General features: G+C 37.6%; 2 protein-coding genes across 3 annotated transcripts; both read left to right on the plus strand.

Annotated features, from left to right (window-relative positions):
- The first annotated feature begins 6,034 nt into the window (after window positions 1-6,034).
- Window positions 6,035-57,714, plus strand: LOC131052831 (uncharacterized). 2 transcript variants are annotated; one of them, XM_057987455.2, is made up of 9 exons: window positions 6,035-6,622; window positions 42,541-42,627; window positions 42,720-42,815; window positions 42,929-43,087; window positions 43,631-43,801; window positions 44,001-44,117; window positions 44,297-44,404; window positions 44,591-45,123; window positions 57,216-57,714. In XM_057987455.2, the coding sequence occupies exons 1-8, from the start codon at window positions 6,176-6,178 to the stop codon at window positions 45,014-45,016; spliced, it is 1,611 nt and encodes a 536-aa protein (XP_057843438.2). In that variant the 5' UTR covers window positions 6,035-6,175; the 3' UTR covers window positions 45,017-45,123; window positions 57,216-57,714. The 2 variants fall into 2 exon arrangements, with proteins under 2 accessions (XP_057843438.2, XP_057843439.2); XM_057987456.2 differs by having other exon boundaries at window positions 42,541-42,609.
- LOC131052832 (uncharacterized) lies at window positions 45,130-49,605 on the plus strand. The gene is made up of 4 exons (XM_057987457.2): window positions 45,130-46,736; window positions 46,966-48,302; window positions 48,411-48,746; window positions 48,962-49,605. The coding sequence occupies exons 2-4, from the start codon at window positions 48,267-48,269 to the stop codon at window positions 49,088-49,090; spliced, it is 501 nt and encodes a 166-aa protein (XP_057843440.2). The 5' UTR covers window positions 45,130-46,736; window positions 46,966-48,266; the 3' UTR covers window positions 49,091-49,605.
- Window positions 57,715-72,089: the final 14,375 nt, after the last annotated feature.

Genomic DNA, 72,089 nt, shown 5'->3' on the forward strand with positions numbered 1-72,089 from the left:
TTTGAATCAATTTCCCTTGAAGCTAGGAGGAAAAGACACACTGGTAGAAGAAATTCGCTTTTGTACCTTTGAGAGGGTCAGGAGCGAATTTGACATTTGTGTTCAAATTCATCAAGTTTACTCATTTCTACTAGCTCAAATCATGATTATAGGTCCTTAAGGCTTGGATGAGGTCATTATTCCATATGCAAAGCTCTTGAACCAAAGATTCTACCCAAACTGTAGGTGAGATGTAGATTTTGAAAGAATTTGCTCTTGTACCTTTGGAAGGGTCAGGAGCGAATTTGATCCTCTAGGCTCAATTCATACTCCTTTCCACTTAGTCTTGTCTTAGACTTGACCTTTCAATCCATCTATCATGAAGACATCATTGATTTGACCCCCAAAAAGGCCTAAAAGAAGGATTTCGCTTTGGACCTTGGCCAAGGACAAGACCTATAAAGAATTTCTCTCTAGACCCTATGGAAGGGTCAGGAGCGAATTTTGCATTTTTGGACAAATTCTTCATATTTTGTAACCACAACTCACTCAAATGCATGCCTAAGGATTCTTATAAGTTCAATCCACCTCAATCAACACTAAGCTTGATACAAAATTGGGAGGAAAAGGAGGTTTCAAGAAAATTTTCTCTGGACCCTTTGGAAGGGTCAGGAGCGAAATTTATGATTTAGCCTCAATTATATCATTCCCTTTGATCCAAATCACTTCTCAAGGCAAGACTCAACAATTCTCTTACCAACAATGCCTTAGAAATCAAGATCTTGATCTCAACAAGGAGCAAAGTATCTAGTTTTTAGGAAATTTCGCTTTGGACCCTTTGGAAGGGTTAGGAGCAAAATTTGCATTTTAGGCCCAAATCCTCCACCTTTTCACCCCTCAATTGCTTCCAAGGCATGATTAAATCATATCTAAGGCTCCAAGGCACGGAATTGGTCCAAATTTGAAGCAAAGGGAGGATTCTATGAAAATTCGCTCTGGACCCTTTGGAAGGGACAAGAGCGAATTTTGTCTTTTGACCTCAAATCCATCATTGTTTTCGCTTCAATTCACTTCTTAGGGCAAGAATATATAAATCCCCCCTCAACCATGTCCTAGGAACAAAGATCTTGGTTACAAGGAGGAAAATAGAGTTTTAAGAAATTTCGCTCTAGACCCTTTGGAAGGGTCAGGAGTGAAATTCTTCCTTAGGTTCAATTCACACTTCTTTTCTCCTTTCTTTGCCTTGTATTTAACTTGTCAAACCTCCTTCTATCGCCATCAAGTCAAATTGCAATAAATTTATCTTAAAATAAGATTCATTTACTGCATTAGGCGAAATTGGGGAGTCCTTCTAGGAATTTCACTCTGGACCCTTTGGAAGGGTCAGGAATGAAATTGACATTTTTAGGCTCAAACCTTATCCAACTTGCCTTGAACTTGCCCATTCCCCTTTATATTATCATATTTAAGCTAACTTGCTCTCAAAGTGGTGTCTATTTCAAGATTTTGGTGAGGAAATAAGCTATCATAAGGATTTCGCTTTGGACCCTTTGGAAGGGTCAGAAGCGAAATTCATGTTTTACTTGATTTTCCTTCACAAAAATCCATTTCTCACCCTTTAATCAATTAAAAAAAAGTCTTTTGCCTTCAAAAAATGCTTGGGAATGAGTTATTTTGTAGGTTTGAGCAATGTATAATGCTTTATGGAGAAATTTGCTCTGGACCCTTTGGAAGGGTCAGGAGCAAAATTCTCTTTTTGGCTCAATTCTCATCCTTTTTCACTTAGCTTTCTTTAGACTTGTCTTTTTTGAATCCTTTCCTTGCCATGCATGTCCACTATTTGATATCCTTAGTGAAGAAATAAGTCTTTTGGGGAATTTCGCTATGGGCACTTTGGAAGGGTCAGGAGCGAAATTTGCAATTATGCTCAAATTCCTTACTTTTCATCACTTCACTATATTTCACAAATCAATTCTCTCTTCATAACGTCACAAGGACAAGGTTTATGAGGAAAATTAAGACTCGGAAGGGAGATATTAGGAAATTCGCTCTAGACCCTTTGGAAGGGTCAGGAGCGAATTTGAGAAATTTGCCTTAGATGCCATCCAAACACTCAAACCTCACCCTCAATCACATTGTTCTCACCTTAGGACACACCAACAAATCACCTTAAGGAAGTGCCTAGTCAAAATATTGAATGAAAAGTGCATTTTAACAATTTCGCTTAGGTACCTCTGGAAGGACATGACCTATCTAGGAATTTTGCTCTGGACCCTTTGGAAGGGTTAGGAGCGAAATTTGTTTTTTGCACAAATTCTTCATTTTTCCTCATTTCAATTGGTTTAGCTCATTTCCAAAGGCATGTAAAGTCCATTTTTCATTCACTCAAGGCGTGGAATCAAGGATTTCAACCCATGTTAGAAGTAGGAGTGGTTTTTAGAGAAATTCGCTCTGGACCCTTTGGAAGGGTCAAGAGCGAAATTCATGTTTTAGGTTCAATTTCCTCAGCCCATCTCGTTCCAAACTGTTCACAAGGAAAAAATAGGTCATTCCTCACTTAGTCAAGATGTAGGAGCAAGCTTTGAAGTCTACACTAGGAGCAAAATAGGTTTCTAAGGAAGTTCGCTCCTGTCCCTTTGGAAGGGTCAAGAGTGAATTTGGCAATTGTGCTAAAATTATTCATCACTTCCTTGACTAAATGCCTTACGTCTTAAAGGAAAGGCCACCCTAGTAGGATATAAGGACTTCCTTAAACCCAATCAAGACATAACCCCAGACGAGAGCAAGGCCTGACCTAGAGAAGGCCTTGAAGAGACCCTGACCTGGACCACCTACTGACCCACCTCAACTCAATTAGAGCTTGCTATCCTAATGAGCCCCCTAGCAACCCTTCAATGCAAAGACTAATAGCCAAGACTAGGCAACTAAGCAAACTAAACTAACCCTAGAAAACAAAAAGTAGGGGTCCCCATTTACAATGGGGCGATGTGTGAATATGTCACAATAGGTAGTGAGGATGAGGAGGAAAGAAAAAGTGAGAAAGCAGACAAAAGGAGGGAGAAGGAGGGGAGGGAAAGCTCTGAGACTGATGACAGTTCCATCCATATTTCTGAGAGTATAAAAATGGGTCCAATTGATCTCACAGATGATATAATGTCAGAAGAAGAGGAGATGAACAAACCCAGGACAAAAGGGACCTGCAAAGCCCAGTAGGATGAGACCTTTTCTAAATGCAATATTAATGCTAATGAGCTAGAAAATGTCAAATCTAGGGTCAATGAACTTGAAAGAAAACTTGGGAGTGTCTCTTGGTTCAGCTTGAGGGTAATGCATGGTTCTACCACCTCCTTGTGCTCGTTGCAGAAAAAGATCCCGGGAACTGATGAGAAAGATGAAGGAAATTGCAAGGAATTATTTAAGTTCCTCACTGAAGATTGGTCCAATGTCCTCCAGTAACTTGGCTACAAATTCAAGGATGTTTGCTAGGGATAAGTTCCCTTTAGTCTTTGTTGTTAATGTTTTTTACGGCCCTAGGTGGCCCTATGTTAAGACTTTTACTAGTTTAGATACTGCTTATGGTTTAGATACTCTTAATAGTTTAGATACTGTTAATGTTGTTTATAGCTCTAGGTGGCCTTTTGCTAAGACTTTAAGTAGTTTAGATAGCTCGCTGGAGAAGGTTTCCAGAGGTAAAACTTTCTTTTTGGTGATGCTTCTGATGGTTATTTTTTGATGTTAGTTGGTTGTTAATGTGTTGCTAATGTGTTGCTTTTGTTATTGCCGTTAGCTTTACACCCTTTGGGTTGTTGTTTATAGGGACAATACCCTTGTTTTGCTGCTTATTAATATAAAAAACATATAAGTATAATAATAAAATATAAAAATATAAAAAATATAAATAATAATTTATATTTATATGAATTATGTTTATAGTTATGTAGTGTCGAAAATTGCATACCCCTTTGTAATACGACCTACATCTTTTGTAACCACTTTGGTGTCCATTCCCCTAGCCCCTAAGTAGGCTCACTTCAGCCCTTGCATGAGCCTTTTCCCTCTCAGGATGCTCAAGACCCCCTTTCAACAACTATCCTTCAACCTATGTTTCTTGTTAGCCGTGTGTCTCCCTTGTCTCCTACTGTTTTTGCGTGTGATTCATTTGGACACTAGCGCACCGTGTAGACATCCGCATGCCACGCATTAGTTCTGCAACATCTCAGTTCATTTGAATGTCGGTTCTCAGTGCGCCTTTCCACTTGTCACTTGCGCATGTCGGTGGAAATGACTCACCAACCTTATTTTCCCTCCTCTTCTCTCATTTTAAATCTATCCTCTCTCTTCATTCAAGCTCTCTAGATTCCCAACACGATCTCTCTTATTTTTTGGGCTCTTACACCTTCCTCCGTCTCTCTCTCACTTGCTCCAACAATCCTTATTTTGCTACAACACTCTCAAGCTCTCACGATAATCTCTTGCAACTCTCTTGGCTTTCTCAAGCCTCTTCGATAATATCATTCTATTTATCCTATCTTTGAGCATCTTGGGATTTATCACATCCCTCTTCTATCATTTATCATTTATCTTTTATTCTATCAATCTATCTGGATGTTGGAGGTGGAAACACCAAAACAGGGATTTGACTGAGGCAAGTCCCCAAGTAGCCCCAAATATTTTTCCTTTTTGGCTTGTGTGTAGGTCACATTAGAGAAGATTCATATGGATGGAGGCTTCATAGCGTGGACCTATTGTTTGCCTATTCTCTTCCCTTTTCTCCTTCCATTTTATCTTGGTTATTTCGTATATCGCATTTACTAGCTTAGCTTCATTATCTTTTGTATTTTTATTGCATTATAATTGCACTTGGAACTTTTTGTATGAACTCTATACCTCGTCTGTACAGGACGACAATGCACTGTATTGGTGTCCCAGATCCGCATGCTTGTCCTTTAGACAGAGGCTTGATAGAGTCGTCTGAGAGCCTCAAATTGCAGTTAACTATTTAACTCTATTACTTTTATCCCCTGACTCACCTTAGTTGATGTAGGGACTTCGCGGGGTCATAACTTTTGACTCGATTGTCTGATTGGGCTGAAATTTTACATGGACGTAGATCTTGAGGAGTTGATTGGATTGCCGACAAACCTAGTTCGGTAGGGCCTCAAAAAATTCAAATTTTCAGGGCCCGATTCCTTCACCTAAGGCCTCAAAATTGACTTTTACTTTCTTTTTTGATTTTTTAGAAAGTTGGTTTTTTAGTTAATTTTGAGCTCGTAATCTTTTTGAGATTAGAAAGTTGTTTTTTTGTGTCATAGAAATGTTTTTTAGGTTTCTAGAAGATTTTGTGATTTTTGGGATAGATTTGAAAATTTCCTTAAATGGCAATTTTTGGATTTTGTAAAAATCTGCTCAAAAAGGAAATTTTTGGTGATTGTTTAAAATAGGGACTTTTTCATTGTAATGGCTGAATAGTTGGAGTTGCAAAAGAATAATGAAGAACATTTGATCGAGACTTGTGTTTATTTCTGATTATTCTTTGTTATATTGGTTATGTTCTAATTGGCTACATCATTAGCGCCAGTTCGAGTGAGGTAGTGACGGATCGATTTGTCCTCTGAGATTCATCATCTTGAAGGTGACAAATCCCCTCCTCTACAAGTTAACTTAGGGTTAACTTAAGTTTATAATTACTATTAGATTGGGCTTAAGACTAAACTTCTGTTTAGAATTACATTTGAAATTAGAATTATATTGTACACTTTAAATCTTATTAAATAAATTGCCCACCAATATGTAAATTAAATTCATCACAAATAAAATATATAAATAGATTCCAAAGGTATTATCATTTTTTTCCCAAACAGTTTCCTAAATAAGAACATATATTTTCCCAAACAGTTTCCTAAATAAGAACATATATTTTCCTTTGGTAATGTTAAAAAATAACATTTTAAAGTTATACTTAATTTCTTACACGTATTTAATTAACCTAGATAATCCATGTGAAGTATTCATTTCCACACGTATAAAAATATTTAACCCTCTACGAGGTGATGCAATATAAACATTTTAAATAAAGACCTCATGAACCAATACACAACAGCAGGCTAGGGTTTCAAGGCCAGAAGCTAAAGCTTTTGATTAATGTAATCTGCGAATTTTGGAACACAAGTTTTTCGGTTGAAATTTTGTTACGAAGATGGGCAGAAAACGGCCGTCTCTAGACTTTCGAATGTCACCTCAAAACTGTCACGAGCAGCAGATCGAAATTCCCAGCGACGAAGAAGACGAGGCCAACGAAGATTTAAGCCTGGGAATCTTAGCCAAAGCAAAGCGAAATAAAGCGATTGTTTTAGAAATTATTAGCTCAGACGAAGACGAGAGACCAGCCAGGCCCGTGGTTCGAATTCTGGACGAATCCCACCTTCAGACCGACGATAATAATGATAAATATATTGATGATCATAATAACAATAAAAAGGACGAAGAATACACAGGCGTAGAATCTTCCGGTGATAAAAAATGTTTAGAGAAGGAAAAGATTGACTTTGAAGCATGGGAAACGGACTATGTGTCTGCTGAAATCACGCCTGGTTCTGTAGGTGAAATCAAGAGCAGGAAGAAAAAGAAAAAGAGGAAGAAAAGTGTAAGATAAAGTGCTTTTTTGTTCTTTTGTTTTTAATTTTTTTAATGATGATATGATGTGAGGATTAGCTTGGTCTTGTAGGTAGCTATGTATTTATTTAACTATGTTAGCTATATACCGTATTTGCCAAGCTCAATCAAGTTGCGAAAACAATAGTAAATGAGACTCATAGCAGGTCCCATTTAGCCGCTAAAGTTTCTAGGAGATTTTTTGGGGCCAGATGTTCCGTGATTTCTCTTTTCCTGTGTATTTTAAGCAATTGCCAAACACCGATCTTTTTGTAATTATCAAAATTTGGAGCTAAAATCTGAAGGGATGTGTAAAAAGGGAGGGAAGACAAAATGTGCAGCCATGTAACAATGTTTTCTTAATTTCAGACTTCTTCTCTATCTACATTGTAATTTCAAATCCTAAACTATAGCTTGGCTATCCGATTTAGAAAGAAGATTCTAAATTATGTACCGTGCAAATTACACGGGACTACCTGCACCCCAAAATTTTAGTAGTACGCAGCTGCATTGGACTATACTGTCAGACTGCAAGTGAGCTAAACAAAATTAGCAGCATGGCTGGCAAAAAGAATTGGTCAAAGCTAAATCAAAACTCCAAAAAATTAATCACAATAAGTGAAGTTTGTTTCCTCATTTTTCAGATCTTGTTGTGTACATTCTCTAAATAGAAATCTAGATGTTAATGTGATGAAAGGAGCTCAGTTTTGCATCTTTAAAGTTTTTTTTACTTCGTTTTGGTGTATAAGTAGTCGAATATTGAGTCAATCTTGTCAAGTCAGCTGGACTTGCTGGTCTTCACTCTTATAGTTGTCCCATGATTAGTAGTCTCCTGAATCCTCTTGCCAGATATGTGAAGGTGAGGTGAGGCTATAGGCCTCTTGTTGTTCACAAGTTTGGGGTGATTCCTTGGAACGATTAGGTGTAATCCTCACATCTGTTTAAGAAGTTTCTCAAGTCACAGCTGAGCTTTGAAGTCAATCATCCTAGATAGTAAATGTTGATTAATGTTGGACCTAGAAGCTTCTACCGAACAAAATCATCTTTTTCCCTATTATTATGTTTGGGAAATACCCCTTGAAGCCTAACTTGAACTGGATTATAATCAGATTACAAGGAGAACAATGGGAGCGTGCTGTGTGTCCCAACCTGGGGAATGGTAGCAAGAAGTATCCTGACTTACCATTAAACCAATTTCCTACCTTCTCTATCTATAAAAATTGATTATTTTCCTCTCTCTAATTGATAACATTGGTCCCTTGTTGAATCTGTCTATTAGTTGTTAGAATTTCCTGCAAACTCTAAATGTTAGTGATCTGTGCATCTGTTCAAGGCCCTGCATGATCTTTAAATGTGTTATATTTCACTTACATATGCAAACATTCCCCCCTACCATGCTGCTCTCGTGGTAGCTTAGTAGCTTGGTAGATGACATAAGGTGACGTAGGAACATTCCATGTCTACAAGCAGTCTTGCATAACCAAAACAATTTCCTTTATGTTTGTTTGTTTTTAGCAAAGTTCTTAGTTCAGTATCATTAATTTCGGTTTGCCAGAATTGGATATTTTAGACATAGTTACCATCTTAAGCATTCAGACATGAAGACAAAATCATGTGTGTAATAAATTAGCAATGCACATTATCAGTTCGTCATGAGATTTGTCTAGAGCATGAACAGACCATGTCCACATGTCAGTTTTGTGTTTCATGTAATGTGAATGAGGAGGCTTGCCAAATCAGCTATTGAAGGTCTATAAGGTGTGGGCTATGTTTTTGTGATTTGCATCAATGTATAATGCCATTGGGGGTATCATTGTTCATGTTTAGAACCACATTGAGTTTAGAGAAATACAGCTTGCTGCATGAGAAAAAAAAGCAATTCACATGGTTCAAAGTTGTGCACTCGATTATCAAGCGAACTTCATAGAGAAGTCATTTAAAATTGGTTGCATGATCTTTATCCTAAGAGCATGGGGGATTGTACTATGTTTGGGTTGGTGCCAAACTACAACATTAATCTTTACTATAAAATTGTAAATTATATAAGGTGGCAAATTCATTGAGTACAATAGGAGGCTAGAAATGGGTAGGAACAAGTAGGGTAGAGAGAAAACAAAGTTGAGGTCCATCAGTTGAGAAGATATCTTTTAAACGTTTATCAGCCGGAGGAGTTTGATTTATTTAGTCACACTCTTCTTTAGTGCATCTTATATGTTGTAACCCTAAGATTGATGTTTAGAATCTTTAGATTTGTTGTAAGATTGTACTATTGCTCGATATCTAGATTGAGATTGTGGAGAATAATATGTTGAAATGAATTTTGTATTGTTGTTATGGTATTTGAATTCTTTTGTGAATGATGATGGGTGTTTTGTGTTAAAGCCTGGGTGGTTAGGCATTCATCAGATTCTCTTAAGGCAACTTTTTTGAATTGTTTCAGAGCTTAGGTTTGAATCCTAAAGCAAAGAGGAGTAGAAGTAGAAGTATTTGACAGTGGGCATAGTGGTTGCAAAGTGTTAGTGATACAATGAATAGAGAAGAAGGAACGGATCAAGGTAAAGTTATGAAGCCCAAAGAAAGGTGAAGAGTATTGTGAATTCTCAATTCAGTGAATGAATCTAAGTGTGAAGTCAAGATTTGCAAGTCCCACGATTAAGTTTTATTGGGATCATCTAGCTGTGTGAGTTGAATAGAAATTGCATTGGACTTGAAGAATTTAGTTGAGGAAAGAAGAAAGTGTGAAGATTTCTTTCAACATTGAGTTGTTGGGTAGTGTTGACATGCGTTTTGTGACCACGCCCAACACAAAATAAAGTTTCCCAATGGCTACCTTATCCTCTCTTGATCAAAGTCAAATGTATGCTAAGATTGCAAGAAGATCATACGATGACTCCAAGGTTTCGACTGCGTACTAGCGAATTTATGTGGATATAGGCTTGTGTGGTGATGTAGTTGGTAATCCAAGGGGACTTACGTTTGGATCATTCTTTCATTTCTTTGCTGTGGTTGGAACTTCATCATCGGATATAGCAATTCGGTGATGCTTCTACTTCGAATGAATTGAACTGGAATGGACTGAAATTAAAGGGGAAAGGGTTGAGGAAGACTAAGCTAAATCTAAGAATTCGATAAATAGAAATGCTTCGGATGAGATCAACCACACTTCACTTCGCCACTAGAAGACAACTACATGAAGCGGGTTCAATCTTCAAAGGTTGTGCTTGAAGGATTTTAAACCATTGATGAACACCATTAGAGAACAAAGTTCATCCCACGATTCAGATTAAGTGCACACATAAAATAGCTCAATCCAACCTTTCACTGTTGAAAAAAATCATCTATCAACAAAAGGTACAAGCAAGCAATCTTCACCTTAAAACACTAAAATCAACCTTGTTCATCTAAATGCTTGGAAAATAAAAGTCTACTCTTAAGTGAGGAAGGTGAAACCATGCAAGTTTTGAAAAATAACTTAAGTGAACACCATCAAAGAACAATATATCACTGTTATTATCTCAATAACTTATTGCAACAATTTCATACAATTTCCCCCCTTTACAAATGAAGGGGTAAACCCCTTTTATAGGCCTCAAGGAGGAAAATGGACGGCCTTGATTACAAACTGATCAACGACTAAGATTCAACATGCAAGCCCTAATTAGGGTTTGACCAATAAATTCCCAAATACATGACGCCAAGTAGTGGGGAGAGTCATAAATGAGGAATCTCGCCCACTTTACATTAATTATCCATTACATTCAAAAAATCGCCCATTATGTAATTAATACACCATCACCTCGAAATTCGCCCAATGCGCATTAAATGAGCCATGACTTCTTGGAATATGGTTGCTGTCATGCATTAAGTATGCCAACTACTCGGTCAAGATGTTCACTAGCAATAAATGTACTCAATAGATTCTCGCCATGCACTCAATAGATTCTCACCATGCACTCAATAGATTCTCGCCGTGCAAATCGACCTTGCCGCCATAGGAACTTTTATAATTTTGCGGGTTGTGCTTCATTAATTCGAAATATTCTCTTTGCATGTCACCAACTCATCTTTTGCAAGAATCTTTCCATTCCGGGCTCACAAAAGGCATTTTGGAAGATTTTCCCGCCTTGGAAGAATTTTGACAATCTTTTCCACTTTTGAAGGATTTCTGCACATCTGGAATTCTTAGAGAGAGGAAATCCTCTCTAGAGAGATTTTTGTCCCAAAGGAATTTTCTCATGTTCTCGTGCACACCTCACCCTGAAGGAAGTTTTTTCAATCAACTGACCACTTTTTCCATGTTCAAGAAATTTTGTCTTGTCCCGAGTCCCGAAGAGAGAAAATATCCACACAACCAATTTTTTTTTTGGTGCCTTGAAATTCTTCACCTTGGGCACATTTTCTTCCTTGTGGAGGAACTTTGAAAAAAAAATCTTGAATTTCTTGAACTTCGAATTTTCCTTCTGAACCTTGTTTCAACACCCATCTCCAACATTGGGTGGAATTTTGATGAAGTAAAGGAACTATATCACTGTTATCACAAAAGCTCGCACCTTTGTTGAGCTATCAACTTAACAACCTTGTGAAACATGGAAACAACCTCGAAGTGTGGGACCTTGCGCAAGGGGTTGAATCTCTGGAGAAGGCTGACTTCCTTCTCAATCTAGGTGTAGGTGTTGAACCAACTCAACACTTCAAAACTAACTCCTAGGCCTATCCTAACAAATTGCAGAGGTAAAGAGAAGAGAGAATTGCTTGAAATCAAAGGAGGTGATGCACCAAGATAAGAGATTGTTCTTCTCCCCACCCGAAATGGCACAAGGAATCAACTAAAATACCCAATAGATGCACAAACTTCAGCTGCATGAGTGACCCAAATGCATGTATGGAGGTTAGAATTTGCTAAGTGTCAAGAGGGGAGAAGGATTCCCACAAGTCACACTTAGAAAACAAGTTAACGCAACATATATGGAGAGAAGAGCCACAAAACACACACCTATGATGAAGGTAAGGAAACATACACAACATGCATAAGTTGAAGGAAGGCAAGAATGTTATTTCAATTCATTCAAAGGCCAAAGGCCAAACTTACAGTTGCAGAAATGCAAAAATAATTACAAGTCTTCAAGAGAAGAGAAAGAGCGTAAGAAAGCTCAAGGCAACAGGGAGATAACCCTTTACAATGAGGCTTAACAACCTTATATAGAAAAATGGTTACAAGAGTGATCAAGACCCCTGCATGTCAGTCTGGTAGTGCAGGGAAGTGCATGCACTTGAGTTCTGTGCATGCAAGCAACCTAGCCATACCCACAAAAGGCAACCCTGAGAAGGGTGGATTGACTGACCTTCCAAAGTCGGAGCATGCAGACATGACATAAGTCACCACAACAAGCATGGCCCCGTACCTCTCCTGATAGAAATCCTGCCAAAAACATTATATGCACCCCTGTGGCTCCACAAAAGAAGGTGCACAAGTCACAAAAGTCGTCGGAGCATTTAAAGCTTTGAGTTTCGATCACGCCATCCGGAAGTGTTGCCAGTCGGGAAGAAGTCCGGGGACTTCGGAAACTCGGGTTCCCGAAGTGGGGAAGACAAGGAAGGAACTTCGGAACCTCGGGGGTCTGGAGTTCCGGGGAAGAGGAAAGAGATGCAGCAGGGAACTTCGGGGTTCCGAAGTTTTGGGGAACTGAAAAAAGGGCTAAGGAAGGAACTTTGGAACCTCGGGTTCCGGAGTTCTGGGGGAACTAGAGAGAAAAGGCAAGGAGGGAAGGAACTTCAGAACCTCAGGGTTCCGGAGAGAGGAAAGGGAAGGCTAAGGAAGGAACTTCGGAGTTCCGAAGAAAGGAAAGAAGAAAGGCTAGTAGGAAACTTCAAAACCTCGGGGCTCTGGAGTTCCGGGGAAGGGAAGAAGAAAAGAAAGGAACTTCGGAACCTTGGGGTTCCGGAGTTCCGGGGAAGGGAAGAAGAAAAGAAAGGAACTTCGGAACCTCGGGGTTCCAGAGTTCCAAGGAATGGAAGAGAAAGGGAAAGAAAGAGAGGAATTTCGGAAAATCGGGTTTCCGGAGTTCCGGGAAAAGAAAGGAGAGGCAGCAAAGGGAAGGAACTTCGGGGTTCCGGGAAAGAAGAAAACGAAGAGGGAGGGTTCCAAAGTTCTGGAGAAGGAAAAGCGAGAGAAGGCAAAGAGAAGGAACTTCAGAACCTCGGGGTTCCGGAATTCCGGGGAAGGAAGAAAAGACTAAGTGAGGAACTTCCTCCGGGCAAGGCAACACCTCACACTTCATGATTCTTCTGCTTTCTCCTTGATCAACTAGGGCACCATTGGTCTATGGATCGTATCTCTGATCAGTTCTTAGTGATGGACCAAGGGTTTCATAAAATGACAACAATTACCAATACCACTTGGAGGTGGACTTTGGTATCATTTGGATGCTCATGTTTACCATCTAAAGTAGAGCATGAAAGGTTGATATTGATGGCACATTATAACATGATTGCAAATAGTGGTTCTCTGGGTTTCTTGTATGATGGGATATGGAGATGCAGGAATATAGTTTTAAGAACAGCAAAAATTTTCCCGAATTTTGGAGATGGCAGGGGGATGACTATTAAAATACCTTAAACAAATGAAAAGAAGCTGAAAAATAAACACAATGTGCAGAAATGAGAATCCTCCCCCTTTTAGTATTTTAGGTGTTTTATCATTTTTCTTTTAAAAGTTTAACTTCTTTAATAATTATCATGCACCAAATTGTGCTGGCAGGCTAGTCCTGAAAAAGGGGACGTCCCCTCCAAGTCCTAGAGTCCTTGGCCTGTCCAAGTCATGACATGGACCCTTTGGAATGCATTCTCATAGAACATTGATTTCAGAAAATTTTGTAGTCAAAAAGATCTTGTCAGTATTGAGGAGGTATTTCATTTGGTTACATCTCAGAACAGGTTTTGCAGAACACATCAAATATTACAGCTTCATGTGCCATAACCAATATGATGAAGGTGAGTCCTGAAAAAGGGGATGTCCCTTCCAAGTCCTCAAGTCCTTGGTATGCTCAAGAAATCACCTGGACTATTGGGAATGTGTCCTTATAGAACACTGATTTCAGATCATTTTATAGTAAAAAAGATCGCCAATAATTAGGAGGTATTTCTTTTGGTTACATCTCAGATGATGTTTTGCAAGACATATCAATTATTACACCTGCATGTTTTTGAATGAGTGGATCTTCTCTTAGGTTTATCTGCCACTAAGCATGGTAATTACTGTGTTTTAGTGGACAAGTTTTCAAAGATTATCAAGTTTTGGGTCATTGGACTGGCTATCTTAGACAATGACATGACGCAAATTTTCTTTTAGAATGATCGTTCATTTTAGAGTATTAGCAACAATCTAATCTGTTAAGGATACTAGAATTTTTAGCAATTCCTGGAAAATCACCTTTGTTAATGATGGATACAAAACTGACATGACAGTGTGTTGAATTCAAGAGTTAAGTTATGAATAGAATGGAATGGTAAGTAGGATGATTGTGCATCTTCTCAGGATGTGCAGTTCCACGACTCTACAAACCAAAAGCCCTTTTAAGGTGTGTAGGTTTCCAGCCATTGACATTCGTTATTGAAACGTGTTCCACGCTGCCAACTGTGACAACTTATCAGTCCACATGGAAGTTGACAAATTTGAAATTTGCTAATTTTATAGAACATATTCAGTTGATTCAGCAGCAATTGCAAACAATCCTGTAAAGACCAATGCCAAATACAAGCAGCTAGAGTTGATACCTATGAGCTCAATCTTTCAGCTAATCTTGGTCTAGATATGGCTTTTAATACATATCCTTTCATCTTTACATTCTGCATTTGTTGGATGCAAAAAGGGTAGTAGAAGACTTTCAACCAAAATAGATAAATCCTAACTGCAGCATGGCATCAGAAGCAAATCAAGTCATGGAATCACACACTTCAAGATTGTCCAACTTGGTCAGATACCTCACAAATGGAATTGATATGCTAGAGTACCGGTTGCAGAATATTCTTCCATGCTTTCTCAATTTTCTGCATTGGGGTCCATTGCTTACCAATGGCAACTGATCTAGGAGAATCGGGTACATTGATTGTTGTGTACCATCCTATTCTCTTTATATAGAAATCCCTGGGAGTGCACACTGCAAAATAACAAAGTCTGGAAGATCAACCAGTAGAAGACAAACAGTTGCTCTTCTTCTAATTGTCTTGCCTTGTCTTTTGGTAATACACTTTTATAAATATTTATTAGTCATTCATAAATGTCTTTGAGTAGCTTTCCAGTTTTGAAGTTAGCTCTAGTTTTGGTGTTCATATTTTTGACCTCGTGGATTCTGTACAAAACTTGCAGATATATGAATTAATTTGATCTGTTGTTACAGTTCTAATTTTTTTCTTTGTGATTTCCTTATTTAGCATGCTTATTTTTTCCCTTTTGAATTCTATAGTACTATCACATTAAATTCAACCAACTGAGATTGATGTTCAACTAGCTTATTTTTAAACTATGCTAGTCAACTCTTTATAATGTTTTTAACCATAGAAAATTGAAATATGCTTGATCAAAGCAAGATAGCATATAAAGATCTGATCTGCTAATGAATACAGAAAATTGGAAAATAAAAATTTAAATATAGCAGCAGAATTGAAAAATATAGGAACTGAAGAACTAAGAACCAGAAGATGGAACTCTTTTCCGTGGATGCCAGCACTTTGCAAGGATGTCTGCAAGATGTGCTGTTGTCTTATACAAACAAAAAATAAAAAGTAATTTCTAAACCAAGAATTTAGTACCTGTATGTACAAACAATAAAAACTAAAAGTATGTTGAAGCAACAGTGGGCAAAGCTGCAAACCGATTTAACTACTGGCAATGCAAATGATTCAATGAATATAAAATCCAGGAAATGATAGATTAATAAGAGAAAGAAATAGATAACACCAGACAATTTTAGGTTGAGAGTTTCTTCTATAGAATAATCTGCAATACCCAAAAGAGAGAAAATGTTTTGGTGGCTGTTTAGGGGCTTGCCTTTGTCAAACCCCATGTTGGTCTTTCAACCTCCACAGACGTCCTTGTTTTTGAATAGATTTTTAAAATAAAATGATAAATATAACATAAATTAAAAAGTAGGCAACAGTAGCAATAATGAGGGTGAATGTGATCCTAAATGCAAGAGCTATTAGCACCCAAGGATCAAAATATAGATGATCAGCACAAAAGAAGAGGAGCAGCAAATAAAGAACAGAGTCACCTTAAGAGCTTGAAGCTGCTAAGAACACTGCTGGCTAAGCTTTTGTCACAACTCCACAATTATCATGAGCAATGAGGAATGGTCTTCACATACACAACGAACTGGTAGAAAACTTCAAAGAGTAACAAAGGAGGTTGATGGTTCTTGTTTAAGAGAAAACTTGAAAAATTGCCAAGAGAGTGTGATAGGATAAGGATTTGTTTCAAAGATTGGAAACAATAGCAAGGATAAGGTTCGGATAACTGCTCAAATAGTGCTCAGAGCTGTTATCTTCTCAAGTGCCAATGATGACAGGGAGAAAAATGCTTGAACAAACATTGAAATCATGATTTTTTGTGGGATGCTAGTGTGCTGCATGGACCTTTGTGCTATGTGCCTTTACTTAGGAAATTCGAACTCACTAAATGTCCAAAAGGTTAAAAATGTCACAAGGATCACAATGAACATAATGGAAGGTGCCAATATCTTGATTTTAGGACAATAATATTAACACAGCAAAGTGAGCACACGATATAACATGAAATTACAAGGGTATGCAATTTTCTACACTATAATTATGTAAATGGATTGTATGGAAGGATGGAATTGAAACATAAGTAAATGTCAAGGGACTGGGGGGAATTAGGACCAACAATTTCACACACCGTGCTGCATTCCAACATTGGATTCTTTGTTGGCTTTGATGTTATCATTCGAATTTTTGCATTTTTGGCCTTATTGGCCGAGGGGATTTTTGGATTTCTAGGTTCTTGGATGTTAGGACTTTGGATTTTGGATTGGATATTTGTATTGCTAGATTTTGGGATTTAGATGGATTTTGCATTCCAACTTGTTGGACTTTTGTTTGAATATTTGATTGCTTGGATTTGGGATTTGCTGAATTTGGAGATCTAGATGAATTTCATTCAGAGTTTTGAACTTTTGGAATTGTGGACCATTGTTTTTTGGCTTTAGATTCACACATTTTTTCCTTAATGCCTGTAGATTTGGACGACTAGATTTTTGGATCCACATGAGCTTTGGATTTTTTGATTTATTATTTGAACTTTGGATTTTTGGATTATGAATGGTAGACATAGTTGTTGTGACGTTTTCACAACATCGCCCCATTGCAAATGGGGACCCCCTCCTTTTTAGGCCCTTTCGGTCTTTTGGCTTTGTTTTTGGGGTCTTTTCGCAGCAGTCTCTCTAGTCTCTTTGCTTTGCAGGTGTTTGGGGGGTTGAATTGGTCAAGTTTGCTTTTCGTTTGAGTGATTTTGGTGAAGTCTAGGGCATGTTTTGTCAATTTTAGGGTTTCTGCCTTTAGTCCTAGATTTTAGGGGTTTCTGCTAGGGTTTTGGAAAAACTGAACATGGAACTAGAATCAGGACCCTTCGAGGAGCCTCCTAGTAAAATTTGAGCAAAAACGGAGCAACTTTCTATTTTTAGAAAGTTCCTATTTTTTAGGTATTTTACTGAGCCTCGGAATGTCTTCATTTTACCAAAAATCAAACTTACTATTTTTTAGTAATTTCTATTTTTAGTAAGTTTCTATTTATAGTTAGTCATTCCTATGTCTTGTTTTGGGTTCTAACGTTGACGTTCTGAAAGTTTCTATTTTTGGAAAGTTTATTTCTGACAGTACCATTCAAGTAGGCAATGAAGATCAAGCATTCACGACTACTTTTAAATCCAGAAGGTTTGAAAAGCAGATAGAATCAGTCAAAACTGGCTAAGTATTGGAAGCTCATTCTTGAAGTGGAAAGCTCGAGAAATTTGTCTATGTCCGGGAAATCACCTCAAATCCATATATGGTAGCCTAATCCGGAAGAAGCTTAGAAATTCACCTAAGTCAGGAAGAAGGAAGGAAATCATGAATTCCTCCACACATGGAAAAATCCGCCCTACTTCTCAGGGGGGCGCCAAAGTGGAGTGGTTAGGGAAGGATAGAAAAGTTGTGAATTCCTTGGCTTAGGTCGATTTGCGCCCAAGCAACTAGGAGGGCGCCAAAACAAGGGAGACAAGGAAAAGATTGCAAAACAAGTGAATTCCTTCCCCAATGACAAATGCCACCTAGGAATGATGGAGGGCGCCAAAGTGGAGTGGTCAGGGAAGAATTGAAAGAATCATGAATTCCTCCACCTGTGTAAAAATCTGCCCATGAGTGAGTTAAGGCACCAAAATGAAGAATGCATGGAAAGTGTGAAAGATGATGAATTCCTCCACCTGTGCAAAATTCCGCCCTAGCATTGTGGAAGGCGCAAAATCCAAGGGATGAAGGAAAGTCCAACAAATCATGAATTCCTCCTTGTTGTGACGTATTCACACATCGCCCCATTGCAAATGGGGACCCCTACTTTTTGCTTTCTAAGGTTAGTTTTCTTTGCTTGGTTGTCTGGTCTTGGCTATTAGCCTTTGCATTGGAGAGTTGCCAGGGGGATCATTAGGATAGCAGGGTTTGCTTAAGTTGAAATTGGTCAGTAGGTGGTCCAGGTCAGGGTCTCTTTGAAAGCCTTCCCTAGGTCAGTCCTTTGCTCTTGTTTCTAGGTTAAGTCTTGATCGAGTTTGAGGAAGTCTTTATATTTTGCTAGGGTGGCCTTGCCTTTAAGATCTAGGGCATTTAGTCAAGGAAGTGATGAAGAATTTGAGTGAATTTCCTTAGAAACGTCTTTTGCTCCCAGTCTAGACCTCAAAGCTTGCTCATACATCTTGACTGAGTGAGGAATGACCTATTTTTGCCTTGTGAACAAGTTGGAACGAGATGGGATGAGGAAATTGAGTCTAAAAAACAAATTTCGCTCCTGACCCTTCCAAAGGGTCTAGAGCGAATTTCCTGGATAGGTCTTGTCCTTCCAGGGGTACCTAGGCGAAATGGTTAAAATGCACTTTTCATCCAACTTTTGAGCCAGGAACTCCTTTAAGGTGGTTTGTTAGCATGTCTTGAGGTAAGAGCAATGTGATTGAGGGAGAAGTTTGAATGTTTGAGTGATATCTAAGGCAAATTCCTCAATTTCGCTCTTGACCCTTCCAAAGGGTCCAAAGCGAAATTTCCCAAAGGACCTAATTCTTCACTAAAGTCATTGAATGGTTGGGCAAATTTGCAAGAATATGGAAGGAAAAGGATCAAAGATCAAGTTTAAGACAAAACCAAGTGAAAAAGGAGGTGAATTGAGCCTAGAAGAGCAATTTTGCTCCTGACCCTTCCAAAGGGTCCATAGCGAATTCATTCATAAAGCATTCTACCTTGCTCAAACCTATGAACTTATCCTTTTCCCATGCATTTTTGAAAGCAAAGCACCTTGTTTTAATAGGGAAAGGTTGGAAATGAAGTCAATGAAGTCAATTTGAGCCTAAAACATCAATTTCGCTCCGGACCCTTCCAAAGGGTCCAGAGCGAAATTCTTAGAAAACCTTTTTTCCTCACCACTTTGATAGCAAGTTGGCTTGAACATGACAAGATAAAGGAGAAATGGAGAGGTACCTAGGCAACTTGAATAAGAATTAAGCCTGAAAATGCAATTTTTGCTCCTGACCCTTCCAAAGGGTCCAAAGCGAAATCCTTAACTAGACTCTCTATTTTGCCTAATGCACTAAGAGGACCTTGTTTTGAGCTAAATAGATGGCGAAGTGACTTGATTATGGTAAGAGGAGATTTGATAAGTCAAGTTTGAGGTGAGTTGGGAGGAAAAGAAGTGTGAAATGAGCCTAAGGAAGAATTTCGCTCCTGACCCTTCCAAAGGGTCTAGAGCGAAATTTCTTAAAACACCTCCTATTTTCTCCTTGTTTAAGGTCAAAATCTTAGTTCCTAGGGCATGGTTGAGGGGAGATGGATATATTCTTGCCCTAAGAAGTGAATTGAAGTGGAGGAAATGATGGATTTAAGCCTAAAAGACAAAATTTGCTCCTGACCCTTCCAAAGGATCTAGAGCGAATTTTCCTAAGATCCTCCCTTTTGCTTCAAAAATGGACTAATTTCATGCCTTGGGACCTCAACTAGGACGTTATCATGCTTTGGAAACAATTGAAGTAAAGAAAATGATGAGAAAGTGAAGGAAAATTGAGCAAAATAGCTAATTCGCTCCTGACCCTTCCAAAGGGTCTAGAGCGAAATTCCTAAAAACTCCTTTTGCTCCCAAATTTGTATCAACCCTAGTGTTGATTGAGGTGGATTGAACTTAGAGGCATCCTTAGGCATGCATTTGAGTAAGTTGTGGTCACAAAATGTGAAGAATTTGTCCTAAAATGCAAATTTTGCTCCCAACCCTTCCAAAGGGTCCAGAGCAAAATTTCCTAAAACCTCTATTTCCTCCTTGTTCAAGCCAAGATCTTGATTTCTAAGGCATGGTTGGGAAAGAATTGATATGTACTTGCCTTTGAAAGGTGATTTAAGGCAATGAAGTGATGGAATTGAAGCTAAATCACAAATTTCGCTCCTGACCCTTCCAAAGGGTACAAAGCAAAATTCCTTATAAGTCGTGTCCTTGGCCAAGGTCCAAAGCGAAATTTCTTAAAACACTATTTTGCTCCTTGTTTGAAGCCTAGATTTTGTCCCTATGGCGTAAAATTGATGTATTCTTGCCTTAAGAAGAGATTTGAGGCAAAGAAATTGTGAAAATTGAGCTAAAATGCAAATTTCGCTCCTGACCCTTCCAAAGGGTCTAGAGCGAAATTCCTCGGAGGTCTAATGTTTTGACTAGGTCTTTGAGCAGAACCCATTCTTAAACAATTTTGGAGGCAAATGATTTGAGCTTGGTCTAATTGAGCAACTTTGTCCAATTTCGATCTTGACCCTTCCAAAGGGTCCAAAGCTTACTTCACTATAGGGCATGTCCCTGGAGAGGATCTTGAGCGAATTTCATTCTAATGCCTTCTTGTTGATGATTTAAGGTGAGAAATATCATGTTAGAACAAATATATCATGTATACTTAATTATCCTTTGTTTGTTTTGTAGATTAATAAAATCAAGATGGAGGAGGATCATGCCAGGACAAGGAAGACCTATTCAAGTTCCATCATCATCAAGGACACTTCAAATGCATGGAGGAGGACTCAAGGTGCTTCGAAAGCGTTGGAAGGCTTCAAGTGTTCAAGGAGTTGCAAGCTATCCTCAAGATCTTCATTCTACCACATGAAGAAACCACAGGATGACAGAGAAGAAGGATCTTCCAAGCACTTCAAGGCGAAGTATGCTACCAGAGGAGGAGTGACTTGACTGTGAGGAGGCCTCATCAAACACATGGGAGTCAAGGAGGTACATCATTCATCGCATCAAAGACAGAGGAGGATCAACCAAGGCACAAACGTCAGACAAGGTGGCATCCCAGTCACTATTCCTCCAGTCAGATAGCTCCACCTCAGCATGTCTAGATTCAATGTACCTGACTCACCAATGATGGCACAAACTTTGAGGCACTTACCCCTAATATCTATTGGTCCACACTCATGGAATGTAATTCTCTTATTGGTTAAAGGAGTTTGTTGTAACAAACCCTAATTAGGGTTTCTATCTTGTAATCCTAGCCATTCATTCTCAATCAATCTGAGTCATTGAATTGTAAAGAGCTCTCTATATAAAGCTCTGGCTCTTCATTTGTAAAGGTTAATAGTCAGAGATTAGTTAATAGTTAGCAGCTAAGAGTTAGTAGCTAGAATAGTTAATAGAATAGCAATAGAGTAGATTAGGAAGAGAAGGCAAGAAATTGTTGCCTTGGTTGTAAAAAGACTCCATTTTCATTGAAGATATGGTGAAGTGTGTTGTTTCTTTGCAATATGCATGGTCTCTTGTTGAATCTTCATTCTTAGATGGTAAATAATTAGATTGAATGAAGGAGGTTATTGAATGCACTCGCGTGGAATCCTCCTAGTCCAAACCACTAGCCTCTTGCTGACTGTAAGTGCGCCCTGCATGGTCAACTGGCATAGAATGAGCTCAATTTCGAGTCATCACACGTCTATTGTTCATGCATTGTCTTGAATGGTGATCAGTGTCTAATGGTGTACGAGTTGAACATATTCGAAGCATCCCTTAGAAGATCGCACTGAGTTGGTGTTGAATTGTTCAGCTTGATAGTGAGACCCAGCCTAGTAGAACTCCACCTAGTTATTCATCCATCTTCTCGCATTCTAGGTCTTAGAGTAGACTTTTTGAGCCCTGTATCTTTTGATGTTTCTTTATCTTCCAGCCAGTAGATAGGATTCAAGTTCTACCAGATTAAACACTCAGGCCATCAAACGTAAGTCCCCTTGTGATTCCAGCATAATCACATCAGACCAAATTGAGCTTATCCACACGTAGAGAACCTAGATACCAGAACCTTGGAGTTATCTCGATTGATCCTTAGGCAAATCTTCAGCATTCAAATAACTTTGTTCAAGAGAGGATAAGATACCTTGGTATTTTATTCTGTGTTCGCATGTGCATGAAAAACACATCAACACTCCCCTTATGCAAAAATCCGCCCATGAGTGAGTTAAGGCACCAAAATGAAGAATACATGGAAAATGTAAAAAATCATGAATTCCTCCCTCCTTGAGGAATTGCGCCTTGGCCAAGGAAGAATGTTGAAATTGCTAAGTCAAAGAGAATCAAGGAAATGATGAAATTCCAAGACAGGGGGATTTCTATGCCTAGGTGGAAAACTGAAAATTTGTTAAGGCATGAAAATCCAAGGGTCAAGGAGGAAATTGAAGGTTAGGAATGGATTGAAAAAGTAGAACATCCCCTCGGGAAATTTAAAAAAAAATCAGTTTTAGACATCAAATTTCGTCTGAATTTCAAAATTTTGGCAGATTTGGATTTGTAGGAGAATTTTCTATCTCCTGGACCCGGGACCTAAATTTTAGGAAAGTTCCTAAAAAATAGGAGATGTGAAATTGCTGGTCAAAAAGCTCCTCGTGGACATGATAAATTCAAAGAGCACAAAAAGTCCTTCCTCAAGGAAAAAATTTCCAAAATTTCTTCTCCAGTTCCAAAATGTGCCCAAGGTTGGAAACGAGGCATAAAAATCAAGGTTCAGGAAGAAAAATTCAAAATTCAAAAAAATTCCTTCCTCAGGGAAGAATTGCGCCCAAGAAGAAGAAATTCCAAGAAAGTGGAAAAATTGACCAAGTGTTGGAAATTCCTTCCTTCAGGACAAAATTCCAGGAAAGTGAAAATTGACTAAGTGTTGGAAATTCCTTCAGGACATAATTTCTGGGAAATGTGAAATTTGGCTAAGGCATGAAGGAATTCCTTCCTCAAGGGGTAAAGTAGAATCAAGGTCAAAATGAGGTTAAGGAGGAATTTTTCCTCCACATCAAAATTCCTTCACCATGGAGAAAATGCGCTCCAGGAAAGGAATGGGCGCCAAATGAAGGTAAGGAAGGAATTTTCCTTCCAAGATGAAATTCCTCCATGACATGAAAATTCTGCCCAAGGAAGAAGATGAAAATTCCAAGGCAAGGAAGGAATTGAAGATGAACATAACGAGAAAATTCCCCTCGGGAAAATTTTTGAAATATCCATTTTTGATTTTCCCGAAATATCCATTTTTGGGCATCAAATCACATCCAAATTTCAAAATTATTTCAGATTTGGATTTGTGGGAGAATTCCCTAGAACCTAGAACCCTATTTTTGGAAAGTTCCTAAAAAATAGGAGATGGTGGAAAATCATTAAAAATCTCCTCCAAAGCAAGGAAAGTGCAAGAAACTTCAAGAAAACTCTTCATGGATCAAATTCTTCTCTCCTGAACTTTTCTCTCTCCAAGGTTTTCTTGCGAAGTGGCAACCGAGTCAATGCACACTGAATTAATGAAGCATCTCTTTGCATGCAGCCGTCACATTTATGGCATTATGGCAGATTCCTTCTGCATGCAACCGTCATGTTCAGGAGATGGTGCATTTATGGCATCATGGGCGATTTTTGCATGAGGGTACATTCATTGCATAGTGGGCACTTTTTGAATGCAATGGTTAATTATAGCTTTATGGGGTGCCATTTTTGGCAGGATTGTAATTAATTGTATATGGGCTTTATGGGGTATTTATTGCTGATCCCCACCTTGTTGCATCTTGAGTGGAGAATCTTTTGGGGGAAACCCTAATTAGGGTTTGCATGTTATCATTGCCTGAGGCCTATATAAAGGGGTGATCCCCCTCATTTGTAAACAAGAGGGAGATTTGTATGAAATTGTAGCGATAAGTTTTTGAAATAATAACAGTGAAACATTGTTCTTTGATGGTGTCCACTTAAGTTATTTTTCAAAACTTGCATGGTTTCACCTTCATTAGTTAGAGTAGAATTTTATTTTCTTAGTTGTTAGATAAAGTGCTTTGATTTCAATGGAGAATGTAATGGTGTTTGATGAATTCCCATGGTTCATACTTTTTGATTGTAAGTTACAGTGTAAAGTTAGCCTGAACCCCCAAATTTATGCTAAGTTCGATTGTGAATAGTCGTTTGGATTGCGTCGTGTTGGGTATTCAAATGCACTTTCTCAATGTGAAAATCCTTCAACATCCTTAGAAGATTGCACCGGTTCTTGCGGAGTTGTAGTCGATCTTGGCGAAGCAGAGCTTGGTTTATTTGGAATTTGTCCACCAAAGCATTAACTATTGATATCACTGCCCTTAGGAGTAGATTTAGATCCTTCTAAACCCTTTCCCCTTTATTTTCAGTTCATTTCAGTTCGTTCAAAGCAAACGAATCACCAAATCGCTATATCCAATGATGGAGTTCAAGCCACAACAAAGAAGTGAAAGAATGATCCAAATGTAAGTCCCCTTGGATTACCAGCAAATCACATCAGCCAACTGAGTCACGTCTGTAGCATGAAGGAGCCTTGGAGTCGATTGTTTGAACTTCTTGCAATCTTAGCATACAATCGCACTTTGATCAAGAGAGAGTGAAGTGACCGTTAGGCAACTTTATTTTCTGTGTTCGACGTAGTCATAAAAAACACGTCAACAATAGTATTATAGGATTTTTGATCTATATAGATTTTTGGGATTTTGGCTTTTAGACTTTTTGGGTGTGGGGATTTTAGGTGTTTGTATGGGTTCCTTGAGATAGTTTGATGCATCTAAATTGTTTTCAAAGCCCGTTTAATGATCCCCTAGGGGAATATCATCTTGAAGTATCAGTAAGGCTGTGATAGTTCTATGTTTTTGAAATAGCTTAAGTAATTGTGATTTTTTTGGTCTCGGTTGATGAATTAAGGTGATGGATGGTCAATGTGGGTGACAAAGATGGCAATGATGATGAAAGAGTTGGTTGCAACAAGCTCTTTGTAGGGACGTTGGGAGAAACCTGTTTTGATGTTGGAAGAAGTTTTTTTAGCAATTGCAGAAATGTTACCAACATCCTTAGATTGTCTATTAGGAGACTTGTAATTAGTGCCTTAAAATTCTTGATTTGCATAAACATGAATGTGATCTAGGTTTCCTTGCTCATGAATACCTAATCCTTTGTCTTGATCTTTCATGATCTGACCTATTTGATTCTCCGCAAGATACTTGTTACATGGGATACAAGACACAAATACATTGTTAAAGAGCTAAGAATTGGTGGCACACTTTTAATTTGTTCATTTGCTAGAAGACCAAATTGAACAAAGGTGGTTGGACCAATGTAATAGGATTTTTGTGTTAAGATGGGATCAATGGGGGGTGTAGAATTCTTTTGCTAAGATGGTATCAATGTGGGTGTTTTGACCTTGATTTGGTGTTGGGCAAGGTTGATCACGTGTTGGAATGAGTTCTTGACATGTCCATAATTGCCTTGTTGACAAGATGAATGGACTTTGTTTTGGTTTGATATCTCCTTTATTGATTAGCACATGGATTTAATTCTTAAGCTTCAATCATCAATGAGCAGCGTTTCATTTGATTTTACAATGCTTATGGGTCTTGGATCTTATGCACCTTATGATTCATGTGAAAGAGGTGAGTTGTTTTGTTTAGCTACTTGTGTGTGTTAATTTATGGGGATGTTGATAGAAGAGGCTTTTTTGATAAACTTGAACATGCTTGGAATTAGAAACTCCACTTTGACAACATGTTTGTGCTTTTGAAAGAATGATGATGCTTGAGAAAAGGTATGACATAACTCCTCTAATTCATTTTTTCAATTATGATTCCTTGCTAGTAGCCCTTAGATAACATCCTTCATAGCTAAGTTGGGTTAGTTGGCTATATTATATTGAGTAGATTGATTGAATTTTTGCTTAGGTGTTGAAGGTTTGGGTGATAAAGGACTTAATGCAAGAAGATAAGGCTGCTAATTGCTTGTTTGAGGTTTGTAGTCAGTTAAACACATATTGGTTTGAACTTTGGTTTTAGCACAAAGGACCCTCTTATGCTAGAATGGTTTCTTCTTGATAAGAGGTAACACATGGGGCGTTTGGTTTAGGATCTCCATTGATCAACAAATTGGGATCTCCATAGGTCAACAAATTAGGATCTATAAGGGTTGTGGATTTTTTGATGGATGGTTTAGGATCTAGAGGCATTGATAGTTTAGGATTTATAGAAGATGATGGATTAAGATCTAGATGGATTGATGGATGAGGATCTTTGGTGGTTGATGGATGTTTTAGGATCTAGAGGGTTTGATAAATGGTTTGATGGATTAGGGTTTATAGGGGTTTATGGATGGTTTGATTGATTAGGGTTACTATTGATTGATTGGTTACGATCATATGGCTTGATGGAGTAGGATTAGCTTTGTTTGGCTCTTGGTTTGGAAGTTTTCATTCACATAAGTGATTGAGGTTGTAATTTTGGAAAGCTTGGCTCCAATGCTTATGAGGTACTTAAACATGGCATCCTTGTTGTGAAGTGGGAAGTGATTTAGTTGGGCACAACCTTGTTGGGTGTTAATCAAACCATTATGGTCATCGAGACATTTCTCCTAATCCACAAGGCTATTATCATTTCCGAAGGCATTTCTAGTTTGTGTATTGAACCTATTGGAAAAGAGATCCATGACTCTTGTTTTGTTTGAGCTTGGTTTCACTTGTTTTGATTTTTGTTTCACACAGGTATTATATAAGGGGAATAGGGGAAGACAAATAAGACATGACATAACTAATCGAGTGGGATTGTTTGGCTTGTAACCTCATAAATATATTTAACTTTGTCATAAATAGTATCAACCCAATATCTTAGAGCACTAATTATAGAGGATGAGGACCATACTTGTAGCCAACTATTGTGTTTCATAAGTACAATGTGAATAACTTCTAAGGGCTAATTGCCTACTAGTGACAAATGATTGAAAAGGGTTGTTATACTAGGTCTACACAAGGCTTTCTAGGGAAGTCCTCTATATAACTGAAGGTACACGAGGCTTGAGTTCGTGAGACAAGGTTGCTGCCCAATGGCTTGGCTTGAGAGGGCAATCCACTTTTCACCTTCCTAATGCAAATGCTAGCTCAGTCCAAAACAATAGTTCCTCCTTGGAATTTGTATACCCCATTAGAACATAGGGTTTGGCTTTGTACTTGGATGTACTTCCAAAGTCACTAGGCTCCTAGAAAATGCAAAACTTGTTTTTGATTTTCAAAATCACTTGAAAGTGTGAGGAAATAGCATATGCAAGGTCCTTGGGAAACACAAGTGAAGAGACCACTTTTGATTCTAAAGATCCCCCTAAGGTGCAAGAGAACAAAGTACATGGCTTAAGCACAAAGACAAACAACACACAAGACAAAACAAATAGGGTGTTTTTTGTTAATTTTAGATCAGATTGATAGCAAAAATCAGAAATAACACAATGAGCACACAGAACACAAGAGTACCCTGGGAAAACCTCCCTCTTGGAGTTGAAAAACCCAGCAATTAATCTCAGTTTATATTAGGCAATAATCAATATGTGACTTTACAAGTTTACTTCAACACTTGAAGCAATATGAACATCAGCATATACACAGCAGTATGATGAAATTATCTGCAATATACTTGACTGAAGATGATTTGCTGCTGCTGATCATAGGACCATTCGCTGATCAAGGAGTCAATTCGCTGACCATGATAATCGCTACTCTAGAATTAGTCCGCTGTTCTTGGAGATGAATTCGCTGCCATAGGGATATGCTCGCTGATCTTTATGATGCAATTTGTTGTCCTTGTAGTTATATTCGCTGACTGGATAATTTCGCTGCTGATCCAGGATGTAATTCGATGTCTTCAATTGTATGTAATGATGAATGAATGAACCTTGTATATATATGTGATCTTAGCCACCTAATTCATCCTAGGTCGGCTCACAAGGATAATATGATGACCTAAACTTGGTGTCCAATATAGTGTCAGCCCCATTGCAAGTTACAATGTTCAATATAGGGTTGGCCCTATCCACAAGTTACATCGCCCATTATAGGGCCAGACCAAATTACAAGTTATATTTAATTTTGCACATTTAATGCGACTAAGGCCGATAGGCCAATTAGTCACCCACAAGTTACATTATGGGTCACACCCAATTTTCATATTTGCAAGTTACATACACATATCAACATCCTTAATGGTTATAAGTTACATAATGCGTTTGGGTCCAACCCAATACAAGTAATACTTATATTTGATCCGAACTAGCTATTATTTCCACATTTTTGATCCTCAAAATCACTTAGGGTGCAAGAGGAGAGCATACACAATTTGCTTGAACAAACACAACAATTAAGACAAAAAACATTTTTTAATTTCCCCTCTTAAGTAAAGACAAATGTTTGATTAATGTCAAGAATTCGGTTTTGTCAAATGATCTTATAAAACCACAACATTAGTAGTTTGAAAGATTTTGGGGGTCTTGGACATGTGAACCTACTATAAATAGGTTAAAATAATAGAAAACATACAACACAATAGAAAATGACAAGAATTAGTGGGTTAGAAGTAGAACTAACAAAAATTGGAACAACAAATACGATATGAAAATGTTGAAACACAAGGCAAAAATGCTCAAGATTAAACAAAATGCTTTAGATTGTGTTGACTTGCAATACAATCAGTTAGATAAAAGAGTTGCGGTTTGGGTGAAAATGTCAAGAATTGGATGGAAACCTCATGAGAGACAACGAAAATGTTGACATGCACAACAAAGGGCTAAACCAAATGAAAACATTGAGAGGTGTGGCAAAAATGCCGAAAATAGGGTGGAAACATCAACTTGTCAAACAAAGGGTTGAACAAATGGAAACATTGAAAGGCTTAATAGAAATGCCAAAACATAAACATAAATGCCAGACAATAGGTTGGTAATGCCATATCCTTGTAACACCATAATTAGTGAAAAGGGAAATAAGAACTTTGTAAAGCCACGTCAGGAAGCCACTCACAACAATTGGTTAATAATAAAAATTTGGTAACAATTTAGTCAATCAAGAGCTTAAGGAGAAAGCTAAGTTGATAAGTTGAAAGGCAAAAAAACTTTAAAGTCCTAGCTAACCACACCCACAAAAAAAAAATGAGGTTGACAGGTAATCTTTTTTGAACCTTAACAAATCTAGAGATTTCTACAAGACCAAAAGCAGTTAGGAAATCTGAGAAAATGAAGAGAAAAGCCCCTTGCAATCCCCAAAAAAGAAGATAGTGTGTATTGAATGAATGTGTGAAAGTTGAATGTTTGCATCAACATAGAGAATGACTACGTCGATCTATAAAAACACAATTTGCAAGCATAAAAACCTGCAAAAACACATGTCAAAATGACTGGTAACAATTGTCAAGACTTGGTCCCATGTGGTGTGCCGATATGTGAGGCAAAATTCAAAAGAGAAACGTGGAAAATTCACACAAGACAAGCTCCTACAGTAGCTCAAACAAAAACACTTCTAATAGAGCTAACAAGGCAAATGATGCTACAAAATTACAAATGCTCAAAGAAACCTTGGATTTGGATGAAAGGTTGATAGGTATGAAATGTGGCTTGCTCATGGAGAGATTCTCGATTTGGTAGCATGTACCTATGACCAAGGAAACACTTCCACGCATAGCAAATGCCTTTCAAATGAGGGTTTATATATATTTTTTGGTAAAATTGATGCAAGGTTGAGATTGAATCTTGGATTAGATGGTTAGGATTTGATTAGCATGTAAAGGTTGATAAGGATGAGAAGTAGGTTGCTCATGGAGAGATTCTTAATTTGGTAGCATGTATGTACTTATGATTGATGAAGCACTCCCACATATGGCAAATACTTTTTAAACGAGGTTTTATATATAATTTTTGTTAGTGGATGGAGGGTTGGGATTGAATCATGGATTGGATGGTTAGGATTTGATTATCATGCAAGGCAATTGGAGGGATAGGATGAGATCAAGTCGATGGAGGGCTAGGATTATATTAGCTTGAATGTGGAATTCATTGTAATTTCAGGTAGAGCAAATTGAAAATTTTATACACGAAAAATAATATCTTTCTAATCATCTTTCTTCAACAATACATATGCAAATTTGTAAGAATTGGATCTCCTATATTATAGGGGAGATCCTATAACATCTTCCTAGATATATGAGTTGTTATAACAACTCACAAACAAACACTATAATTTAATATTAAGTTGTTTCTCAATGGCTTAATATTATTGTACATAACTCTATTAATGTAATCATACTAATAATGCTAGCCTAAGCAACCATGTGAGGACTAATTCCCAACACCCTCCAGTGTGAACATGGGGATAAAGTACACCACATGAACTGGAAACAAAATTGTATGCCTACGCATACTTTTAGGTCTGCATATTGCTATCTAGATCTTGCTGCACATGATCACCTACATACAAGATCTTATCTTGCTTTTACTTCTAGTGAACTCATCATTGGTTGGCCATACCTCCAAGAAGTTTGGCAGTTGGAGGATCGCTGTAGTTTGCCCAACTTTAAATCTTTCAACTACAGTAGGCTCAACTCTTACATTTCATGATTTTGATTCAAGCGAAAGACACCTCTCATCAACCTTTCATGGTTTTCACACAATTTTACCACAAACCTAGACACAAACATGAGCACACTCATGTCTCCAACTCGTATGATTTTTTGAATCACCACTAACCATTTCAAGGTTCATGAACTGCATTACACTAGTGCTTTTGTTCAATATAATACTTTACTTTAGTAGGTTACATAAGAAAACAACACACAAATAATTAGAGGAGACTAAGTATCCTCCTTTCTCTATTGCCGACCGCCTCCAAGTTGATTTGCTACTTAGCAAATTTGTCTTTGAAGCTCAATTTTAGAATGCCTCCCCCTCCAAGATGGATGTAGCATGCAAGCAATAATGTGTCCAATTGCAAGTGAAACAATTTATATTTATATTTTTTATATTTTTAAATTTTGACACAAGAATTAACTATTTGAAAATAAACTTTATTCTAAACATTTCAATACAATTTGATTTTCACTCACTTTAATGGCATATGACACAAAAAAAAAACAATTATAAGACATTTGTGATATTTGCTAGATGGATTTTCTTTTTAACTAGAACTTTTATTCTAAAAGCTATGCACTCTAGCTGATTCTAATTTAGACACATGCGTATACACATTTTGGGGTTCAACAATTCGAATGTGTATTGTGTTGGCATGATGTGGTTGTAGTTAACAACCTTGATGAAGGCCTTCAATCGTGATTTCTTGGTTGTTTTCTAGGCAAAATCCTTCTTGGTCACGTTTTTGGGTACATTAAAATGTCCGCAAGAAGGCAATGCTGTAAGTACGTGCATTCGTGCCATTCTTATCAATCCTAGCAATGGACCTTTGACAGCCTGCCCTCGAATCTATTTGTGACAGAGTAGCTAGAAATTCCTGTGCCCCTCCTTGGGCGCGCGTATCCTCATATCTGAAATAGATACGCATCCGATACAACTTGGATACACGTCAGATATTGTACCCACGCATGCCCAAAAAACGTTGATTTCCAACCAAGCCAAATGCTATGTTATTTGAGTTCTTTCAAAATTTGACTTAAATCTTCTTAAATTTAATTTAAAAAACTTCATTCATGCAATTTTTGAAAAAAAATTGGTATAAACAAAACCTACACCAAATGAGAAAGACAAATGAAATGTTTTTCTATTTCAGCAACCCATTTTTTTTTTGTTGTTATTTTCCAATGCAAGTCTACTTTTTTTGCATATTGTAAATTGTTAAATCAACTTATAATTTATGTAGCAATTATGTGTCTATATTGCTTTTGAATTAATGAAAAATCTCCTCTAATAACTTGTAAAATTGTGTTAAATATATGTGTATGTGTTTTTAATGAATGTCGTATCCAGCCGTATCAATATTGGGGGTCTTAAAAAATGGCCGAATCCGTATCCGTATTTGTGTCCATGCAACCTTGATTTGCAGCATTTGCAAAAAAACCAACAAGATATGGTGAACCATCTATTACCAACTCTACAGTGGACATGCCAGCCAAAAATTTAGGTCTAAGAGGGCCCAAAACTTGGATAGAAAGATGATTCCAAAAATACATCAGCCTCATTGAAACTCTTATGAAAATTCTCATAATTATGCAATGTTGCCTTGCCATAACTTCTTCTTGAACTCACTCCACGCTTGGTATGTATAATAGTTAACCACCACCTCGAAGGATTTCATAAGAAACTCACCAAGGATTTTGTTACATAATCACACACACATCTAGGGCCCACATTAGCGAACATTAAGATGAAATCTAATGAGTGAAAATCTCAACGCTTATTTACTCAAAGCCCTTGGTTGATGGAACCTTGGCTTTGTGCCTCGGTGGTGTTGACGCGTTTTTTTAGGACAGCGTCTAACACATAATAAAGTTACCAATGGTCACCTTACTCTCTCTTGATCAAAGTTAAACCGTATGCTAAGATTGCAATAAGATCAAATGGCTAACTCCAAGTTTCCTTCGTGCAACGGACGTGACTCAGTTGGCTGATGTGTTTTACTGGTAATCCAAGGGGCCTTACGTATTTTCAAAGAAGATTGGACAATTTTGCAACTTCAAGGAATTGACTTGCGAATGATTTAGCAATGAAGGGCTCGTTTTTTAGGATTTTTTGATTTAAAATATGCGGAAAGTAAATGAGAAGGGTTTAGAAAGCTACACTAAATCTAGTCTAATTTAATCTAGAGCTAAGAACAAGGAGACAGGGATTGCTCAAGTGAGACCAAACCATGCTTCGCTTTGCCAACACAGTACAACTACATGAAGGCGGTGCAATCTTTCGAGGTTTTGCATTAATTTTTCATATCATCAATGAAAGCCATCAATTTGAACAACATTGACCCGATGATCGAAGTTAAGTGTCCACGTAGAAAAAGATTAGACTAACCTTGCACAGTTGATAACAATCAGCTACCAACCAAAAGAATGAGCGAGGGTCTACACTATACACAATCTCATCAAATACCGTTCGTCTAACAACTTTAAAGCAAATCTAATCTAAGCGAAAAGAGTGAGACCATGCAAGTTATAAAACAACACAAGAATACACCAACAAATCGAACAATGTATTAAGTAAACTACTTCAAAACTTATAGCAACAATCTTGAAAATCAATCTCTTCTCCCTTACAAATGAGGGGGGTCACCCCTTTATATAGGCCTCAAACCATGAGGACATGCAAACCCTAATTAGGGTTTTCCCCCAAAAGATTCCCCAACACATGATGCAACAAGGTGGGAATCTACAATAAATGCCCATGAAACCCATATACAATTAATTCAAACATGCCCAAAATGGCATCCATTTGTGTATTAAATGCACCACTTACATCAAGTTCGCTCTACATGCAATGAATATCCCATGCAAAAATCGTTCATGCTGCCATAAATGCTCACCATTCCTTCATGCGATGGCAGCATCTGAGAGGAATTTGTCATAAAATCATAAATGTGGTGGCTGCATGCAAAAGATTCTTCATAAATTCAACATCCATTTTCTAGGCCGCTGTAATGTCCCCTAATTAGTTATACTTTAAAGGCATACGTGATGAATTTGGCGATGATGGCCTCCAATTATCCTATAGAGACACTTGGCGCACTTTCAATTTCGAATTCCATCAAAGTAATTTCCTCTTCGCTTTTGGAAAGAAGATTCTCCCATTCTATCACCATTTCCTGTGTCTTCTTCATTGTGTTGGAAAATGAAGAAACATTCTCAAAATGTTCCTTGGAAAATTACCCTACAAAGAAGAATTCATGCAACTGGGCTCTCAGGAAGTTCACTGTTACTCTGACCTCATTCAATTTCTTCGGGAAGAATGCCCAATCACGTTGATAATTTCCTCCTATACCCTTCTGATTGAGTCTTTTAAAGTTAAAGACTCCATGTTGAACCTTTCAAAGATATCCTTCCTGGAGCAAACAACGCAGAACCATTGTAGAAAATCATAAAACTCATTCTCCTGAATTACTTTTCCATCAATTAGCGCTTGCTTTGGAACTTTCATTAGGGCTCTGAGTCGTAGAATGGTCAGGTTCTGATAAATGAGAACATCTTCCCATAGACCATCCGCCACCTCTAGCTTGTTTAGAAGGGCAACAAATCCAGAGTGAAGACGAGCCAAGTCTTCAATAAATTTTCCAGCTGCGATGAAGACATCTTCCACCCATTCCTTGGAATACTGGGCTATTTCCCTGATTGTTTCAGTGTCATCAATGACCTCTTTAGGGAGAGGAGGAGGAACAAATGATGGATCTGCTTCCCTAAGTGGATGTTTGAATCTTTTGACATACTTGCACAAGGCCCTGTTTTCACTTTTCAGCCTTATACATTTTTCCTTCATTTTCTACATCTCTCTCATAGCTAAGGAAGATCCCTCAAAATCTTCTACAACCTGCGTCATGGAAGCGCACCCTAAATCAATTTCTTTGATCGCATAATCACTTGGCGCAATTTCACTCGTGATTCTGGAAAATTTCTGGGCAACTTTCTTCTCTATTGGCTGATCCATTCTCTTCAAGAGTTCTTCCAATTTCCGTGCTGGATCAATTTCCTTTCTTGGTTCCTTCCTAAGTCTATCTCTTAGCCAATTAGGAGTGGAAATTGATTGATCCTGAATCTCCTTCTGCACATGTTCCTGTGAAGTATCCTCCATTTCTTCAAGGATCATCTCTGTGAAACTATCTTGATGTGGCTCATCTGGATGAGAGGAAGGTTCTTGTCTTTGCACCCTTGGCTAATCTAGCCTGTGTGAAGTGCTGAAATTGAGAACATTTTGTGCTGGAGCACTGCCAGGAAGATTGCTTTGTGGCAGATTTGCTGGATTTTCTTGTGCACACATTTCTACCTCCCGCACATTGGAAGAGCTAGCTGGCGATTGAATTTCTTCCACTCTTGCCCTTTTTTATAGTGGCTCTTCCTGCTGAATTTCCGGCTGGGTTTTTTTTTTCGTTATTGTTCTTGGCCTCTTTGGAGCACTCTTCTTTACTAGGCTCACCTTCTTTCTGCCGAACTTCTCCTTCCTCAGCCTGAGCGTGTGAAGATCCTTCAGTGGTTTCACTATGGGAATCTAGACTTCCCATCAACTGGTAGCTTAGGCGGACATTTCGTTCTTTCAACCTCCTGAGATGCCGATCAACCCAATGTTTGGTGAATTTTAGCATAGGTCTGGCCAAAATGTCTAGATCATCAATTTCGGGTTTTGACCAATTTGGAAGCTGAATGGGCTGATCTTTCACCTTTTCGAATTCTGGTTGCATTAAGTCTGAATCTTCTTTGACTTGATCTGGCACTTGCATTATTTCACCTACCCTAATTGTGTCAAGGGGTAGCTTGGAAAACATTTTCTTCCTAATCTCAAGGTCATCCTTGGCACCTGCCCAATAATCTTCTAGGTGAAACTTGTGCACAAATTCTAATCCAACAACCTTCCTGATTTTACAATATGGATCATAATGAGATCTGGAGGTGTAAAATGCCAAGCGGTAGAATGCCAATTCCTCTGCTGCTTTCTCAACTGTCATGGCACACTTCTACATAATCACCGAGAACAACTGGGAATTCAATAGACAACTTTCTTTTCTTCTTCTGAATTTAGTCATAAGACATCAATTGCCTCATAAGCTTTAGCAGTACCAGTTTATCAGATGGATACCTTTGTAATTTATATGATTGGTATGAGAATCCCCACGTCCTGATATAAGTGAACTTTGGAAATTGTAGGAATGTAGCCCCAAATATTTGTACCAAAGCCCTAGCTTTTGGCGACACTCTCTTGTGAAGTTCGTTCTGTATAAATCTAGTCAGGTACATAGTAAAAGTGTCATTTGCCAGTTTGAAAGAATTAGTGTTGTAGAGGTGCAATTGAGGATATCATTCATGAACTTTTAGCTGCTCTGGACCACAACCCATGACTCCTTTTCTCGGCAAGCCATCAAAGCCACCCATCCTTGCAAGTGAATAAATCATGTAAGAACTCATATAGAAGGATTGGGTCTTCTTCTCCTTCAAAATTTTCAGCTATTCATGCACATAATGGCTTATTAACCGCGCCCAGTCCACTATTCCAGATCATCAATTTCGGGCTTTGACCAATTTGGAAGCTAAATGGGCTGATCTTTCACCTTTTCGAATTCTGGTTGCATTAAGTCTGAATCTTCTTTGACTTGATCCGGCACTTGCATTATTTCACCTACCCTAATTGTGTCAAGGGGTAGCTTGGAAAACATTTTCTTCCTAATCTCAAGGTCATCCTTGGAACTTGCCCAATAATCTTCTAGGTGAAACTTGTGTACAAATTCTAATCCAACAACCTTCCTGATTTTACGATATGGATCATAATGAGATCTGGAGTTGTAAAATGCCAAGCGGTAGAATGCCAATTCCTCTACTGCTTTCTCAGCTGTCATGGCACACTTCTACATAATCACTGAGAACAACTGGGAATTCAATAGACAACTTTCTTTTCTTCTTCTGAATTTAGTCATAAGACGTCAATTGCCTCATATAGAAGGATTGGGTCTTCTTCTCCTTCAAAATTTTCAGCTGTTCATGCACATAATGGCTTATTAACCGCGCCCAGTCCACTATTCCATCGACATTCATGACTTCGCTAATGTAGAAAAACATCCATGATTCAAAATTTATGGCATGTGGACACCCCACTGCTTAACATCATTATCAAATCCACATATTCCTGCTTGAATTCAAAAATGGTGAGCGCCTTAGGCATTTTGGAGATGTGAGGCCTAGGCTTCTGCAACTAGCTCTTGTTGATGATCTCTGCACATCTGTGTAAAGCGGAAAATCGAACCCTAGGTGTTCCCCCCACTCCAAGGAGAAAGGAGGTCACTAGGATTGACGGTTTTCACTTAGGAGGGACTTTACATTCAAAAGAGGGGTTGAAACCCACAAGATCCAATCCCACACAACGCAAGATTGAATTCTAGATGAGTTTCAAGGGTTGAGACATCAAGGATACCCTCTTTTGTAAAGAATATAGATAGAAGGATTGGACTAGGAGTACATGTGAAGTAGGAAAGATTCGTTTATAAACGGAGATAGGGACACAGGATGAAGCTACGGACCTGAAATTAGCAGTAAAATGTCGAGACGATGCTGTCCTGCAAATTTGAGCGAAAGTTGACGGGACGATGGCGCCCGGAGTGCACACGGCCCTCCAAAAAATCCGCGAAACGAAGGGGGATCTGTTCGTCTCTGCACAAGGATTCCAGATCTTCAATTACAGCCGCGTACCTGCAACCTACACACAGAAAAGAGAGGACGATTAGGGGGTTAGGGATTAGGGGTTTGCCTTTAGGTCAAACCCCGGTTTTGGAATTAACCAAGAAATGAGAATGCTGCAAATGTAAATGTTTGTAATGTAAACAAGTACTGATACCTTGTTGTAAGAATGTTTGTATTCTTACATGCGAAGGTGTAATGATGTTGTATGTTATATGTGATCTCCTCTTCAATGGTTGAATCCTTGTCTTGAATGCAACACCTAGCCTTGAATGGAGACTTAGAATGCTCAATTGCTTGAAGGAATGCTTGAATGCTTGAATGTTTGAATGTTTGAATGTTTGCCTATTGCTTCCACCTCTTACTACTACCACCACCCTTTTTTCTAGGAGGGGAAATGTAGTTTATATACTTGTCAATTAGGGTTAGGAGACTGATTTTTCCGACCTTAGGCCGACCTAGGAACATTATTTTCCGAATTGCAAACTTAAAGACCCGATGCCTAACAAGAGACTGGGCCCAAAATAGGGCCAGGGACCAGGGCGCTGGGCGCCATGGTCCTGGGGGACCATGGCGCTAGGCGCCATGGTCCCACCTCCCGGGACAACAGGGTGCAAGGAGGATCAGGCCAAGGTGCAGAAATATGCAGTTTTTGATGTCGCAAACAGGTTTCAGGGTCTCCATTCAGGTTCAACGTTGCGCCGCCATCGTGAAGACCCAAATGCAGTCGAAATTGCAAGTGTCGCAATTTTAGGACGCTACAATCTGTCAGGACTTGCATCGTATACTGCCTTAGCTCCATTCATAGTCTCGTAGGTCATGGAATGATGTGAAGGAATTCCAAAGGTTTCACCAATAGCCTTCGGAGTCAAGTTGGCCAAAAGTTTGCCACTTGTTGTCAAAATAGCTCTTCTCTCCGGGTTGTAGAGTTTTGCGCATTCCAGGATCAATTCCGAACATTGAATAGATGGAGGAAAACCTGCTACCGCAACAGTTCCGCTTTTGACAATCTGGACAACGGTAGGCGATGGATTATGTCTGGCTGTCCCAAACATCTTGATCCTGAAAGCAACCATGTTGAATGTTCCTAAATTTGTATCATTGATCTCCTTCCACATGGATACCATCGTGGACTCTGAAAGGAAGCCTTTCATCTCAACTTTTATTTGTACTTGCTTGATGATGGTTGCTGCTTCGCTTGATTCTGCCATTCTAGGAATAAATTAACACCTCCTGGCGAACAAAGCTTCTCTAAGTTTGACTTTTTGCACTTTCTCTCCAACTCCTCTTTTTCCAAATTCGCACGTGAGAATTGAATTGTACTTGCATGTTTATATAGAATTTCTCCAACATGTTGCTAAGTTGACAAAGGTCAATTTGGGTAGTTGTTTTAATGTTGCGTCATAGTTTCCTTTCAAACACAGCCATGCAAACAGGTTCCACCATCGTAGTTGAGTTCCAAAATGGAATTTTCCTTTAATGCCTTTTGTGCTACATGATTTGGAATATTCTCTTGCCAACCAGCCAACCTTTCATTTTTTGAATTTTGGAGGGATTTTGGAAGATCCACTTGGCGGAAAACCCTAGGAGAGAGAAAACTTCAGGAGAGAGAATCTTTGACTCAAGAAGGATTTTCTTGAAGTTTTTAAACTTCCTTTGCTCTGGAGGAGATTTTCAATGATTTTCCAACATCTCCTATTTTTTAGGAACTTTCCAAAAATAGAATTCCAGGGTCTAGGAGAGAGAGAATTCTCTCACAAATCCAAGTTTTGAATTTTTTTGAAATTCTGATGCCTAAAAATGGATTTTTAAAATTTTTCCCGAGGGGAATTTTCTCTTTTGGTTCATCCTTGACCCTTGGATTTCCATGCCTTGGAAAATTTTTCATCTTTTGAGCTTAGGCGTGGAATTCTCATTATAGAGGAAATTTCAACTTTCAAGACTTTTCCTTGGGATTGCCATTTTAGCACCCCAATGCATGCCTGGGCGTTGAATCACCTTAGAGGAGGAAATTGGAGATTTTTTGGTTTTTCCAAGGCACTGAGATTTTAGCCAAGGCACTGAGATTTTAGTGCCCTTCTCCTTGCTTGGGCGCTATTTTCCTATGATGAAAGAATTGTCATTTTCAACTTTTCCATGACCCTGTCTCTCTAGCGCCCTATGCCTGACTTGGGCGCTATTTCTTGTAAGTGGAGGAATTTTGACTTGTGAACATTTTTCCTTGCTCCCTCCTGTTTGGCGCTCTTTTCCTTGCCTGGGCGCAATTTTCACCATGGAGGAGGATTTTCAACATTTTTCATTTTTCCATGGCAAACTAGTTTTGGCACACATGTCCAAACTAAGGCGTTGCTTTCACCTTGTGATGGAATTTGCGAATTTTGTAACTTTTCTTGGCTTCCTTGTTTTGGCGCCCTTCTATCTCCTTGGGCGCTATTTTGCCTTAGTGGGGAAATTTCACATTTTTTAAGTTTTCCATGACAAACTAGTTTTGGCGCCCTTCCCCATCCCTGGGCGCTGATTTCACCTGAAGGAGGAATTTTGCAATCTTAAGGTTTTCCTTGACTACCCCCTTTGGTGCCCCCATCAGACTTTGGGTGCCATTTTCATTTGGTCAAGGAATTTGACATTTTTCTCACTCAGACTTCCAATTTCAAACTTCCTCAACAATTGGGATGCCATTTCAGGGAGTTGAAGTGGATTTTGCCAGACTTGGGAGATTTTGATCATTTTCCACTTCGGGAATGGATGCCTCACACTAAGGCATTTTCGATATTTTGAGCTTGCTTTTTGACTTTTTTGGGATTTGGAATGTTTAGGAATACTTGGTCTCTAGTGTCTATCCGTGAGGAACTTGCTACAAATAGACTTTTCCAAAATTAGAAAATGTTTCACAATGTCAGAGTTAGGGCAAAACGGGATGCAGAGACACTATAAATAGAAACTTACTAAAAATAGTAAGTTTGATTTTCGTTAAAATGAAGACAATCCGGGAGGCAATGAAATCCCTAAAAAATAGGAACTTTATAAAAATAGAAAGTTGCTCATAATTTGCTCAAATTTCATTTGGAGGTTCCTCGAAGGGTCCTGATTCCAATACAACGTTTAGTTTTCGAAAACCCCAAAATCTAGGACTTAAGGAAAAAGCCCTAAAATAGACAAAATAAGCTCTAGACTTATCCAAAATTACCGAAACGAAAAGCAGACTTGATCAAATTAACCCCACTCACTCGCAAAAGAGATAGGGACCAAAGAGACTGCCGCAAAAAGACCCAAAAACCAAGACCAGAAGACCGAGAGCGCCTAAAAAGTAGGGGGTTCCCATTTGGAATGGGGTGATGTGTGATTAGGTCACAACATAATCACACACACATCTAGGGCCCACACCAGTGAACATTAAGATGAAATCTAATGAGTGAAACTTTCAACACTTATTTACTCAAAGCCCTTAGTTGACGAAACCTTGGCTTTGTGCCTCGGTGGGTATGTGAAAGACAAGTATGGGGATCAAGTGTCGATTCAATCCAAATGACTAGCAATGAGTAGGCACCAAAGGGGTTAATAGACCCATGACTCAACATGAAATGCTTGAGCTGATCAGTCATCCTTTGATTGTGGACAACCTATGGTCCTTCCTGTCAAGGCTAGTCAAAGTAACAAACAAAAATGCTACCTCGTTGGAAATAAATGTCATCTATCTGAACCATGCTCTATTGTACCTCATATCAACTCGCCCATATTCAACGAAGCTCTGATACCATATTGAAATTTCAGGTAGAGCAAATTGAAAATTTTATACACGAAAAATAATATCTTTCTGATTCATCTTTGTTCAACAATACACATGCAAATTTATAGGAATTGGATCTCCTATATTATAGAGGAGATCCTATAACAATTCACAAACAAACGCTCACTATAATTTAATTTCAAGTTGTTCCTCAACAAATCAATATTACCCACTGTACATAACTCTATTTAATCATACTAATAATGCTAGCCTAAACAACCATATGAGGATAATTCCCAACAGAAATGAGACCCAAGCAAGTGGAGGGAATGATTTTCTTTTATTTTTAAAATGACGAGAGGAGGAATATTCATTAATCTAATTAATTAAATAAGCATTTATCTAATTAATTAGTGAAGGGCAATTAGTTTAATTAAATAAATAAATATTTTTTTATTTAATTAACTACTAGAGGAAACATGACAATTAGTTAAATAATGTATTTAGTTAATTAATGAAGAAATGTCTTAGGATTAAATGGCATGGCGATGTTAAAATGCAGAAGCAGATTTTAAGTGTCCTTCAATATATCTGGGCCTTAAAACATTACTCAGGCAGGTTGTTTGAAATACACCATAAAAAGCCTGATGTGTCGAAAATAGCAACATAGAATTTCATGGAGAAGCTTACTTCTCCTTTTTTGAGTTAGGCTGCAGTAGTGGGGCAGGCTTTCATTTGAACTTGAAGGGGTGTCAGAATTATAGGTCTTTGCAACTGATGTTATAGGCAAGTTGGAACTTTTAGTCATTTTCTATCTCTTCGACAAATAATGCTTCTTGAGGCCATCTTCATAGGCCTTCAAGATAGTCCATATAACTTATAAATTGGCTCAACCTAATTTCAATGTAGAGACCATAGAAACCATAGGGAAGATATTCAACCATTAGGGAAGATATTCAATGTAGAGACCATATCAATGAGGGAGAATATTGTGAAAACTTATAAATTGGCTCAACCTAAATTCCATTACCACTCAATAACATAAATAGATGGCCATCGTCATTTATGTTCAGTTTATGTCAATGCTATCCAGATCTTTTACTTGTTCTGATGCTTATGGGATTTGTGGTGAATTCGACCGCATATTTGAAGAATTTTTAAAAGATTATTATAATCATTGTTAAACAGAGGTTTAAACTTAGAATGTAAGGAAGTTCTTTATTCATAAGTTTGTTGTTGTTTCTGATTGGGTTTTTTGTGTGATTGATTTTCAGAATCAGACCTTGAATTTTAGCACACCTGAGGTAACAGTGACAGGAACAAAAGAAGTTGCAGAAAATATGGTGATTCAAAAGCTTCTTGTATGTTTAAAAGCATTTTCAAGGAAGGATTTGTTGTTGGCTTATTATCTTCATAAAAATGTTACTGATTTTCAGTTTTTGAATTTCCTCAGATTGATGATCATAATCAAAATTTGAATTTAAGTACATCTGAAGTTGCAGACACCGAAACAAAAGTCGTAGAAAATTCAGTGATGCGAAAGCTTCTTGTACGTTCAAGAGTTCTGAAGAATGCAATGTGGTTGCTTCTCATGCATATTCATTTTACAGAAAAGTGCCTACTGAAAAAATGGATTGATAATAAGCAATGCAATTTTGGCAGCGTGGACCTCGCTACTTTGATCCCCCAGAAGAGCAGGAGCAACTGTGCTATCATTGTGGAGAACCTGGCCATATTGCAGTAGATTGCACTGTGGAGCGGCGTAAGAAACCATGCTATGTTTGCGGGAATGTTGGACATGGAGCAAGGGGTTGTCTACAGGTATTATATGTTTTATCATGCTTGTATATGGTTAATATTCATTGCACATGTATGTGTGTGAAAATGTTGGGCACACTTTGTGTGTACAAGCTAGTAGCTCTCTTTGAATTTATCTTTTCATATTACAAATGTTACATGTGTATCTCTATAATATTGACATACATGTTTACTCTAGTGTGTTGTTTGGCCTCTTGCCATGTAGTTGCTTGATGACATGTTAATATTATATAATAGTTTAACATCATATATTTAGACTCTAGAACACCTTTTCTTGTTATATTGTTTATGATGTACCAAGTCGCAGAGCTATTTGTTATAAATTCTATTTTCAAGAGTTGTTCTTTTCATGAGAGCTAATGTATCCATTTTTTATAATTGGTTCTCAAGATTAATAATGAAATAAAATAACACATTTTTGAGAATGGGTCATACTTGGGGGCTTTAGAGCGCTTGCACAAGTACATAATAGCATATTTTACCATGATAGACTAGTTCTTACTATTTGATACTGTATTTTTAAAACTTTCGGAGTATACATTTCAGGCTACAGAGTGCTATATATGCAAGAAAGTTGGTCACATTGCAAAGAATTGCACGGAACAGCGATCAAAAGGTGATAAAAAAGGTCATAACTTCTCAATATGTCTTCGATGTGGGGACAGGGGGCATGATATGGCATCCTGTCAGAAAGGTTACAATGCAGAGGATATAAAGGTTCGATTTTATTACATGTTTCTTTGTCGGTGACTTCATACATTGTAATATTGCATCTACTTAGAATGCTCTGCTTTGGAATAATAGGCAGTAGTTATGTAATTTAGAACTTTTGGTATTCTGATGCAGAATCATCCCATTGAAAATCTACTGTTTTACTTATGTGTCTTGATTCATATTTCTTTTGCCTGACTTGCAGCAAATTCAGTGCTATGTTTGTAAGTCTTTTGGTCATTTATGCTGTATCGATGTCATGGATAATTGTACAAGAGAGGATTCATGTTACAACTGTGGTGAGAAAGGCCATACCGGTATGGTAAGTGTTGGGTTATATATTTGGCAGAGAAAAGAAGTTGATATTTCTTAGTTTCTATTTATACCGAAAACTAGATTTTTTTAAAGAAATATCTTTTTCAAGGAAGAAAATCTAATTTTTGAAGAAGAAAATGCTAATTCTTAAAAGATTCCTTCACAAGAAGTAATTATGTTGTTTAGGGATGTGCAAAAGAGCGAAGAAGAAAGGGTGGTGAAGGGCCTGCAAAAACATGCTTCAAATGTGGAGAAGAAGGACACTTTGCTCGTGGTTGCAGAAGAAATGCTAATGTATGTGATTACAGTAATGTTTCATATTTTAGGTTGATTTAATTCTATCATTTGAGCATTTTATGACATTGAATACTACATTTGATTTTGTATACTTCCTTTTGTTTGTTGTAATTTATTTATTTACTGCAGTTAAGAAAAAATGAATATAATGATTATGACATGTTTCTTTCTAATGTGGTGTAGCTTGATAGGTGGACGCCTGATGTAGCAAACCTTGGTGATGAATGGGTTCAAGATGATGCTAACTTCTTTGGTTTTCGATCAGTTCCTCGTGATTTTGGTAAGGCACCTCGTTGGGCAGACATGGAGTCAGATTTAGGGAAGGCTGCCACTCCTGGGGATTTTGGGTCAAGGAATGGCTGGAAAAGGAAACTTGAAGACTTGAAAGGAACACCCCAAAGAATGAATACCTGGGATTCTCCTGTAGGAAATTTGGACTTTGGAGGTTACAAAATGGGCTCGGGCAGTAATGATCAATGTACCACTTCAAAAATGTCTAAGAGCCATTCCTCTTTTTCACCAAATGGTTCTCACCATTCCTATGGTTTTCATAATAAGTATAATTCCTATAAGTCTAAGAAAAGGGATGGTTGGAAAAGATCACGTTGAATGCAAATTGCAGGAAATGTGATATCAGCCTCTGGAACTGTTATAACAAATTGAAAAGATTGAGGTATATCTTGACCAAAGCAGGAAGGAGCGTTTTGTGAGATGTTGTAAGTATTCTACAACTTTGCCTTTTCTTACGAGCCAAAATGTGGAATGTTTTTGTTGTGATGATTTATGGCATATTATCTTTTTATTTTCTTTAATATCCTTGTTTACCATTTTCAATACTTTGTCAAGATAGCATTTATGGGTTTAGAATTTAAAACTTTTAAGGATATGTATGCAGTTTAGTTGGTGTGGGCCCTCAAAACTTGGGTATGATCAGCACACTTGACACTAAGTCAGTTGCAAAGATTTCAAACTTGATTAGGTTAATCACAATTGAAAAGCAATCACTAAAGATTTGGATAAATGTATATTATACTCAAGAAACAATATACATAGATTTTAAGTTTATTTAAAACTATTACTTTTATATAGGAAAAAATACAACAATTACTCTACCATCAACCAAATACATGGGAATGCACCATCAAGCTCAAAATCCTTTATGCTTACAGCCATGTTTGAGGACTTGTATCCATGCTTCTACATGTCCAACCTACTTGAGTTGAGCCAAGTCTCTGTAGTAGACCTCTACATCAATCTGGTCAAAGCAAGCAATCAGCTTATTGACAAATTCCTCATAGGAATGAATTAAAGCATGATCCTGGGACACTAACCCATGGTGCCACCAATCATATGCTACACCCTCCAGATGCATCGTGGCAAACTGTATAGCATTCTCTTCCTCCATAGGTTTCAGTGATAGGAATGTATCAAGTTTGTGCACCCGTGATCTAGCACTTTCTCGCTTCCATTGAAAGTGGGCAATGAAACCTTATTCAATGCTTCTTTAAATTCCTTAGGTTGAGTGCCTTGCCTGCTTTGTCCTCTAGGCCTCCTTTCTTGCCTCTCCATGTGATATTGAGCCTTTTCCTTCTGCTGATTCATAAACTGATTTAAATTCATTAATTGCTTGACATCAGCTAGGAGAGCTTTATACTCATCATAGGCCACCATGAAACCATCAATAATGTGTGTCTCCACTTCCTCTAACTCAAGAACTTCTTCTTTTTCATTTTGCCTTGGCAAAAACATAGGTTGAAGTGGCTGATCAGATCTTGTGCTCGCTGTCCTAACAGCATTAGAGGCCGTTCTACCTTGATTTTCATGCCCAGCTTCACTTCTTTCACCATCATGACTCTGTGCCTGCGGCTGGACTCTTAGATTACCAATGGCATTAAGAAGCTGCTGTTGTGATTGCATGAAAGTCTGCATCATCTGCTGCTGCTGCTGCTGAGCCATTTGAGCCATAATATCTTGAAGACTTGGTTGTCCGTTTACACCACCTTCCTGCTGCTTTGCCATGTTGCTGAGTTCAAACAAAGGTTCCCGTTCCATAGTTTTACGACTCGTGGACTCGCCACAAACTCACGAGTCCGTGGGAGCCACAAGTCGACTCGCCAAAGACTCTTGAGGTGAGTCTTTGGAGTCTTTTCCTAGGACTCGCGCGTCTTTTGCAAGGGCTTGCACAACCCAGAAAACACATCCAACAAGCAATAAAAGTCACTTTATTTTTATTTTTTTCCCCTCATTTGGCATTCTTGCTTGGTTATAACAGGTTTGTAGGGTTTGAAGGAGGAGAGGAAAGAAGATTAAATTAGCAAAAGAGATCTAGGTAAGGATTTTTCCTCTTTTTTTTTTTAAATTTTTTATTTCCATGTTTTGAAAATCCAAAAAATCTTGAAAAACAAGGGGATATGCTACCAAAATTTTTTCTATTTCCTTTCCTAAGTTATTTCCTCATATTTTTTTCTTGTTATTTTTCCCAAATGATTCATTGTCATTTTTTTTGTTGATTTTCCATAAAACCTTGCTGATTTTTTAATTTTTTCATGTTAAATCAGCAATGGCAAGTTCAATTCCAAGGGCAACCCCAAGGTCAGGAAGACAAAGAGATAAAGCATGGAAATATTGGATTCTAGGAAGCAAAAAGGGGGAGGTCACTTGCATCGAATGTACGAAATGGATGACCGGTGGAATCAATAGATTGAAATACCACCCTGCACAAATTTTTGGATATGGTGTGGAGATATACCCCAAAACGACTCCTAAGATTATTAGAGAGATGAAGGCCCTTCTTGTTGAGCATGATATGCAAAAGGAAGAAAGGCAAAAAACAAAAGAAGCCATGGCAGCTGCAATGAATCCCACATTGTCCACTTCGGGTCCCATTGGTCACACTCGTGGTCATCAATCACTTTCATCTTTTGGTGACAATGAGGGTGAGGCTAGTGGCACTCCTGTTAGATCAGGCGCTAATTTTTTTGTACCACACAATGTTCCAGGTGCACAACCTTCACTTGAAGGTACATGATGGAATAGAGAGAAGCATGAACAAGCAAAGATAGCAACATCAAACTTTTGGTTTCACAATAATATACCTTTCAATGCAGCAAACAATGTGTATTGGGAAGGTTTGATTAATGCATTAATAGTTGCGGGTAAGGGGTTTAAGGTCCCAACAGGTAATGACTTCAGTGGGCCATTGCTAGAGCAAGCTGTAAAAAATACACAAGTTGTGGTTGATGATTAGAAAAGGTATTGGAAGAGAAAAGGATGCAACATTTTATCTGATGGATGGATAGATGGACGAAATATGACTTTTCTCAACTTCTTGGTGGCTTCAAATGGTGCAATGGTATTCTTAAAGTCTATTGATGCCTCAAATGAAATAAAAAATGCAGAGACTTTGTGTAATCTATTGGATGGGGTGGTTCAAGAAGTTGGAGTTGAGAATGTTGTCCAAATTATCACGAACAACGCAGCTGCATATGTATCTGTAGGTAGAATGCTTATGGAGAGGCATCCTACGATTACATGGAGTCGTTGTGCTGCACATTGCTTGGACTTGATATGCTAGAGGACATTGGAAAGATTAGATGGGTGAAAAAGGTGGTTGAAGATGCAAGAAGTGTCACCAAATTCATCTACAACTATACTTGGGTGCTTGCTTTGATGAGAAAACACACTAATGGTAAGGACCTTGTGCGACTTGGAGTGACATGATTTGCTAGCCACTTCATCACTTTGCAGAGCATTCTTAGTACCATTCCTCATCTTAAGCAGATGTTTGTGTTTGATGCTTGGTTGGGGTCTGCATACTCCAAAAGACTTGAAGCAGAGAAGGTTGTGAGCATTGTTTTTGATGAAGGGTTCAGAAAAAGTGGAGGAGTTGACTGCGGTAAGTAACAAACACAAAAGTAAACTTTATACAATCTTGTCTATCTGCTGATTTTATTTTCTAGGGGTTAATTTTGTACTAATTTAAAATTTGTTTTCATTTTTTTAGGTGACAAAACCTTTGGTAAGGGTTCTTCATATGGTGGATGGAGAGGGCATGCCAATGGGTTTCATTTATGAGGCCATGGATAGGGCCAAAGAGGCCATTTCACATTACTATCGTGGAAATACAAGAAAATGTGAAATCCTTTGGCGCATCATTGATCATAGGTGGACAAACCAACTCCACCAATTGATACATGCCTTCGCCTACTTTTTGAACCCGAAATTCTACTTCTCTGATTCATTTAGGGCTGATGTGGAGGTCATGGCAGGTGTTATTGCATGCATTTATAAGATGGCACCTGATCCCAAGTTGAGAGACAAGGTTCTTGATGAGTTAGAGGTGAGATTTGACATTTGCAATTGCTCTATCTTTATTTATGAATTTGGAAATGTTCATTGTTCAAGATCTACAAGAGTGTAGAGGGGAGATTCTTCTAATCACAACTAGCAATTGATAGGAGAGGAAAACAACAACCAGGTAAAAAATATAGAAACTTAGTTCAATATTGCAAGAAAAAAACTACAAACTTGATTGTTACATTTTTTTTGTCTCAGCCATGCAGTGCTTCTAGGTGTGAACGAAATTGGAGTGTATTTGAGAGCATTCACACAAAGAAGATAAATAGATTGACACAAAAGCGGCTCAATGATCTTGTCTTCGTTCGGTACAACCTTCGTCTTTGAGTTAGAAAGGTGGAGGGTGTTTCACATGAGGCCATTGACTTGGATGAAATTGATCCATATATTGATTGGGCCGTGAATGAACAAAATGATGGTGATGATGTCCTCCTTACCGAAGAAGAAATTGCAGAAATAGAGAGAGGAGCAACACAAGAAGCAAAAGGAGCAAGATTGGATGAAATGGAGGATGAAGATGAGGATGAAGATGAGGACTTTGATTTTGAAGAAGAATCATCTCACCATTTAGATACCACAACACCCACTGCTACTACTTCTAGCTCACGACTTGAAAAATTGAGCTATATTAGGAGAAATACAAAGAGGAAGATGCAGTCTTCTCTTTAGTTTGTTCATTGTTGTTTTTCACATTTGGAGTTGGACATATCATTATATGTAATTTTGTAAACATTTATAAACTTATGCTGCTATTATCATTTTAGAGTTGAAACTATGAGTATGAATGATGAAATTTCAAATATTGAGTGTTTGTAGATCATATGACGTGTAATGTTTCAATTATGGCCGTTATGTTCTCTAAATGCATTAATTTCTTTATGTTTTTTTTGTAAAACTATGGTTTTTTTTTTGTCAAGTCCTTGTCGAGTCTTTCGAGAGTCTTTCACGAGTCCGAGTCCAAATTTTCGGTTTGCCAAGTCCGAGTATTAAAACTGTCCTGTTCTATTGATGCTTTTGACTGTTGTCCTGATCGGCTCCTGGTGAAATATCTCTGAGGTCCAACCTCATGAGGGATCATAGAAACAAATCTAGGTCAATTCAAACCCTCATGCAACTGTGGATATTGGCATGCACAGGAAACCCTCACAGGCTGGCAGGGTCACTATGCTCGAATACCACCAAAATAACCTTTCTTCTGTTTAACAAGAACTTATGCCATACAATTTGTTTTAATTGTTAAATAATTCAATCCACAACAATTTTGTTTATTCACACAATCAAACAAAAGAATTTAAAAGCGGGATGAACGATATTATTATTTATTGACTAGAAATTAGGAATTCTCTACACATAATGGGTTTGCATGTAACCAATAACAATATTGAACATACACATAATCGAAGTCACCACGTTCGAGTTCAAGTTCGAGTTCGAATTCACCAACAATAAAATTTGGATGAAATTCGACAGAGGAAAAAATTCGAAAAAAAATTCACCAATAAATTCGCTTTATATAAATTTGATTTTTAAGAAAATATAATAATATATCTAAAAAAATCATAATGAACAATATTAAATTTGTTTGATTATATTTATATATTTTAATTTAAATTTGTCAAATTTTAAATATAAATAATAAAAAATTTGAATTAAATAATTTAAAATATTTAATTTTTAGTATATTATTATATCTGATAATATCTGACAACTTTTATAATAAATGTTAACATATTAGTTAACATTTATATTATATCAGGCAACAACATTAAACTAAAATGTTTTCGTTATAGGAGGTGGTCAATCTTATCGGGCATTTTAGTTAGCATTGTATCGGGCAAGATTATAAATTTATATCCTTTGTCTCCCGACGTGGCTACAAACCCTATGGGTGGCCAGGCATACCGTTGACTTGTGGCTCTTCCACGGACTCCATACCTCTTGACGACATTAGTGAAGTGGTCATTCGCCAACGGCAAAAACCTCTGCCTGTTATCGAGCAAATTTTTAACGATTTTTTGCGAATTTCATACAGTTTTTATAAGTTCGCCAAAAATTTGGCGAACGTGGTGACTAAGCGCATAATTATGGTCTAATCACTAGCTGTGATGATTGATGCAGATTTATTGCAGACCTGGAAACCTTGTTTCTTTGGCGTCAAACCCTTCTCTCAGGCCACGATTTCCATGACTGGTTTCTGCGATATATGTATAGTGGCTGCTAATGTATGGTTTGAGTGCTGAATTATGTCATCAGGGAAATCACTGCCTTGCCTTGACTGGGCTGAACTCAAATATGATCAGAATTAATGTTGGCTGATCAGGGAAAAAAGCCCACGCTCACAGAGAAAGGAAAATGCTGCCTTCTAATTGCAGATTTTTGACACCCTCTATGTGTAGCAGCTGAGTGAGGAGACCAAGAAAATACTTGGGGTTGTGTCCAAGCTCACACTTCCAGGGGTTTCGTCCTGAGAAGCTAGGTTCGACTTGCAGAGCAAAAATCATTCAAAATCAGTTCATCAATATCCATAATGCCCACCCAAACCCACTAATTCCTGTTAAATAATTCTCCCAAAAAGCTATTGATGTAAATCTCTTGGAGAATTTTAAATTCATGAAGTTATCGACTTAGGCATATTAATAATGATATTTGCTTCTTAATGATTTAAATGTCCATGTGAATTTGCCTAGGAATACACAAGTCATAACTTAAGTTGGCCCCTTTCGATAACATAAAGTGAATAATTAAGTGCCAAGAATTTCACTTAAGCTTTTTAGCTCCTTTATTTAATTATTCTTATTATTCCCTTGTTATTTAATTTTTCCTAACCTCCGGAAATAGAGAAGGCTAGAAAACTCCTCTCATGATTATTCATCAGGTGGTAGGGGACATTACATACCCCATTAGCAAGGGGATTTTGGTAATTATTGCTTGCAAATTTTTAATAACTATTAATTTGACTATAATTTATAACTTCAGTCCATTACATGAAAACGTTTTAGAAGTATGAATTAAAAAACATTGCAATATGTTGTCTGCATGGTGATCTTTTGCTATAACCAAGAGCTTTTTGTCAAGCTCCGAGGGAACCGCATTGGAGACCAATGATGATGAAAACGGTTCTGTGAAGTGGTTAAAGACATTTTCTTTACTAAATTTCTAACAATATTGTGCTTAAATCATCGAGTTCAAGTTATGAAAGTTATTCTAGAGCTTCTTTATTTAATACCAACTTTCTTGATGATGGCAGATAGTCATCAGCTGCTGTTGAAATATCAAGTTTTGCCTCTTAAATATAGTTCTAAGAGGAATTTTTCTTTCTAATGTGAGTACTATGTTTAACAAATCAAATTTCAGATAAAATTGAAAAAAGCATGAGCTCTCAAATTTGGTCCATATATACTATATAGTAAATAAGTTATGCTATGAAAAATCTGAGAAAAGGGATAGAAAAATGTGTGGATAGGAAATTGATGCCCAACATGAACTCAAGAAGGCTTGAAGACCATTTCTGATGATTTTGGGCAATTTTGGTCAACTTCGACTTTTGGGGTGCCTGTGTCCAGGAATCTGGTGCTCTTATTTGGGTTTTGGATGCTTATGTCTTTAACTCCAAACTGTCTGCAACTTTTAGGATCTGCACCCCTACTTTTTCCAAATCTTCTATCTCTGCAATTATTTGATGTCTATTTTCTGTACTACAAGAATGATGGTAGAATTCTGAGTGGATAGAATTTTGCCTAGTGCTAAAGGGACACTGCCTCGGTTAGTTCCCTAGTTGGCCTATTTGAGCCTCCACAATAGTACATGAAATATTGGGAGTGTGTGTATCCCTAAGTGTGGTATTTTGGTGGCGTGTGAAGAGATTTGGTGCCTAAGAATGTGAACCTTGACTCTAAGCTAGAGTTGGGGGGGGAGATTGAAGATAGTGATTGAAAAAACTTAGTAGAATGTGGAAGAAAAGCCAGTAAGTAGAACCTTAAAAGTGAGGGTAATATTGAGTTTATAGAGAGATCCTGAGCAAAGACCAATTGAAGAACACAGTAAGAGTCAGGGTTCCAATGGTTGTTGGGACCTAAAATTCAAAATTGAAACTGGACATGATTGTCTGGTGGCGTTGGTGTTGTTGAGGAGTTAGGTTTCCAACTGTTAGGAGTAGGCACAGAACATGATTTTAAGACTTTTCATCTATGTATTGCAAATCTTTGACTAGTATTTTAGCTTGGAAATAGACAAAATGATACCTAAACATCAATATGGGAATGAACACCAAAATGAGTGAAGAATGGAAGGTGAAGATGGCAAAGTATGCAATTTTAGACCCTACAGTTGTCAATGCTGAGTTTAGATGGTAAACTCTTTCAGATTCCAATACTTGGAAGATTTCCTGGTGTAGCCAGGATCTTTACATAACGTGAATGGAAGACTGAGAATCCCAGATTATTGGTTGGTTTTGATTTCAAATGGTCAGTTGTTGCATTGTGAACAAGATCACATGTTTACCAATCATATAATTACTGAAATTTGACGCCCAAGAAAACTAAAGTACAGCAAATTGTATCCCAACAACTTGCAAATTGCTGTTTTTACCAAATCAACATTTCCACAATAAATGTAGGAATCAACCTATGGATCTTGGAATTTGCCTACCCAAGAAAACAGAAGTATGGCAAACTTCTTTTCAACAAAACATTTAAACAAGCATTCCCAGAGACATTTATAAGACTATGGCTATCAGAGCTCATCATCCAAGAAAAAAAATGCATGGCAAGCTGACGTTTTTACAAAAATAACAAAATCTGATAACAGATGTAGGAATTAGCGTTTGGGTCTTTTTTGAGAGCTATTGTAGTGAGGAAAATGTTTCTGTCTTCAAACCAGTGTTGTTCTAAGCAGAACAAACTTCCCAGAAGCTATTCACGAAACAAAAATGTCTCCCAGTGAATTTGTTTTTCCCATAGCTGAAGAGGAAATAATAAACTAATGTTCTTACTTGTGAGTTATATAGTTCTCATTTTAGCCGAGTTACCATGTTTGCCCCTTTTGCCCTCCTGACGCAAACTGGGTCTGTGTGGGTTCGGGTCCACATTGGGTTCGCCCTGGGTCTGGCCAGGGTTCACCCCAGGGACTGAGAGTTTGCCCTGGGTCCGGCTAGGGTTCACCCTAGAGACTGTGGGTTCGCCTTGGCCAGAGCGAACCCACAGTCTGTGGGGTGAACCCTGGCCAGACCTGGGTGAACCCACGGGCTGAGCAATGTCAAGTCACCAAAAAGTGACTTTGTATATTAAAAAACTAATTTTTTTTCCCTTTTTGGGGCCAAAAACCCTAATTCGCCCTTGCTAAATGCATTTGAGACCCAAAACAACTTCATTTGCAATAATAATTTTTGATTGTCAATTTTGAAATTGTAATGATTTTCATTTGAATCGTGAACCTGGACATATATGAATCTATGATACATTGATATATATTATATGGCATGAGTATATGACATAATATGATATTATTGAAATTTTGAACTATCAATTGAAATGGCATTTGGCATTGATCAATGATGAAGTAGCATACTATTAAATGTATTTAGATTTGTAATTTTGTATATTTTTAAATTTTTTTTGCATATATATATATATATATATATATATATATATACGGACGAACCCAACCCATGAACCCAAAAGGCAAATTTTTTTTTCCCAAACCCACAAACCAGGTTTGCGTTGGCAAACCCGCTCCTGAAACTGAACCGGTAACTTTATTATTGGCTGCCCTTTGATGGATGAAATTTAAATCATGTCTGTTCATTGTTTTGTTAGTGTCTTTGTTTTAGGGTTAAGAAGCAGTGATGTTAAATCAGTTATTTGTTTTTTTTTTTTTTTGGTGTCTTGGTGTTTTGTTAATTTCGATTATGAATGGGTGTATGGCTCAAAACATCTTCAGATCACGTCTGGAATGATTTTGGTTACCTGCATACCTGGTAAGTTTTTTGGCACAGATATATGTACTTGTGTAACAGTAATTTGTGTACTGCTAAGTTGACTCTTTTTGAGACCATTTGCTTTCATTTCATAGAGGTTGCTTGATATAAGTACACAGAGATCGTATGCTATTCTTGTTCTGCAGATTCTATTTTTTCTTATTATATTTTTATTAAACTATCAATATAGTGCATTTTGAACTACTAATAACTAGAAGAACCAGCTGCCATTAGGTTCAAACTAGTAAGCCACTAAAATGAGGTAGTGAATCCAGATGGTCAATTGGATTTTTTTATTGATAGGTGATTCTCACATGCAGAAATATTATGCGATCCTTCTGTTTGTGGTCATGTTCTATGAATGTGCACAAAAATGAAAAAAAGGAAAGTCAAATGCATTATTGTTAAATATATTTGAAGTTTGAACTCTAGAAAGTGTTATAGCCATGCTATAATGGAATGGTTTCAGAGAGATTGTGAGGTATTACACTTTAGTTTACCAACCCTGGAATTATTATCACTCAATTTGAGATGGGGGCTAATACTTGTAGGTAGAGGGATTCCAATCATCGTACTATTAAAATAATATTGTTTTTATTCTATAATGGTCATCTTAAGTTCTTTTTATTTAGAGTCCAAGAGTTAGTCAGGTAGTCTCTTTTTTTAGCGTTACTTGTAACTCCAGTAAACGATTGTTTCTTTTTAGAAACATCGTCTTGTAGGCTCTATTCAAGGAGCCATCGTCTCCTTTATTAATACATTGAATTATCTGAACACGTACAAATACAAGATAATTTAAACACTCACATTACAGTTGCATCAGTTTTTTAGGTAATCATTTTTGTTCATTAATGGATGTTAATATTCAAAAAATATCAATTTGACATGTGTTCATGTCATTGTTTGTAAAGAGAAGCATCATGGACATTATTATAAATAATTAATAGTTTCTTGTGCCGTGGAACTTGAGCTATTTAGAACATGTCATCTTGGGGAAGCATGAAGGCCATTAAACTTGGTAACTAAAAGGTTTTTTGCATTCTACATTTCTCCTCATACTGGTAGAGGAATTGTGGTTGGATCTTGTGCTGTTCAAAACATTTTTGAAATGCTTCTTTAAATTTTTTAATAAATTCTAGAAAAAATATTTGAATAAAGTTCGTTTATGGAAGGCTTATATACAATTTTTTCATAGAAGATTTAGGACTGCTAGATTTACATGTGAGGAAGTGGACAGTTTGATAGCCCAAGTAGTCAGGCAAGGGACAGTTTTCCTACCTTATATAATAGAGTAATGAATTGCTATGGTTATTAACTTTAGTGTCAGTTTCATCAGTTTAGAGGCTATGGCAACAACTCATTTTTTGTGAAAGATGTCAGTGTTCTCCAAAACATACACAGTTTGCATGAAGGTATCAACAACCTTCATGCAGAACAGTTCGAAAATATATAATTCTATATTAGGATGGAAAATCTTTTTATAAGCCTAATTGGTAAACACCATTGTTGATGGAGAAATAAAATGAGTGCAGTGAGTCTATTTTACTGTCGGTGGGAAGAAGAGATAAATAGGAACCCTAGGAAAGCGAGTGTAACATATTTAACTAAGCTGGTGGGGATTATTGGACTTTGAAAGTTTGAAAATACTGTTATTTGTCTAATTAAAACTGTTGATGTATTACATTTAAAACATATTTTTTTTCGTTTTCTTTTTCACATAAGAGTTATATATGGGGGGGATTCTTGCAAGGAAAAACAATTTCATCAAAACAATAACATTGAATGTTTTGTCTTGGTTGAATATAACTGTGATAGTATTCCTATTTGAATGCTTTGAATTGTTAAGATGTTTCTGTGGTTTTACTGCATTTTGTTGTTTTTTCTGTCAACTTTTAACATGCAAGTTCATTGCTTTTATTTATTTTTGTCTCACTTATGATTTTTGTTCCCTAAAAATGCTAATTACAGGTTAGGAACTGCCCACCTTATTGCGCAATGCTAAATATGATAAATAATAACTAAGGACAGTTGATAACCCCAATTATTTGATACTTTTGCAAGTTACTTTTGGATTTGTATGGTACTGTTCCTACCACACAAATCTGATTTAACTAATCAACTGAAGTCCTGTTGTTCACACAGTTATATCTATATCTGCCGTTTTTAGCTCTCTATCATTTTCAGTTCAAGGAAAGTTGACTGTTCTTGCGTTTCTGCTCGAATTTGTATCCCTGAAAAGATAGATGTTCATCTCGTCTCTGGTCAGCTTAGGTTTAATGGTTTATTCCAACGTAAATGCTATAGAGATGCTGCATTATAGAAGCTTAACATAAGTGAATGACACTAGTATCTTTTTCTCCCTTTCTGAGTTAGGTGCTTTTTGAAGAGGTTGTGAACAGCTCGTGAGTTGTCAAACTTATGTTCTTTGTGGAGCTTTGATGGGTTAGGTTTTCTAACCTTTTGCTTATTTTTCTTCAGGAAATTGACATTATATGCACATATCCAAGTCTAAGTGACTTGGCCTCATATCTGCCTTCCTGATAAGGTAAGGAAGCTAGATTAAGGGCTCTTGTAGGGCTCTTCTCAAGGGCTTACATTTTCCAAGCTTTTTAAAATGTGACCGTTGATGCTGTTTTCATGTTCAGCTGCTTGTAAGGCACATACAGCGAGTGTTTAGAGCTTTTATTTCCTTTCACTTTGTTAGAAAGTTGTGACAAAGTTTATAATTGGTCATACTGTCTGCTTTCTTGTATCATTAAATGTAATTGTACAATTCACTTCAATATGCCTTGCATGGCAACGAGTTCTCTGGAGTTATTGGTTCTCATTGTTGCTGAATTGACACTTTACCCCTTAGCTAATTTTTGATTATTTTCTTCCATCTATCTTCATGCTGATACATGAAACAATTAGTCTAGAGCTCATTATTTACTTCTGCAAAAAAATCTAATGCAGGGAGTGGCCTTGTAGTGTTAAATGATGCATTTGATTCTAATTGGTGCCTTGTGAACACTGCAAAGAAACTGTATGCATTGTAGGCTGTATCTTATTCCTTTTTCCTCGTTAAATGTTAAACTACCATTTTAGACCCCCCTATATGGGTTGTTGTCAGGTAAGGCATCGATTTATTTCTTGTATTTAGTATTAGCCGTTTTCTCTAATTGGCATTTAGTTGTTCACAACTTTTTCGATAAACCTTTATTAGTAAGTTGAATCTAATGTTCGTAGTTTTGCTTACGAGAAAGGATGGCTATCGCAAACATATTCATGCACATGTTGAGAAGCACTTTGTCTCTGAATTGATTTTTCTTTGTCTCATTTCCATACCCATTCTTAATTGAATGCTTTATTTGATTGCGAATTGAACGAGATTAGTTGAAAACTTGGTCTTGAATATTATACGCAGCACATTGCGTGCTACCGTTAATAAAAATGGGTGCACATTAGGAATGATAGATTATGATATCAATTTGAATATTGTTTATAATTCAAGGAACAATACAATAATGTGAAATAGCTGACGAGCTTAATGTTACCATAAGCAACAATTGAACACAAACAAAACAAGATTGACAACTATTCAATAGCTGAACTAATATTTTTGTATTTCAAATACGGGATCCTATAAAATAGGGAAAAATGGTAGAGATGTATGCCTTCTATTCGTTTACATGATTTGAATCTAACTTGTACATAGAAATGTACAATACACAACGAAATATTTTTATAATAAAATTAGCAAATTACGGTCCTTGGTGAGAACCAAAGAGTTGCCAAACATGGTAGGAACTTGTTGTAGGAAGTTGAAATTGGTAGTTGGATGGCCGGTCATAACCGACACACTCTAAGCGTTGATTGCTTAGGTGGCCGGGCCCACTCAACACAGAGTTCCCGTTCATAGCGTTTTCGTTTGCAGATTTTTGTTTCCACTGTTTATTTCACCCCCTGTCTATTCCCTCCCGTCCGTCCCATCCAAAGAAGATTCGCTGTTAACTTTGAATTTGAACACTGATCGCACACAAAAGTTTGAAAGCGTTTTCGCATCAAATAAAGTGGGCACACCCATTTATCTTGCCGCTGTCATGGAAGATTTTTACTAGTTGCAAAGATTTACATCCATGCTATAGGTTTTGAGGTATTTTCAGGGCCTTTCTTGCTTTATGGAAACGTATTTTGCAGCAGATAGAAGACATGGGCATCATCATGATGCAGTTGATGCAACAGGTTTCCACACCAATCAGTTGTAATCAATTTTATTTTCCAGCGTACTACTCGCCTCTGCCAAAATGGGAGTTTTGGAACAGGGTATCCGTATCCATCAAAGCAAACCAAAAGGGCAATTCCTGTGAGATGTTACAGCTGGAAATAGTCACAAAATGCACAAAATGCATTTATTGAATCGGATTCAGATACTCTCAACCAAATGTGATTGGTGGGTGTAAACCTAGACACCGGAACCTTTGCCAGTATCGTCCCAGCTTGTGTGAAAATGGGAGGTTTAGAACAAGGTATGGACATCCATCACTGAGTACATAACTTTGTCATATGTTGTAGCTACAACTCCCCTAGTAGACATGTATGCAAAATGTGTTAGCTCCGACAAGGCACGTGAACTGCTTGATAGAATGGCTCGAAGAATTATTTGATAGAGTGCCATGATCTCAGGATATGCAAAATGCGAAAGCACAGGACAGGCATGCCAATTGTTTGACAAAAAGGCTCAAAAATATATCCTCATGGAACGCCCTGATTGCAGGATATTAACAAAACGGGCTGAGGATGTTTCTTAGGTTCATGAAGCGTGAAAACAAGTTTTGAGAATCTTACTTTTTAAAATTTTTATTCAATACCATCAATTATTCAATACCATCAATCTAGATTTATGAACGGGTGAAATTTTATGATAGGTTTTTAAAAAACCATGCATAATTAGTTGTCATTGTAATATGTTTTTGTGATCTACTTAGTTCCGAATCAAAATAATCACACTACAATGTTCAAGATCTTGAGGATAAGATAGCTTTCACTATTAACACAAGGTATATTAGTATATTTAATATAGTTATGGGTTTGAGGATAAGACCACTTAACGTCTATTCAAGATCCCAAACTTGGTTAGTCAAATGTTTAATTGTATTAATGTTTTCAAAATATAACCAAAAAGTTCTTATCTAAAATAGATTCAACCAGAACATTTTCTTGCTCACAAATAATTACATATCAAAAAAATGAACATTGCAAAACCAAAAGTCATGAAAGCCAAATCAGATTTTATATTTTATTGTGAATCTCAACAATCATTGAGAAATATGTTAGAAGTCAAAGCAAGTAAACATGAGTTTGACAGATCAAGTTGGACTAATATAATGTTATAGTCATCTCTCAATCAATTCTCATTGTTGGATTTCTATGTATTATTAAATATTTTTATTAGTTTGTGTATGATTATTACTTCATTTTCATGACAATTGAATATCTTGATATAAGAGGATAGTCATGAAAGTTTTAAGCATGCTAAGAAATTGTTGCACAAGGCATGAAATAGTAGGTGAAGGATTGTCATGAAAACAGAAATTGAGGAATTCCTTTCATTATTAATTCACTTGTTGATATACTATATAAAGAAAAATTTAGATGGACCTTTCAATATGCACAAAAAAGTTGGACAAATTTTTTTGATGATTATGCTTTCATATTCAAAGAGAAAGCCATGCTTCTCGTCTTCATTTTTTCCTTAGAACCACTATCACTTTCTTTTTCAATATATTTCACCATCATCATCATCTTCAAATTCTCGTGTGGTAAAAAGTCATTTGTTTGTATAAGTTATTTGGAATTTTAATTTCTAAATTGACTTAATCTAGATATATGATTTGAATACTTTCCTACATGTGTTTTCCTTGACCATGACCACCTATGACTTAAATTGCATCTTGATCTTGCTCGCACCCTCTTTTCATTTTTGATACAAACGATGACCTTGAAATGCCTAAAAATTTCCTTGACTATAACCCATTATGATACTAACTACCATTGCGTCTTCATATTGTTCACCTTCATTGTACACCATCTCTTTCCCCCAACCGTACCCACCACCCCCAATCATGCTCTCTTTTTAGATGAAGATTCAACTTTACTCATGTTTATAAATTTTCTTGCAACTTTAGTTGCTTATGCATCAATTTGAATATTGTTTTTAGTTATTTTTAATCATTGCTAAATTTAAGAAAGTATTTTACTTTGATATTTAGTACATTAGTTGTATTCTTATATTACCACCTTCTTTTGTGTTCTTGTGATCTTATCACATTTGTTATAAAGTTTGATTGTTAGTAAAAAAAAGTCAATGTTCTTGTCACATCCCTATACATTAGGCCCCTTTAAATTGGGCATTATGTGGATAAAATATTAATTAAAATAAAATAATAAAAAATAAATAGAAGTACAAGAAAGGGAAAGGAAAAGTTGCTTGACCTCCTCCAGTTCACATTAATTAGTGATGGTGCAAGAGAAAAGTGGGTTTGTCATGTCATTAATAAGACATGGCATCCTTCCCCTTAGCTATCCAACCTTTATGCTTCAATTGTATTAAAGAATAATGTGTGATATTGGCATAACAAGTAAGGAGATATACATAGACAATTATGGGAGAAGGTGAGTGGAAGGAGCAACCATGGACAATGGTTGGAACCTAAAAAGGGGTAGGGGGCTACATAAACTACCTTGGTAGGTAGGATATTCTCAAAACTAGATTCGTTCAAAACGGTTTATGATCTTTTGAGAAAAATTAATTGGCAGAAGTAAAGGTAGACTCCACAATCTTTGATGATGTCATTTCTTCAATCCTGTGTCTGAAGGAAAGGTTTAGACAAGCTATGGATATACTTCAAGATTAAAGGATAGACAAATTTTATTAGATGTAGGGAAAAACTTAAAGAGGAAAGAATGAAAACATTAGGCTAAGAATGGGCCATGAGAAGTTTGTAATCTCTTTTGGGGAAAATTTATTTAGTAGCAAAGGAGATGTAGGTGGTCTTTATGTCTAAGGATAGTTAGAAAATAATGGAAGTGTGATGTGGTTTTAGAGGAAGAAACAAAAAATAGAGGCAAAATGAGAGGTGATAATATATTTCAATGCCTAAATTAGAATATCTTCAACACTATTCCAAGAGCTACTTGTACAACCATCTTTCACATAGTTTTCCAGGCTTTGAATATCCACTCTTGTAGCTATCACCCTTATGATTTTCCAGATTTATATGGGAGACTATGGTAACAATAGTGAATGATAATAAAGTAAGTATTTTGACTGTCGAATTCCCTAAGTCTTGTCGAATGCCAAGGTTTACTTAGTCATTTTGGATTGTAAAATAGTGTGCAAAGCTTATCCTTTATTATTACTAAGAACAAAATTGTTTCAGTGCTACCTTCCTCAATGTAGTTAGTGGGTTTAGTTTGCGAGTTTTGGTAATATATTTTATTTGGTAATCATCAAGTAGTGTTTCTTTTCTTTGTTTATTCTCAAATTATTCTTCATTAGAAGTAATTTAAACTTATGGCATGTATTTGTTGGCAAGAGACACTGTACCGGTTGAGTAAGTGCTTAAGGAATGTTTTGGGGTTGTCATTGATGGCAACTGAGATCGGAAATCACATCCGATATATGTAGAATTGTTCTATCGGAAGTTTGATATTCATTTTGCTTAAGTTTGGAAGGTGGAATATAGAGTATGTGTACATTGAACATAACTCAATTTTGGTTGCTTAGTTTTGGTTACAATGGAAGAGTTAGGTGATTGGATGTTCGAGACAACTTATTTTGCAATCCTAGTCTCTGGTATTGATTCTCGCGCAAGATAGAAGATCTGGTATCGATTATTTCAAGAAGAACAAGGTTATTTTGGTGATTAGTGATGAAGTGTGTTATGCTCCGGAATCCTTGGGATGATTTTGGTGATTGGTTTTGAGTTCGAGGTGGTTGCGTTGACATGTGTGAAGCATTTAATCAATTTGTTTAGGTCCACATATGGATTTGTAATCGGATTGAGCTGACTTATTGTTACACGTTTCATGTTTTGCAAACATTTTGAAACCGACATATTGGTGATCTAATCAAGTGGTGTGGATATATAAGGCTGATCTATTTGATCATTTCACATATGGATTTTGATGTGCGAAGAGTGTATGAGCGTTGGTGCGCAGTTTCACGTGCACTATCTTTGATTTAGTGTTCTGGTATATGACAGAGCAACAGAATAGAACAGGTTGTCAAAACAGTGGAAGACAGTCACTTTGCGCTTAACTGGAACTACACTTTGACATTTTTAGATGCTACTCACTAGTTCAGACATTCTTGTTGTCATTGTAAATCATTTGTAGGATAGTGAGTCCTTCGGGGGTTGTAGCCCTCTTTTTTTGTAATTGAGCAGTGAGCTCTAGGCAGTGTGCCTGAATGCATGTGCATTCCCCTATTGTAATATTATTATACTCCTTATCATAGTATATGTTATAATATTGTGGGTCTCAATCCCACCGTGGGTTTTCCCTTTTCAGGTTTACATGTAAAAATTTCAGTGTTATGGTTTTTTGCTTGTTTGCATTTAGTTTCTGCACTTTGCTTTTATTCATTTGCATCTGGTGGTTTAAGAATCAGTTTAAGAAAGTTGTTAATTGCAGAACATTGATTCACCCCCCCTCTCAGTGTTCATTGATTCCAACAGTATCTTATCATTAAAATCAGTCTTTGAGAAGGTTGATAGGCATATTTTGTTTCTTTTTTGTCTTTGATTCTAATAGTGATTATTGAAAGTTATATTCTTGTCCTCATATGGGGTGTTGGATGTTAAACAAAAGAAACTTTTTCTTCACCCCTACCTAGCTATAAGATATGTAGAATGGTTTGATAGAGATGGATACATAGTGTCTCTAACTCATATTAAATTTGAAATATATTCATTAGTGTTGTGCCACTATAAGTCATGCCCCGTTTTCTCTCTTGAGAAAACAAGGACCCCCTTTCTTTCTTTTTGCTTGGCCTTCTTGTTTTTGTCTTTTGTTTTCTTTTCCTTCCCCACCTTTCCTTTTCTCCTTTCCTTGTTGTCTTTTTCTTCTTTCCTTGTTTTCCTTCTCTCTTTCGTCTCCTTTCTCTTTCCCTTTTGTTCTTTTCCTACCCTTGTTTTGGGCTTGCATGGATCGAGGATCAGGGATTCCCCTTCAAATTTTGGGGTCGAGAATCCTCGACCTCTGACCCTTAGATCTTTTGTGTTTAACCTCCCTTTCGAGGATCAGGGGTTCCCCTTCAAATTTTGGAACCCTTAGATCTTTTGTGTTTAACCCCCCTTTCAAGGATTAGGGGTGTCTTTATCCTCAACCTTTGAATCTCCTTAGCGAGGATTGGAGATCAAAGGTGGCACTGTCCACTTTCTTTGTGGCCGTACCACCCCCAACCCCCAACCTACGATGGGTCTGACCTTCACCTTCTTGTGCACGTACATTAATACAACTTTTTTTTTTCTTATTTAAAGCCCAACTTATGTTCATTTGCACCATACTGCGATACACTTAGAGTAATTTCAAGAGCTTTTACTCGAGCATAGGAAGATGTTCACACAAGTTTGTAGGACCTTGGTGGTGTGACTAGGGTAGGTTTCCTCTTGTTTTGAGTAGGGTTTTGACTCTATCCCTTTGTTTTATCTATTTTGTTCCTTTCATTTTTTGTTGTTTGGTTTTCTCTCCTTTGTTTGTGTTAGGGTTTTGCCTTTGGGGTTATGCACCTTTTGTTTTTTGTGCATTGGCTCATAGATAGATCTTTTATCCTCCAATTGTTTGGTGGAAACATGTGTTTGGGCCTTTCCTTTCTTTTTTCCTTGCATATTCTATCATGCAGTGTGTGTCCTAGATTTTTTTGCATTCTTTCCTTAGTTTTATTTTTGGTTGTTTACCAATAAGCAAGATTCTTCCCTGCATTTCATACCCTAAAATATACTTATAAACCTTTTTGTAGATGTTCGAATGATTGGATTATCCCTAGTTAGAGTTGGAGAGAAGTAGAAATAGCCAACATTGTCAATGATTTCTTTGTATTTGGAGTTATACGGTCTTTGGAAGAAGATTTTAGTAAGAGGTTGTCACCAGAGGTTGCAAAACAAATAAGTAGATCTGGGAGTTACTTCATTCAATTCAGAACTTTTACTTACATTCAAGTTTTAAGTTGTGTAATTCAATCACATAAGTTGTCCCAATATTCGTATGACAGATTGGTGTCTTGGAACTATGTCGACAGATTCCATTTATGCACAAAAAATGGTGGTGAGCAAGCACAAGCCATGTTTCCAATTACTAGTAAGGGTAGGTGCTCATTCTTGCCTTGAGATAAAGGCTGCGAAGAACATGGATGTTGAATTACTTGAATTCTCTTTGAAGCCATTGGAGATAGAAGGCAACAATTTTGACCCAATTGGCATGTTCAACAAAGTAATGGGGTCACTTTTTTGACACGTGCTTGATATAATTGAAGACTACTGGGCCAATTGTGTTGATGATCATGATGTGAGATTTAGAGATTATTGTAGACTGGATCTTGACTTAGTAGTCCAACTAGAGAAACTATGGCCATCTGATGAAGTAAGAAAGAAGGATAATGGGAAGAGAGTTTTTTATGTTCCTATTCATAACATAGATCCAAAATTCCTTAAATTGGGAGACTTGAAGGAAAGGGTGAGACATGTTATAAACTAGACCAGTGAATTGATAAATCCCACATATGATTAGTAACATGGAGGTGACAATTCCCAGATCTATCCATGTTATGATATAAGAGTGGTTAGTTGGTTGTCACCCATGTTGTATAAGTGACAAACACCTAGAGCTATCTATCATATCTTAGGGTCTAGTCAGGCATCAATGATAGAATGAAGGTGGTAGATGATATGAGTTACCCATGTTGTGAAAAGGTTGGTCAACATATCTGTTGGCATTTTTGATGTTTATGTTGTGATTGTCATTGATGGACACACATTTGCATTGAGATCCTCTTTATATGCATGAGTTAGAGCACAACCGGTATTTGTTCCAACCGGTATGTTGTATTATAGTCTTTAGACTATTGATGTTTTGCAGAATGTGTTTCCCGGTCTGAAGCAACATGTTGACCTCAAGCGGTACGAGGGATTAAAGCGACATAACACATTTCTACCAGTCTTCATTTTTGTCAAACCGACAACCGGCATTTTGTATGAACTGGTAATACTCCGTGATGAGTTACCTCCCACTAATTGTTTGACGGCGCTGACACTGTATTGATGCTTTTTGTGATGTATTACCTAGTATGTCCAGGTTCATTGAACCTAGGAAATTGTAATGAAATCCTATTGGACCGACATGAAATCAGTTTCCTTTATAAGGACATCATGTCTAGGGTTTTAGGTTGTTGTTGTTATTGTTGTTGCAATAGTTGATATTGCGGCTAGGGTTTAAGGTGGTTGAGGAGTTGGAGAGATTATGAATGTGTAGAAGACTGAAGTAATGCTATAGTGCATTAAGAACGAGCTATCAAGGATCTAACCGAGCAGTCTGTGCTATTAGCTAGATCAAACATTTGTTGATTACTCACGTCTTTGACAAGTCCGTAGCCCTTAACCGGGTAGGCCCAAAAGCCTCTTGTAAATCCTCTAACAAGGTGGTTCACATCTGTGGATCTAAAATCCTCTAGCAAGGTAGTCTTTAATCGGACTTATCTCCTAACAGAGATTGAGATTCTTAACAGGATCTGTTCTGGTAAAGAACATTGTAAGACCTTAACCGGTCTAGTTCCTATTCTGCAGATAGTTACTTGTGAGTTCCATCTCACCGTGGTTTTTCCCATTTGGGTTTCCACGTCAAAATATTTTGTGTTATGGTGTTTGTGCTGCTGTGGGTGAATGCATTATTAGCTATTTGGTTTGCATGTTTGTTAACCAGTTTGTCTGTTAAACTGTTTTACCGGTTTACTGCTAGTGTTGCAAAGTGTTTAAGTGCAAAGATTTTTGGCATACTAATTCACCCCCTCCTCTTAGTATTCATCAATTGGTATCAGAGCCAACCTTTCTATAAGTTTAACCACTTGGAAAGAGATATGGGGGAATACACATTGAGGGAACTTACCCACCGACTCACTCAGTCTGAGCAAGCCTATGATGATCTTATGGTCAAATACAAAGCATCTCAAGCAAAACGAAGAGAAATACAGAAAAGCTGATGGAGCTATTTGAAAATAGTTCTTCAGATGAAGCAGACATGGAAGCCCTAATTGTTGAAGTAAATAAGTTGAATGAATCAAAGTCCAACCCGAGAAAGGATTTGGAAGGACTGACTATCCGAATGTGTCAAGAGCTTGAGAACCAGAGAAAAGTTGAAGACCTAGTGAAAGAAAGAGACCTTGAGATCTCCAAGCTGGAACAAGAGATGAGTGCCCTAAATGCTCAACTCTATGCAAGCAAGGTGGAAAAGGAAGACATGCAAGGAGAACTGAACATTACCATCTCTGAGAATGAAAACCTGTTGGAAACAAATGTTGCTATTTCCAAAGAACTCTCTGAGTCAAAGGAAATACTTGCTAAGTTCAACAAGAGTACTGTCAAGCTAGAGCAAAAGCTTGAATCTGCCAAACCGGTCAAGAATACCAATGGACTTGGTTATTCCTATAACGAGGAAGGTGAGACCTCTGGTACGAATGCTGGAACATCAAAGAAACAACCAACATCAAAGGATAAAGGTAAGCAAAAGTTTAAACCTGTTTGTTTCAACTGTCTTAAAGAAGGACATACTTCAAATGTGTGTAGGAGTAAGGCTTACAACAATTTTCCTTATTTTCTAAATGATAAGCCTAGATCCTATAGATTTGATGGTAACTGTTATGCATGCAACAAGTATGGGCATAGAGCATCTGAATGCAGGTTTGTTATGAATAACACTGGAAGATATCCTCAGAGGACCCAAGGAGTTGGTCTTGAACCTTTTGTGAACTGGAATCACAATCGGTTTAATGCCTTAATCATCAGCCAAGAAGCGGTGCTTATCAAGCGGCAACCAGATGGAGAGAAAATTGTATGATTTGTCATGGTTATGGTCATACTGCTGCAACATGCAGAAGGAAGAATGGAAACATGAACAATGGACCTTGGAGAACACCTGGATTGGTCTGCTATCATTGCAACAAACTGGGTCACATTGCCAGATTCTGTAGATCAAGAAAGGACATATCTGATGATATATCGGTCACTCTGGAAGGAGACATTGATGTTGACACTGTTCAAACGGATATGAACAAAACCTGGAAGAAGAAACCAATGGTGTTACAAGAGGAACTGGCTTCTGCACCTAGTGTGGAAATCACGGAACCGACAAACTAAGCTTCAGAAAACCTTAGGGGGAGCAAACGACTAAATGTTTCAAACCCCCAGTTTACACCGGTAAAAGACCTTAACAGGTATGTTATACCTATCGTTTGGCAGAAGACCGAAAACGGTAAAAAGACAAAATTAGGGTTTACGCCCTAATGGAGGAGCATTAATAACGGTAGGTGAGGAATATGTTTAAAAGCATTTTTCAAATCATTTCTCACTATCAGTTTTTGAGTGAAGAAAAGTTTTTCAAAGAACAGAGTGACGAAAAGGCGATTTGAGCAGAGATTTTGAGAAATTGAGAAACCGCGAAAGAGATTCAAATTCAAACCGAAAACGGTCAAGTGGAGAACACAAAGCGGTGATTCAACAACCGACAGAGTGTGAAGTGAAGGAGAATCGGCAAGCCCTAATTTCACGTGTTTTAAAAGGTATTTCTCAAGTTTTTAAGATTTCTATGATGGCTTCCGCATCTCATACCAGTTCTAGTGCATCTGTCGAGTCTGCAAGTTTTATTCAACGAAAGTCCAAGTATAATGCCCTATCACAAGTTCCGACTGGTGTGATAGTAGAAGAGGGCATTTCTGACTACATAGATTGCAAACTAGAAGACCTAGGGTCTCTAGCTATCCACACCCAGTTAGGTTTATTTTGTGGTAAAGATAAGAAGATCAAACCAGAGTTTAATATTTTGGAGAAGAAAAAGCTCCACAATGCTGTTTACTTCCTGGAAGATTTCACAGAGAATCATATAAGGATCATTCTGAGCAGAGCCCATGGTGATAAGATGTACCTGGAGAGAACGCATGACATCGCGTCGCAGGCAATTCATGCAGTCACCAGATTCTACAACACTGGGGAAGTGCCAGCCCTAAGAACTGTAAGCAAAACTAAAATGTCCAAGCTCACCGGTTCAATGAGCGACTCACGTGGCATGACAGTAAATTCTATCAAGGATGATCTGGTTAAGTATGCGTGTATGGTGATTGGATACCGAACATTCTCAGCCAACAGAATTAACTCTGTATCTGCTGCAGTGGTAAATGCCGCTTACCGGATGATAAAGGAGGATGCATCATTTGATCTGTGCACCGGCATGCAGAGACAACTCCTGTTGAATCTGAAGGTGATCAAATAGGATAATGCACTTAGGTTCAAGTTTGGACAACTACTGGTTGGGTTGTTCTTCTATTTCCAAGGCTACTTCCCAGGAGTAGGAGATGTTCAGTGGTCTGGTGACCAACCGATAACCAAGCAAATCAAGGAAAGCATTGAAGCACTTGGAACCGGTTACCCTGATATTCTGAACAAGTATTTTGATGAGTTCAGAAGGAAATTGAGCCAAAGAGTGAGGATATCAGGTGACATTGTCAAGAAATATGAAGACGATATCTACTTCACCATCCAAGTAGATAAATGCATAATGGAGCTTGTTGAGCCTAGATAGGAAGAAGTGGAGCCAATGGGCTATGAGGTGATGTACGATATGATGAAAGGGTATGCCTCTACCCTTATTGCCTCACCGCTTGATCCTAAGGCGAAGAGAACCGACACCTACCTAGAGAGGATAGCACCGGTTGAGGAACCACCAACAATGAAAGAAAAGGAACCGGCAATGAAGAAGGCAAAGGCAGTGCCTGCAGCATCCGCACCGGTCACTACTGGAACTCCAAAAGTGATCAAGCGGTCACTAGCCAAGAAGAAACCGGAAGCTGCACCGGCTAAAGTGTTCCAGAGAAAGAGGAAGACAAGGAACACCTCTCCAGACTCAGAAGAAACCTTGTTTGAGGAAAAGCCAAAGAAAACATGTCAAATAAAGAGGAAGACAAAGAATGAACCGACATCATCTGCACCGGTAAATATAGATATATCTTCCTATAAACCTTTGACACATTGTCAAAGAACAATAAAAAATATTAAGAGAAAAGTGCTAAATGACTTACTTGAGTGTTTTGATGACTTCAATGAGGATGAAAAGGAAGCGGTTGAAAAGGAAATAATTCAGTATTTATGTATTAATGACTGGTCGCCCTCAGAGATTAAGTCTTAGACACCGGATTCTCTATATATGTCATTAGATAATAGATGGCGCATTGCCATAGAGAAAGAACATGAAATTAGGGAGAAGGTTTTTGCACAGTACTTTCCCGACTTGCCAAATTCTGAGTTGTATGATGTTATTGACCAAAATAAAGGACTCTTCTTCACTAGAAAAAGAAGACTCTGGCTGCTAGAAGGTAGAGTTGCTGATGTCGAAAAAGACACCCATATGTATATGAAAACCGCTGTCCAGACTCACAAAGCGCGTCTCGCCAACCGGCAAGCTGAACAAGAACCAGTTATATCCAAACCGGACAAAGTATTTGATGATGAAGGAAATCCGGTTGTTGAACCAATCGACACCATTGATGTCGATGCTTTGGATGTTGAGGATGATACTCAAGAAACACCATCTGAGGCTACATGACAGAAGCAACATGCTAAACAGGCTGATAAGCAAGCTGAGGATAGACAGGAAACGGCAAAGGAAGAGGCAAAGAAGAGGAAAAAGGATGAAGAAGAGAAGTAGAAGAAGGATGAAGAGGAGAAAAAGAAGAAAGATGAAGAGGAAAAAAAGAAGAAAGATGAAGAGGAGAAGAGGAAGAAAGATGAAGAAGAGAAGCAGAAGAAGGATGAAGAGGAGAAAAAGAAGAAAAATGAAGAGGAGAAGAAGAAAAAGGATGAAGAAGAGAAAAAGAAGCAAGAAGATGAAAAGAAAAAGAAGGAAGAAGAAGATAAGGAACAAGAGAAGAAGAAGGAAGCAGAAAAGAAAAAGGCCGAGGAGGACAAGGAAGCAGAGAAGAGGAGAGAAGCGGAGAAGAAGAAAGCGGAAGAGGACAAGGCAGGAGAAGCAGCGAAGAGCACCCAGATGGAGACTCCAAAGGCAACCGGGAGTCAAGCTAAACCAGCTGATCTCACTAGTCCTATAGATCTCCAGTCTGCAAGTAAAACGGAGCTAATGCAGAACATCAAGGTAGCTCAAGAGCACCTTGAAATCATTTGATGAAAGAAGGAGCAGGATGTAATCCAAGCAGTTGTGGATACGCTTACCGGTTTGATACCCGGTACAAATCTTCCAAACACCGATTCATCACTAGCTAGACTTAAGCTCCTATGCACAGTAGTAGATGACCAGGTGTAGAGCCTTGAAGAGGCAGTAGAGGCTAATGTCAAGAAGGAGCATCAAAAAGATCTTAATATAGCTTTGGTGAAGAAGTTGAATGAGCTTTGGACTGAACTGAAGAAAGAACAAAAGGATGTAAGGGACGCTCTAGATGAGGGGAATTTGCTACTCAACAAATCTGCCAACCCCATCTGTTCTACGATGATGTGCTCGCTCAGAAGCAAAAACTTGAAAAGGACTTGCAGTCCTACTTGAGCACATTCAAGCCGCCTTATGATTCCTTTACAACTTATGGGCAAACCATTCACCGGTTTCACATCCAGTCAGCAAAAATGGAGCAAGAGATCAACACTTGGTCTAGAGATTTGCAGGAGCTACAACTGGTTCTACTCCCACGATTGCAAATTCTTTAGAAGTGCTATCTGAACCTGGATGCCTTAACAGTTACACAGGAGATGAGCACAATCGATGCCATGGAAGAACAGGTCTCCCAGATGCAGATAGAGCAAGAAGTAGCAACCTCCCTACTTGAGTCCTGGTCTTTGTCAATGAAACAATTCTTGCAGGACTTTAAATCTGTTTTTGACAAGTATCATTCCTTGTTGTCATAAACTTTTATTATTTTTAATATCAAATTAAAACAGGGTTGTTTAGCTGTACTTTGTTATTGTTGGCAAAGGGGGAGAAGAATTCTATTTGGAGAAGTATCTGGTAATCAAATTTTGATTATATGCTCTGTATATCTCAATGTTTATGCTCTTTATGCAAAATTGTTATACATTGTATTGTCAAAGGGATAGTGTATATGCT

Source organism: Cryptomeria japonica, chromosome 6 (assembly GCF_030272615.1).
Source record: "Cryptomeria japonica chromosome 6, Sugi_1.0, whole genome shotgun sequence".
Taxonomy (NCBI): Eukaryota; Viridiplantae; Streptophyta; class Pinopsida; order Cupressales; family Cupressaceae; genus Cryptomeria; species Cryptomeria japonica.

Excerpts from the sequence above, each read along its gene's own strand:
- LOC131052831 (XM_057987455.2), top strand. The coding sequence starts at position 6,176 with ATGGGCAGAAAACGGCCGTCTCTAGACTTTCGAATGTCACCTCAAAAC. Across the intron at positions 6,623-42,540 it reads AGAAAAAGAGGAAGAAAAGT|AATCAGACCTTGAATTTTAG; the intron begins GTAAGATAAAGT and ends ATTGATTTTCAG. Across the intron at positions 43,088-43,630 it reads GAGCAAGGGGTTGTCTACAG|GCTACAGAGTGCTATATATG; the intron begins GTATTATATGTT and ends TATACATTTCAG.
- LOC131052832 (XM_057987457.2), top strand. The coding sequence starts at position 48,267 with ATGAAGGGTTCAGAAAAAGTGGAGGAGTTGACTGCG. Across the intron at positions 48,303-48,410 it reads AAGTGGAGGAGTTGACTGCG|GTGACAAAACCTTTGGTAAG; the intron begins GTAAGTAACAAA and ends TCATTTTTTTAG. Across the intron at positions 48,747-48,961 it reads AGGTTCTTGATGAGTTAGAG|CCATGCAGTGCTTCTAGGTG; the intron begins GTGAGATTTGAC and ends TTTTTGTCTCAG.